The 72,089-nt window shown below is 37.0% G+C and overlaps 4 protein-coding genes across 4 annotated transcripts; 1 reads left to right on the top strand and 3 right to left on the bottom strand.

Moving 5' to 3' along the window:
* Positions 1-8,857: 8,857 nt before the first annotated feature.
* LOC149836883 (small ribosomal subunit protein uS12) lies at positions 8,858-13,044 on the bottom strand. Its single transcript, XM_090007173.1, has 4 exons — positions 12,939-13,044; positions 9,533-9,688; positions 9,245-9,371; positions 8,858-9,168 (listed from the first exon to the last, which is right to left on the bottom strand). Exons 1-4 carry the CDS (start codon positions 12,941-12,943, stop codon positions 9,028-9,030), a joined length of 429 nt encoding a protein of 142 aa, XP_089863299.1. The 5' UTR covers positions 12,944-13,044; the 3' UTR covers positions 8,858-9,027.
* Positions 13,045-26,926: 13,882 nt separating this feature from the next.
* Positions 26,927-28,683, top strand: LOC149836882 (uncharacterized). Its single transcript, XM_090007926.1, has 2 exons — positions 26,927-26,980; positions 27,841-28,683. Exons 1-2 carry the CDS (start codon positions 26,927-26,929, stop codon positions 28,681-28,683), a joined length of 897 nt encoding a protein of 298 aa, XP_089864052.1.
* Positions 28,684-45,044: 16,361 nt separating this feature from the next.
* Positions 45,045-49,513, bottom strand: LOC149836881 (uncharacterized). The gene is made up of 5 exons (XM_090007172.1): positions 49,345-49,513; positions 46,964-47,095; positions 45,413-45,652; positions 45,256-45,315; positions 45,045-45,169 (listed from the first exon to the last, which is right to left on the bottom strand). Exons 1-5 carry the CDS (start codon positions 49,471-49,473, stop codon positions 45,065-45,067), a joined length of 666 nt encoding a protein of 221 aa, XP_089863298.1. The 5' UTR covers positions 49,474-49,513; the 3' UTR covers positions 45,045-45,064.
* A 3,134-nt stretch (positions 49,514-52,647) lies between these two features.
* Positions 52,648-58,560, bottom strand: LOC149836880 (interactor of constitutive active ROPs 4-like). Its single transcript, XM_090007171.1, has 5 exons — positions 58,515-58,560; positions 56,099-56,159; positions 55,433-55,595; positions 53,585-54,136; positions 52,648-53,177 (listed from the first exon to the last, which is right to left on the bottom strand). Exons 2-5 carry the CDS (start codon positions 56,110-56,112, stop codon positions 52,752-52,754), a joined length of 1,155 nt encoding a protein of 384 aa, XP_089863297.1. The 5' UTR covers positions 56,113-56,159; positions 58,515-58,560; the 3' UTR covers positions 52,648-52,751.
* Positions 58,561-72,089: the final 13,529 nt, after the last annotated feature.

Here is a 72,089-nt window from a genome sequence, read left to right as displayed (position 1 = left end):
TAGCAGTAAAAAAAACTTTTAACATCATCTGACTTTTTCTTCTTCGATTATTATTATTATTCTTTCAATGAGAACTAGAAAAAACTACCCGAGTAAGAGACGTGCTTCCTCGATTATTTTTCCCTTGACAGATGGCAGGGATAAATTATCTGCGCCATAAAACACGCCCTAATTGTCTCAAGGGAAGGCCAAGTGTAAGACCAATTCAAAGCATCTCCCTCTTCATTTATTTCCCTTTTAATTCTCCGCAAGAAGTCAGGGTATACATGCATACTTTGTCTTTCTCTCTCTACCTATTTAACTACAGAATTTTCACAGCAAGATTCAATCCTCCTGTCTATTGCTAATTGACTTTGCTATTAAAAGTGTGCCACTAGGAGCGACAAATGCTTCACACTCATATAACTGTATATAAAGATATCATACCCTACTTGTTCATAAGGACAATTCAGGCAAGACACGCTTTCTTTCAATAGGTTGATGGTAGATCAATCTCCAAATATAGTTCTTGTCACAACCTGATTGGCAGCTAACACCATTGATACTTGGGGAAATCTATTGAAAAGAAGAGGGTTACACAAGTACTATTTTAAGAAAATAGTATATTTGGTAAAAAATTGAAAGAAGTAAATGAAAAGAGACAACAAAAAAGACATTTTGAGGACTCCGGAAATCTTGGTCAGTGGTTGCAGTGGGCGCTGGCGCCAAGCGGAGAGTTCCTCACAAAAAAAGTCTATAGATCGTTGCTCCCCCCGGAGGCTGATTGGTTGCCCGAGGATGTGCTTTGGGCAAAGGGTCTTTCTCCCCGTTCTCGAGTCCTGGCTTGGTTAATTTTGTACGTTAGGATCCAGACCCACAGTAATTTAAAGAAGTGGGGCATTCAGCTCCCGAGTTGGTGCGTGCTTTGTCAAGCTGCAGAAGAATCTACGTTTCACTTGTTCTGGTCTTGCCCAATATTTGTGGATCTCTTTAGCAGGACTTGGAGGCATCCGAAAGTGTTTGTTAAGGAGGAGCCCTTTGCTCTAGATCTGATCTTGGGGCCAGTTTGTATTAGGCGCAGCAAGAGGTGGAGGTTCATCTGGTGCACGTGGTTGCTTACTTCTTGGTGGTTTGTTTGGATGGCGTGAAATGATGCTCATTTTCATCAAATTCCAGTTAACATTCAAAACCTGGTGCATAAAATCTTAGTAGATGTTTATGCGATCTTGCGTATGCATCTTAGTGATCTTCCACTCCCTCCTGCTGACACTACCTCTCTTTTGCCGCAATCTGGGCAAGCGGCTCCGGCGTGAGCCCATTTTATCTGTCTGATGTTCTTTTCTCTTCTGCTTTCTTTATTTGTTTTGACTTTTGCTCTTGTTCAGTTCATGGGTTCAACATTTTGTTGATCTTCATGAGTGGTAATGTTGAATTACTTTCGGCTCTCTCTCTCTTAATAGGGTACTCAAGATCACAACCCCACATCCTTTACAGAGGAGAGCAAATTTCTAAAAACTCATTTTTTTTATAGGAAAAATTCCTGCACCTAAGGGGGTAGAGGAATTTTTCATTATCAAAAGTTTTGTTTTTATCTTCAAAGTGTTTCATTCTATTGGCTGCCACTCAGCTGCCTTCTTCCGCTGCACCTCCATATTCAGGTCTCTCTCTCTCTCTCTCTCTCTCTCTCTCTGTGTGTGTGTGCGCACGTGCGCCTTCTCATATCAAAATATCTCATAGGCAAAATTTTCTTTTCTTATGAGTTTTTTTCTTGCTTCCAAACGTGGCCTTAGGTCCATTGGTTTCATTTCCGTGTAAGGGAATTTTTTTTTTCTTTATTATATTGCCTATGGGGGAGGTATGAAGGGATTTACACATGGTGATGGGAAAAAATGGGTCCCACTTGTTCTAGCAAGACACTTTCCCGCCTTGATGCCTGAATGTTTGTTTCAGCTTTCAACCATGGTGTGAATGGAAAAAAAAGGGATGCCAGTTCAACAATTTCCCATGAAAACTACATGACTTTCATGCATGGAAGAGAAGACATCACGCAAGGTTTGAGATGGGCAAGGACCAACGATAGCAACTTTGAAGGTAAGGCAAGGATATGGATAGTTTTCCTTCTTAAGAAGGAAACCTTTTCATTGAAAAATGACAGTTCATGTGTCTTAATAATCAGACAACTCAGGTTGAATCTGGCTGGTTGATGTGAGACTGAGTCCTGCCTATGCCCAACGTTCATGATTGGCTTTATTCCATTCTCCTGAAGAACCACAAATCTCTGTTTTGGTATTTTCTCGGCAACAAATAATCCAGTGATATTATTATAAAAACATGTTTTTCTCAAGAAAATATTGGTATATTTAAAAAACATATACGAAAATATAAATAAATAGAACAAAAGCATTAAAAATATTCAAAATGAAAAAATGTTAAGATCATGCTAATAATGCAAGAATATCAAAATAAAATGGTGATATCTTCAAAATAGCAAATGTTTTTGTGTTTTTTTTTGGTATCATATCAGGTTTGGAAAAAATTGTGATGAAATGATGATGTTTAAAAAAAAAAATCTCTGATATTTGTTAATGTGCTTCTGAACTCTTTTTAAAGCGTTTCTTGTGTTGCTCACATTGTCTCACATGATTTTGACACATGAATGTGAAGGTGATCTTTTTGGGGATGTGAAATTAACATCATCAAAGTAATCTATGAACTGTTTCATACATGACTACGAGATCCGAGCCAAGTCTTTTTTATGATGAAAACATGATGCTAAGCTTGCTTTATTCAAGTCAAGGGTGTATTTTTATTTTTTGAAGGGTGAGGACTTAGAGTTTTAAGCTGGTAGGACAGTGATCGTAAGTATGGCAGGCTAAGCCAGCGCGGCTAGGTCTTTGCGCCTGGGGCAGTTTCTATGAGTAAAAATATAAAAAAAAATCATTTTTTTTAATAAGAAAGCTGATGTTAGGCAGATCCTTACCAGTTGTACAACCATAAACACAGGTATCGAAGTTCTGACGTACCAGCACATAGGAGTTAACAATACCCTCCGACCATTCGAGCGAAAGTATTAGTTTTCTCGAAAACATACCTTCACATTTGTTCTTGCTACTGTAAAGAAGCTGGGTATCTCCTAGGCGTCCCCTGTGAATCTGGATGGCTAAGCTCATATGCACGAAGGTGTAGGAATGTGGATGGTAAGGATGCATTTTTTTGGACGGTCAGGATCCATACACTCAACAAAGAAAAGTTTCTTTACCAATCATTGATGGTTCTAGACCCACTAGTCCTATATGTTACATGCAATAGCACCTAGAATTTCTATGGCAGCCAAAGATTGTTTCTTGGTGAAAAGTTTGATATTGATAATGGATCCATCATATCTGTTCTGCATTAACTTTGTATATAAAGTCCCCAATTTCATCTCATTGTGATCCACTCCAAGAACACATTGCATATTACATTACAAACTGACGCGAGCATACTGGAAACTAAGAAAAGAAAAAATGGTTTGCTTTACAATGAGATGAAACACCGCCATGAGATTCGAACCTGAGACCCCTCAGTTATGATAGTGCAACCTAACCATCCAGCTATCTCATTCAACCCCATGACAAAGCCTTGTCACTGTCACTTAGGTTGCCCATTACCAGCAACTTTTGCTTCTTTTGGCGGTTTCTTATCAGCTGGTCTCATCTTAGGCATGCTCTCCGGGTCGGCTCTGGCATCGAAGGTTCGATCATGACGCGCTTTGGGATGCGAGTAACGGCGAGCGCACAGGCGACCGAGGAAGCAAGCGAGTGCTGCAAGCACGGTTATGATGGCTAGTACCACAAAAACAGGCCCAAAAGAGCCCTTGGAGTGTGGTCTCCCATTTGGAACACCATTAGGGTAGGCCAATACTGGTTGTGGTTGAAAGGGTACAGGGAGTGACATATTGGTGTATAGTGATCCCTGGAAAACCTGTGGAAGTTCACCTGAAAACCTGGAAAAGAGAAAAAAAGAGGTAGTAGGTTTTCTAGCCCAGCTTAGGGGCATCCAGAAACTGAAGGAAAGGTTTGTTCTTGGAGTGTAGTGGAGGCAATTTATGCAGGTGGGGAAGGCATGGGAACAAAAAGAGGAAGCCAACTGATCAAGTAAATTGGAAGTTTGAATGGGAAAGGACAGGCTTTAATAAAGATAAAGATATTCTTCCCTTTGATCAGTAAAAGGCAAAGGCCTTCATGAATCATGATCACCATATGCTTGGGAGTGTGAGAAGGTAAGGTTTAACTCAAGCCTTACAATGAACCAAACATGTTTAGTACCTAGCGTGCAGGACTAGTGCTAAAGATAAAAGGGAACATGTTTTGGTAGAAAGACCACATGAAGAACCACTCATAATTAATTGAAACGCCTCATTGAAGCCTGTTCACCGTTAAGGCTGTCACAGGGACACCTCATTTTGGCCGCGTGTCCCGTGTCACATGACCAGACAACGTGGATTCATACCGCCATTATTTCATTTTTTACTCTTATTAATAGTTCAATAAAAATGTATTAACATGAAAATAACTTTTATAAATTAAAACTAAAAAATTCTGTCTTCTAATGTCCGTTTTAATTTTTTTAATTAAAATTTGCATGTAGAGATGTTTTAAGGGTGTTGTCATTTTCTAAAAAAGATCTCAACCATAGTGGCAAACGTTTTAAATAGCAACTTATTCTTGTCCAACTTTTTGAGAGAAGGAAAATGAGGAGAATGCCTTCCCATTTGACCCTTTCAAATAAAAAAAAAAACCTTCTCTCCCTCCTCCCTATGCGACGCATCCTCTCCTGCAATGCATTCAAAAGTTCCGGCCATTATAGTTATTGTTTTTTTTACATTTCTTTACACGAACTTGGCTACCAAGAAGGGAACTCAAAATCCCTGGTGGCTTCTGGCACGGCATTAAGCATCACACAATTGTCAGTGATTCACATCTGAGCACTAATCCTCTCTCTCTCTCTCTCTCTCTATCTATCTATCTCTCTCTCTCTCTCTCTATATATATATATATATATATATATATATATTACTGTTTAAAACGCTAAATGAAATATCATGACAGTAAAAATATTGCAAGTCATGACAGTTTAAGAATATCAAGTTATTTTGTCTGTTTAAAACGCTAAATGAAATATCATGTTAATTTCTTTCATGATATTTTCAAAATATCGCTGATATTATCACTGCAGTTCACATCCTATCATGGTCGTTGGTGGTGGGTTACAGCCACGGTTAATTGACAGCAGTGTTTGCTTTGGTCATTTCAAGAAGGCAAATGTGGGATACAAGAATTTATTTGTCACATTAATTTTCACATGTGGGACAGGCAGCATCGAAGACATTAATTAGATTGATCTTTTGAACAACTGAGTGAGGACGGCCTTGATCTTAAATTGATAAAACAATGTGCGTATAAGGTCAGCCGTTCATCCATGTGATGAACTGCATCCAACACACCATGGTTGGATGAGGGCAGATCAAGTGATCTGCCAAATCACTTTAAGAAAAGTGATTTGGCATCCTCACCGTCTACAATGTACACAAGGACCATGAGGTCCTTGTGTGAGATGAAGCAATGGACGGTGAAGATGTCAAATCACTTTCTTAAAGTGATTTGCATGATACTCTGAAACAATACAAACCTGATGATTCATAGGATAAGTATAGTAGGCATAGCTCCGATCCCCGAGATGGTTTCCCTGTTCCTCGTAAAAAAAAAAGGTAAAAAAAATCTCAGCTCGTGGGGTGGCCATTCACATCAGCAGCAGCCTTAATGATTCATTCAACACACCTGATGATGACCCATGAACATGAACAGGGCTGAGCCCACATTTTGTGAAAAAGCATATTCTCATGCTTCCAACTATCAACTTTGTTACTGAAGAACAAATTTTTTTTTAAAGGCAAGATGGGGTTAGGCAGACCCCTACCAGTTATACAACTATAGGATTGGGTTTTGAACCTGCAACGTCCCAACTCAAGGTGACCTGCACTAGCTGCTCCTAACAGACAAGCAAAATTTTTTTACTAAAGAACTTGAGAGCAATGTTGTCATTACCTGTATTGGCCGATACGTATCATATCGTCACGATACTAACCCGAATCGGCTATTTTTTAACAAATAATTAAAAATATTTTTTTAATAGTTTTACCATGTTTTGACACCAAATATTTGTGATTATTATTTAGCCTATTCAGAACGATTCACTTGAGAATTGGTATTGGCGGATTCACCTGAATCGTTGGGGCCAGATACTGACAAGATTGCTTCAGAGTGCTTTTGGTTGCCTCGGATCTCAAGCCCAATCCTTTGATTTCTTGTGCGACCTACCCATGCTGAGGATCGAGGTTTACACAACTGCTTTCTTGGGCCAAACCGGTGGTTTTCAAATTGGTACCCTCCCAGTGGTCTTGAAAGGCATGGTTGTTTTTTTTATTGTGAGGTTTCAAATTGTGCTTCCCAGCCCTGCTATGCATCAAACCCTAGATTTCAGAACCTTAGATCTCAGATTTGTTGATTTGGGAACCACTCTCCTAAACAAGTTTAATAGGGTCTATTGGAGAGAATCCATATAGCAAATAAAGTATGTAGCAACCTGTGTTACAGGGACACGCCATTCTGGTGGCGTGTCCTAGTGAGACGACCAGACATACTAAGTCTTGATAGTATAGTATGGATATTGACTCCTATAGATAGGGATGCAAACCGTTCGAATTAGGGTTGCATGTGGCTGCACCATATCCAATTAATGGGATGTTGGCTAAATGGATTTGAATTCGGATCCCCCCTATTGAACTCACCTTTTTACATGTAAGCGGATTCAAATATCCATCAAATCCGGATATTCACAATATACAGCAGAAAAAAAGTTAAATTCATATCTGCATCTGATTATAATCTCATATGGTTTTGGATTACCAGATCCAATGGTATCAAATTTGGACGAATTGTCTGGTAGGAGCAACTAGTGCATGTCACCTCGTGTTGGGATGCAGGTTCAAAACCCAAAGGTATAATTGTATAACTGGTAGGGGTCTTCCTAACCCCAACTTGCCTTTCAAAAAAAAAAGGATTTGGACGGAAAATCCAATCCATTGGCATCCTTGCATGCAAATATTATTTTAATGTTTTAATAAGTTTTTAGTGTGCAAAACACCAGTAGAGAGGATTTGACATGAACTTATGGAAGTAGCCATGATGCCAAGAGAAATGCATCATGACTGTGTCACTCCTAATGCATCCTCAAAAATGGAGCAGTTGAACCCAGCGGTTATGATCATATTCACGCTGAGTATGCGGCTTTTCTTGCCATTGGATATATTTAATCAAAAGCAAAGGCATCTTAGAAGACTAAAAAAACTTTGACAGGCCAGGCCAGGCCAGAGAGGCAATCTTTTTTTTTTTAAAGGCAAGCTGGAGTTAGGCAGACCCCTACCAGTTATACAACTGTACCATTAGGTTTTGAACCTGCAACGTCCAGACAAGTCGAGCCCTGGCCAGAGAGGCAATCTGTGCAACGTTTTTAGACAGCCAATTAATTTCTGGGCTCTTCAAATCCACTGACTGCAATGCAAGAGGTGGAACTAAAGCAAGCAAAGCCAGCGCTTTTGGCAGTTCTTTTTGCAAGAAATGAGCAATATGGAAAGAGAGAGAGAGGCTAGGTGATTGGCCGACTTTACAAATTACTTGAGCCACACAAAACACAGAAAATCACCCAGGCATGTAGCATTTTTGTGTTTGAAAGGCAAGCTGGGGTTAGACGGACCTCTACCAGATTTCATTAATCGAAGAACATTACAATCATCTATATATCATCCCTCGAAAGGAGCCAGTCTGAGGGGTGATCTATTCATGATTTTTGAACCCCCTCTTAAGCCAATTTGACCAAGTGTCTCGCTACCGTGTTGGACCTATATTTCATTCTGTATACAAAATCTGTTAAAACTATACAAAATTGTTTTTGAGTTCAAATCTTACTGCTTACAGCTTTGAAATAATGAATTTACTTTGTAAATGGGCCACTTTCGATATGGCTCAGTAGATTTGGAGTCCAAATTATTTTTTTTTGTAAACAAACTAGCTCAAACTTGTTTATTTAACTCGGACTCAACATGAGCACTAGGCTCGCCAAAAAAATGAGTCAAGTTTGAACACCTCTGTTCGGTTCGTTCAGCTCATTTATCAGGCTTGTTTACCAACCTTTTCATATGCTATCTCGAGCATACCATACTCTTTAGTACAAAAACCAGCCGTTCCTTCACTTTTTCTAGATTTTTTTTGTAAATCAGGCCCTGAGAATATGACCTATATGGTCTGATCAGTCACAAGAATGTTTTAGATCGTCCAATTGTGCCGTATAAACTGATTTCTAAGGGTTACAAAATTCTAGAGCCTATAATGCATCAAACTTTCACTATTAAGATAACCATATTTTCACATCGGAACCACCCAATCAAAAAGTGCATCTCCTAATAAATCGTCCATGCTGAACGAATTCCAGCATGGGTCATATGCAAGATCAGACCCTTGGGAATGCAAAGGGTTTCAAACGCCCCTTTAGGCTCATGCAGTTTCAACATTAAACTACTTTTAGTCCTGCAATTTAAGTCGGCTATTAACTGTTAGAAGCACTTGAAAAATACATGTTTACACATCACTATCGTCATGTACTAGGACTTTATCTACAAAGCATGTGAAAAACGTCATAGGTACTAGATAGTAAATACCAATGAGCTGAGAGAGAGAGAGAGAGCAAGCATCCTTAGCTCAAGACTAACCTCTTCACAAACTTCCTCCAACATAAAAAAGGCAAGAATAATTGGTAAGAACAGTAAATAAAGCACAACAAATAGAAAACCCATCCTAGTAAATTGAATCCTACAAGTAGAAAATCCATCCTTATGCAAACTCCACTTGAGAAAGAAAACAGAAGAACAAGAACTGAAAATAACGGTATATAAGAGCAGTCCTTCAAAATTGAGAAAAAAAGTGGAACAAAAGGGATGAGAAGAAGGCACGTTTAGGATCTTGGTTTCTCTTTCTTCTCCTTGAAGAGGGCCAAAAGTGAAACCCCGGACACCTTGACCACCTTGAACCTTACTCCAGGAATATCTCCAACAGCATGTCCCTTCCTTCCAAAACCGGCAATCAGAACTTCATCCTGCAAAGATACAGGAATTAGATTTGAAATATAAAACGCAAGGAGCAGATACAGAAAATGGAGAGCATATGCTTACGTTTTCTTCAATGTAATTCAAGCAACCATCATTGGGAACAAAAGCAGCAATCTTCTTCCCGTTCTTAATCAGCTGGACTCTCGCGCACTTACGAATAGCAGAGTTAGGCTGCTTTGCCTCTATGCCACTGTGACAACATATTTATTTGTTTCAATATATAGAAAGAAATCAAGAAAATGCACATGCATGCATACACATATAATTGTGACCTACAGGAAGGAAATAGGAAAAAATTTGTAATGAAGGCAACAAACAGAACAATTCATTGCAATCAGATATGTACCATACATTTTTTCAAGCACAATCCCTTTCGCATGAGAAGAACCTGCAAATGGTTTCTTCCACTCATTGCCTAGATGGCTTTTCTTGTATGACTTGTCTGCCCACTTTTGTCTCCTCCTGTGTGTCTTAAGCTTACGCCCAGCTCCCATACCACGGGTCTTCCTGTCATGCCATGCCAACATTAGCATACAAAGATATGCACAAACAACACATTCAGACGACCATTATTTCAGATATTTGCACACCAATATGCGAAAGGGTTGCAAAAATTGGATGCTGTTGAAGGTTCTTATTACAAATGGAGTAAAAGATATACAAACACAAATAACGTTAGAGAGCAGCTATACAAGTAATGTTAACTAGAAAAATATATAAAAATACAAATAACATTAGCGAGCAAACATACAAGTATTGTTAACTAGCAAAATATATACAAATACAAATAACGTTAACGAGCAACTATACAAGTAATGTTAGCTAGCAACTAAAGGTCTCAAGTTTAATTGTTTGTTCAGCTGTTCACTTGGTTGAAGATCGAATGAAACCTATGTCACAAGGACTCGGCCAACTGGGTGCCACACCCACGTCAAAGCGATTGGAAGCATCTCACGCATGAGCACGTCCATTTGAAATGCTAAGCAAAGAGAATCCAAGCGAGCTTATAATAAACTAGTTTAAAATCCAGTGAATACCTTAGTTGAGGTGAATTAGCTTGACTTTGTGTGAAAGAGGAAATGTTCACATTGGTTTTAATTGCATATCGCCGAGTCCTCCATTTTCTCAGACTACGCATAGTGTCTACAATTCCCAGTATGATAATAGGAAGAATCCTTCATATAGCAAGTTCCATTTGAAACCATAAAATAAGGACCACCATCCTTCTAGAGCAACATTCACTTTTCTACACAGCAAATGACTTAGTGAATGAAAATGCATTTCAGTTACCAAGTGATAAAGCTTGGATGAAAACAGCACTTGGGCTGGTTATTGCACATAAAAGAATAATTTTAGTTTCCCTATGTGATCCAATTATATGAGTAAGAGAGAAACTCTATGAAAGTAAAATTAATGTTCTATGACTAGGACTTAGGCCCGCTTACCAAACATGCACTTATTAGGTAAAACATACAACGATTTTTGGTCTACTATTAGCACCTGTAAAACAAAATCACTGCGCTATGTCTACATGTTACAACAAACAGTGATTTTAGCCCTACGTCACAGGCTCTTTGCTTAGCCCTGTCGACTGGCATCAACATATCAACCTTCTTTTGACATGGTAAATGAGTGTCCATGACTTTACTTATTAGTCTTTTTTTGTTCTTCAGACTTGATCATATTGTTATTTATTAGTCTTTATCTGTAATATTAAGTTTTCTCATATTGTTACTGTACTGTTTATTTATAGTTTCTCACTAGAAACATGTTATTCATGTTTCTTTTGTATGTTATTTTTAATATATGAACCTGGAGCACCATATGCTCGTAAATGTCTAGTACTACATTATCCAATAGAGCACATATATTTAACAATGTATAATTCAATATCAAAGTGGGTCTTTATGGTGTGTAGATCTCATGAAATATATTTATATATACAAATGCCTAATATTTCTATTATATCCAACTCTCATCTGCCAGGCAACTCTGAACCCAAAAGAATCTTAGTTAATGGTTTAAGGTGAACAGAGTTGAGCTTGTACAGCACATGCTTAGTTATCAACTCAGATCATGTAAAGCCAAATGCACGTGTGAACCCTTCCTGCATCTACACTTTACATATGTACAGTGAAACTGCATACACAACCATATGTGATTCACTTGCATATGTAGGAGGAAAACATAGTAGGAGGGAACCACAGGTACAAAGAAATGGAATTGAAGGAATGAACAAGAAGATTAATCAAATGGATAATAAACGAACAATGTAATAGAAATAAACTTGTGGAAAAATGTATGACATGATGAGTAAAAGTTACACCACGAATGGCTTCTTGCTGCCTGTTCAACATTAGGGAGAATCTCTGGAACTAAAATACTAAAATGTTTTTAAATTATTCTTGTAGGCACGCTGGTTAGTAAACCCGTGTGATTCAAACTGGAGACCCTTGATCATAATAGTGAAACCTATCCATCGAGCAGCCTTTTAGCAAACCTATTGTTTTCTTGAACATATGATAGACTCAGTGTGTAGTATTGGCATCCTTAATTTAAAGGTGCATGATGCAGTTATAAAATCATTTTCCATGTATACCTTCTGCAATATTAATCACTATATCAATATGCATATTTGAGCCAGTGTTCCAAACCACAAATGGCCTGGAGACGAGAAGGCTTTGAATAGGTAAATATACGGTAACATAACAAACAGAAAAAAGAAAGTTGAGAAGGTCCCCTTGAAGGCATGAGGACGAAAAAGAATATGAAGCAATCCGTGCTTGAACCAACATCATATGACCCGAGGCACAGATTTACCAAGTCGAAACATATTGTAACTAAAAATAAGCATGATAGATAAATCTTTAAATTGCAAAAACAACTTTTTTAGGACGCATGTCTCCTTTAACATCTCAAAGAGGTACATGATTCACCAAGTTAAAACTTATCGTGCCCTAAAATAAGCGCCAAATAAATACTTGAGCTTGAAAACAACTTTTTTAGGATGCGTACATCTTTTAACACCTAAAATGCATCTCTGAGATGGAGGCCGCTGTATCTTGCTTCAAATGATACATCAACTCGAATTGGAGCTTTCACAGTTAAGAAGACTAGTTTTAACCTCAAAAAATCCTCAGCTATTAAAACTTCCACTCTTCAACCAACACGCCCACCAAATGTCACTCAAAAACTAATATATTTTTTAACAACAAAGTATGCAACTTCCCTAACTCCGAGCCATAGAGGGCTACAATGACCACCGCTTGAACCAATAACGCACTCTTCGAAACCCAGATTCTAGTTCACCATGATAAACCCAATTCGTTAAACATCTAATAGTTTCTGCATGTTGGGGTCTCCATAATTTCACAAGCTACGACTAGAAATTGCAAACAAATAAAACACTACCAACCTTAATCATTCCATGATATCAAATCCAATCAAAACCCCAAGTAATCTAGTAAAAGCGCCGAACACCAACGCACCAAAACACACAAACACCGCCACATATTCCATAACAAACAGCAAAAAATAAATAAAGAAGGAAAAAAAAGAACTCCCTTCTCTATTCATTTGAGCAGAAGAAACTACAAGTAACACCAACAACAAACGAAATTTGGGTGGTTTGAAAACTTCAAGAAAAGAGAAGCAAACGAGGATATATCGATGAAAAGACATCGTACGGAACCCTTAAGAATCGGAGAGATCCTAGAGAATCCAAGCTAGAAGAGCAAAGAAGGAAGAGAAGAGTTACCCCATCTTTCCGTTGATCGGTTAGCCGACCCCTGCAGTTTCCACGAGATGGGAGAGAGAGGTATGAGGAGGAGAGAAGGGAAGCGAAGGATGAAACCCTAACCCTCAATCTCAGCCTTTTATAGGCGTTGGTAAAAGACTCGGTCTCTCCCGAGTCGGTTGTTCGGGTCCGAATCAAGAGCCCGGATTAGCTTGCTAAGTCAGTGGGCAGCAGCAGTAGGGATAACAGTGGACCGGGGCGGGGATTCCGCCCCGTCCTAAAATTTTGCCTTTCATGGTCGCCTTATTTTTAGTGGGTTTTGATTTTAACCTTTATATCTGGTCTAATTTTTGTTTCACGTCTTCTAAAAGATTTTATAATATGTATAAAGATATAATAGTAATTTCTTTAACATGGATCGTGGGCAGAGCTGAGGCAAGAGTAAGTCCATCCCGCACAGGTTTTGATTTTAACCTTCATTCTCCGTTTTATGTCCATCCCCTGTTCAAACGGAGATCCATTTCCCCCTGTCCACTGCCATCCCTAGGCAGCATAGTAGAGGCTCGGCTTTGATTGGTTGGAACTTGGGTCTTACTCGCCTAACCTTGGACTGGTGTACCGGGTCCTCAGCCTAGATCCATTTAGTTAGTTGGTCCACAAGGACCTAGAACATTAATAGGGTCAACTTTATCGGATCTTCACTTGCACTAAGTGGGTCTGGATTTGATCTGATTGGAGGTTCCAGTACCATGTCTGGGTCTGACTTGACCTACCGTAAGCACAATCAGACCTGGGTCAAGATATAGATAACATAAAATGGATCCGATGAATTTTTAAGTTTTACAGAGTGGGAGATCTTAATCAAAACTCGGGTTGGATCCGACTCTAGTAAGGAATTCCATATACTATTCGGATCCTGTTTGTCCGACTCATATAACTAATCCAAACCTCTTTGTTCGTGCAATAACTCAGGTACTACCTAATCTAATTTAGGTTGAAATTGAGTCGTACCCGACCCCGTTGACAAGCCTACTTGTATTCATATTATCCACAGAAAGTATCTAGGGCACCAATAGGTGTGAACAATGAGCCCAGGTAGCTCGAGCTTGTCTAGTTTAAGCTCGAACTTGTTCGAGTAGATAAACCAGCCAAGCTTGAGCAAAGGCTGAAGCTCGGTACATAAAAACCAGCCAAGCTTGATCAAACAACCAAGCTCAGTCCGTGTAGTTATTTAAGGTTCCTAATATATATAATATATGTAGAGAGAGGGTAATGCTTCGGTGCTCTCCCACATACTAGAAATCATGGTTGTATGTTGTATCTTTTCAATTAAACCTTATGGGTGTAATTAACATAGTTTATTTGACAGAAATCTGGCATTGGTTCATGTTTTTTTATGTATAAAAGTAAGATTTTTTAAGTCATGAAATTTTGGTAAGAGCCAATGATTTTTAAAGGTCTTACTTATGAGCTATAATCACATGATCCAAAACTTGGATTCTACTAAATAACGATTATAGATCATATCTATAAAAAGTTTAAGAAATTTGACAATCTAAAGCTTCTATTATATGGGAGTATAATCCGGGAGCACCATATCATTACCAATATATATATATATATATATATATATATATATATATATATATATATATATATATATATATATATATAGAGAGAGAGAGAGAGAGAGAGAGAGAGAGAGAGAGAGAGAGAGAGAGAGAGATCACAAAAGAAGGTCTTGCAAATATGAATAAGTTGTCAGAATTAGAGGTGGGGAGTTTGAATCCCATCCTCGCCTTTGAACTCTCCACTTACAATGCAAAAGCTTAACGACTTAATCACATGAGTAAGACCAAAAAACTAAAGCGAGTCAAGCTCAAGCCGAGCCCGAGCACTACTAGTCTACTAGCACCTTGTATTGAAAGCTCCAAAGAAAGGAAAGCAGTCACAACTGGGGTTTAGTAAATGAGGTGAAGGAGCCGAGATTGAAATGTTCATGATTGGCCCATTATTGTAGCAAGCTTCAAGCTCATAATGAATCCAAGCTAAACAAGCTGAGATCGAGCTGGCCAAAAAATAAATAAATTGTTTCTCAGTTGGCAACAGGATTAAAAAAATACATTGTTTCAAAGCTTGAATCAATAATATTTTATTTTTAAACCTATTGCTTGCAAAACAAATGCTTCAATCATTTGTTATACACTATATATATATTTTTTAAATTTATAACCCAAAGAAACCGCACCTAACATGAATATCTGATCGTGCTGACTCAGCCTACCATACCTAAACTGTCGTCGTGCCAACAGCATAAAACTCCGAGGCTAGGACCCCCTGCCCCTTTGGCTTGTTATTATGGCAAAAAATATATCCAAGTCCATTGTAAATCAATGACATTGAGTTTGGATCTTGGTTTTTTTGTTTGGGAGGATATCTCTCATGATTTTTTATGTATTTGTTTCCTTTATTATTAAGATTAATGTAAACTGATTTTATGTTTAATGAACTGGTAGGGTTCTGCCTAACCCCAGCTTGCCTATCAAAAAAGAAAAAAGAAAAAAAATCCAAAATATATATTGTTACTACTTAACAAGCTTATAAGAGCTGAACAGAACCTTGCTTCCATCTAGGGTTACTGAAAATGCACAATATTCATCCATTGGAAACTCCTTGCGCAGGGACAAAGTTTATTTCTCACAAGCACGCAAGCGCACGCATGCAGACACACACACACACACACACACACACACACATAATAGCTTTTATGAACAGAACTGAAGGGGAAGAGGGCCTGCTTTAATGACTCAGAGAAACTAACCAACACTCTTAACATCACTATATCATGACATTTATTACTAAGAAATTTCTTTTATTTCTCATTCTATTCTAATGTTGATAAGTACGCAATATATGCTATATACATGTATATACAAAATGGTGGATAATGGTGATTAAAAAACTATAAAAATTAAAAAATATCTAAAAATTCAAAAAAAAAATCTTCTTCTTCTTCTTCATGCCTTAGTCTGGTTCCTTGAGGTGCAGAGGGCCTCCCCTCAAGGCAAGGCGCACCTTTTGCGCCTCAAGGTGTGCTTTTAACAACACCGATTGATACTCTTCAAAGGATTGATTACAAGCACTCTAAGTTTCTCATCCGGTCACCCCTAAACTTTTTCTTACATTTAAAACAAACAGTCTCATGCTACAACCCACGTTTCAATGGGGAAAGAGGGTGCTCAAGCTTTTCAGAATTTTCTAATTGGTGGGTTTAGGGTTTCAACTGGTTCCATTGAAAGGAATAAGTAGATTCATGCCAGCAGCACTTTTTCCTCCACTGGGGGGATAATCATCAGCTTTTTGTTTTTTAAAAAAAATATATGGCGCCCCTTTCACCATTCACTGAATGCACCAACTTCAAGATTGAATAAGACAATATTTTTTGTGTGGATCCAACTCCAAGTCATGCCAGGTTTATTTTTCTTATCAAATCAGGTCGCCAAGGTTCAGATCTTGATTATTGCCATATTTGTTGTTATTCTATCAGCTAGTTCCTAATATGCACGGTAATTACAGTCATGCATTGTCCCATAGTATATGTCAGAATTCATCAATGATGTTAATTTACCTATTCTGGACTACTTGATCCATCGATTACCACACAACTCCAACATAAATGTTTGTTTATTTTAGAGCATTTGGGTCCGATACCACAATCATAAAACAACTTTGAACATTTTATACAGGAGTTTTTTCAATATAAAAGCTTGTTAAACATTTTGCTGCAGTCTGCTAAGGTTCTAATTTCTAAATTGGCCCACCATGTCAAGATCACATGTGATAGCTCTCATTTTTTTCCAAATCTCAACACAGTTCTGGACCCAACAGCAAGTTGACAGGATTCAACAAGAATATTCTAAACAATTCAGCAGGTGTTAGATTGTACCACTAAATTCTCTGTGTAGAGTCATATAGAAAGGGAAGAGAGGATATTCGTCTTCTTGGCCTTCCATTTCCATATCCTACAACTTAGTAATCACCAAAGATATCAACCTCAACCATCTTCAAAATTCTAAAACTTTATTCTTTGTTTTTTTGTTGAGGGTTAAATCTAAAATTTTATAAATGGCACAATTCAGAATAAAATATTCAATTAAATTTTCCATGACTATCAAACAACTAAATCTCAAAATGTCTAGAATTTCCCGGAAATCATAATTAATTTGTTAAAAATATGATCATGCTTTGTCGATTTCACATAAAGCTATACAAGTACATTCAAGCAGTGGAAATAGTTTTCTTTGGATATAATTGGTGGACATAATTGTCTAACCTGAAAACTTTAACATCCTTCGTGTTGTATGACATCCCAGGAGGAGGAGGAAGAAAGAAGAAGCTGCTCAGGCATCGAATCATTACCTCTCTGATCTTCGACTTGTCCGAGGACAGCTTAGAGACGACGTCCTGGATGTCTCTGGAGGTCGCCATGGCCGATCATCTACGATCGATGTCTCTGGAGGTCGCTTGTCCCTGGGGCCTGTGCTGGGCGACAACTGGACATCGTCCATGGGAATCGAACCTTGACTGCCCGTCTAACAGCCAAGGCCCCACCCCACTACCTATTATCGTTCTTGAGAATTTCTTGGTTTGGGTCTAGGGTTGTCAATTGATTGGATATCTCCAATATCTGACCCGGTTTTGAATTTGATTAATCTGATTTGGTTAAGAAAACTGAATCCGATTAGTAATCTGATTCGGATTTGGATTCAGTTTAGGATTTCATGGCCAAATCTGGTGTATATCGAAATCGGGTTGCATCTTTTTTCGTATTTGATATTAGCTTTTTTTCATTCAAATCTGAGTCCAATTAGCCAACATCAGTTTAGTCAGACTTGGTATCGGCAACATCCGACCCGAATCTCAACCGTTTACATCCCTATTCGGGTGGGGGTTCGGGTCCTCTTTCACCAGGCCTATTTCTGAAACTTCTAATTTTAAGATGAACTGACATTAATTAGGTCGATTGGGACTCTTGGTACGTCCAAATTGATGTTCGCATGTGGGCTGTTGGGTTCAGAAATTCTAATATAAATTTTGTCAGGCGTAAACAGGTTAGATTTTAATGGGGCATGTTCTTGAACATGCTTTAAAGGTAGACCCAAACCCGAACCAATACAAAACGGGTTCGGATTTGCTGAGTATGTGATAGATTAAGGAAACAAGAAAAACATTAATTGGAATTACATCAACTTGAAACGAACCAAAAGGTTAATGTGATATGATAGTCAAAATAACATATGAATGCAAGGTGGCGTAATTATTCCATGAAATTATTATTCATATGAATCATGCAATTTTCAAACTTGCTGGAAAAAGAGAGTATATATATTGGAAGGACGTGAATTAAACTTTTAATTAAATAAAAACTAATTCATAAAAAATTTGCTTCCTTCTGACTGTCTATATGGTGTGGCAATGCTGATCTTCGATGTTTCAAACCATGTTTGGCAAATCTGACTCTACTAATACCTTCAATATCATCTATTTGCTGTGAATCTGCTGTTGAATCATATTTTTTCGATCGAAAAAGTATGATGTATGGGTTTAAAATATTTGAAAATGACGGTCTCTGATCCTGTGGGTGGTTTCTTAATTTGTATAAATAAACAAAATGTATGAAAATGACGAGTCAACAAATTTTGAAGTCTTATAAAAACCTAGTGTTATAATCTAATGATCCAAACACTTCTTATTCCTACTAAACAGACCTGTAAATCAGATTGGAAGAACCAAACACTTCTTATTCATGAGAAATGTGAAGCTCTCAGGTCATTTATGTCTTATATTGTCTCATAACCCTTTAAAAAGTGTGAAAAGATCAGGTGCAATGTGATTGCATAAATATTTGTGCATTAAGCATCTTCCATCTTGAGGATAGGGCCTGTCAGTTGCGGGGCCCAAGGCCTGATGGCGGGCAATCAGGCTCTTAATGCACAAATTTTGTGCCATGTGATTGCACTTGATTCCGACTCTTAAAAAGTATAGTTGCATGTATTTTTTAATTAATCCAAACTTAAACTTACTGTTACTTAATTATTAAAAATCATGATTTCAATCGAATTGATTTAACAAGAAATCTGGATTTTTAGCTAATCAAGTATGTGGTGAAATATGAACCATTGATTTTTTTGTTGAGCTAAAAACATATTTAATCACGGAAAATATTTAAGCTAATATATGTTTTCTACTATATATATATAGATTATAGATATCACATCCACAATTTTTTATCAAGCAAAAAATGCATGCAACTATACTAGAACTATATGGGAGATAAATTGTATGCTGGCTACACACTTCCACCTCATTTATATTAGTTTCAAATTGATTAGGGAATATAAGTATTTAAATTAAATGTATAACAGTTTATTTTTCAATTATTCGTAAAAAAAACATGTAAGGTTTTGGATTGTGCTGGTTATAAAAAAACAGATTGGGTGCCAACATGTTCAAGTTTATAATTCTCTTAGCCAATAACCAACTTTTATTTTTTTAACGTTTTCTAGGCCCCACCCTGGCCCACGAGTCTGTTGAAATTGGGTCAGGATAGCCTAATTAGTTCGATTCTATTAAACCCAACCCAGTTATGATTGTATTTTTTTTTCATTATGTATGCCAGATTTTTTTCTTTTTAATATATACTCAAAATAATCGATGTGGAAAATTTGGAGCTTTATTTTCTATTTATAACCCGAGAAAATTAACCACACCTGACATGCCTGGTCGCACTGACTCAGCTTGCCATACCTACGGTCATTGTGCCGGTGGCGTAAAACTCGGACACTAGGACCATTGCCGCCAGCCGGAGCCTATGCTGCGCATCAACTTGTGCAGAAGTGGGTCATCCATGAGAATCGAAACTTGACTGATCTAGCGGCCAAGGCCCCACCTCTGTAACAAATATCGTGAGATTTAAGAAAATCTGGCAATAGTATCGCGAGAAATTGCCTGAAAGTTTTAAACAGCAAATTCTCATGAGATTTGTGAAAAAAAACATAAACACCACAATTTAAACACGATATTTACATTTTAAACAGCTATTTATCATAAAGAGCCGTGTATTTTTATTTTTAATTAATTTTTTATTAATATTTTCTTATAAAAATAATTTATATTTTTTATTTTTTTTATTGCCGAGATTTTGCTGAAAAAAATGCGAGATTTGTGAAATTTTTTCAATTTCTCGCAAGTTTTTGACAAACGAGATTTTGCCGAAAAAAACGTTTGTCACTATGGGCCCCCACCCCACTATGCCAACTCCCCTGTTAGGTCTTTGAAGCTTTATTTACTAAGCATTTTTATAATAGTATTATGATTCTCAAAGCCTACAATTACAAAACGAGAAAGGAACAAAGGAAATGGGGGAGGAAACGTGATGAGAGGGCAAGCTTGAATCTTTAACTTATACATTTTAGCTCCTTTATGTTTATGAACTTTATAAACAGGCCACTTCCTCTTCTTAATTTTGGTATTGATTATGATACCGTTGTACCATTTATATTTATATAGGTACAAGATGCATGTTTTGGAAACTTAGCACTCCACTTTTTCATTTTCTCTACACTGCAAACACCAGTAACAAGGTTCATTTTTGAACTTGTATGATATAAGTCCCTATAAGATTATTATTTTTATACTTGCAGTAAATTATGCGAACTAATCTTAAATTATGCATGTGAAAGTAAGATATGTAACCTTACTACTAGTTGCATGAAACATGCAACTTAGGAAGTGACTTCTCTTTTAATTTTAATTTCTTTGTAAATTTATTCTCTTTTATCACTTGTACATGTGTGTGGACGCAAATATTTATTTTCCATGCATTTATGCAAATACACAAATGTTTATTTTCCATTCATTTATGCAAGTACTTTCCCATTTTTTATTTTAACAAATTGAACATTTTTTTATTTTTTATTTATCTTGAGAGGTTTTAACTTATATGTGTGCATGTATGATATAAAAACATACACGTTGTTTCACACTTCAAAACATTAAAAATATTCTACAATATATTATTACTTACTATTGAGAGAGAGGCGCAGGGGAGTTTGTCTCCCTTTCGTGTCCTTTCCTTTTTCTAAGAATGAGAACAAGAGGGAAATCTTTGTATAAAATTTTCAAAATAGAGGATGTCTTGGCTAGTGGCTCCCTTCAGATCATTCCATCATTTCAAAAGTAGATTATTATTAAATGGAGTATGTAGATTGCATAAATGAGGTTAGATTTTTTTTTTAAAAGAGAGGAAGTTTTGCTAAGTCGATTATAGTAACTAATAACCTTATGTATAAATAAATATATAAGCACTCTGTTTTACATTAATCAAGCCACCAGTTGTTATATGTAAACGTATTTAGCATAATTTATTTACCATGTTGGCAAGCTTAATAAACTATAAAAAATATATGATGTCAAATTAGATATACTAAATTACCAATAGAAAACCATCCACAATGCACAATATATTACTGGGCTCGTTCATGTGTTCATAAGTAAGCCTTTTGTGGGCACCATGTAAACACATGATGCAATAAAAGATCAAGAAAGTAATCAAGCACACAAGATATCGAATTTAAGTGGTTCAACAAATATGCCTCAGTCTAGGAAAAAAGTACAAAAAAACTATTTATTGAAATTGGCAAATACACAATGTTACAAGTCTCCCAAAAACAAGAAGAAATACACTAATATACAGCTAATACAAATTACCTCGACTCGACAAGTCAAAATCAAAATCTGCACCACCTTCTTTCTCCTTCCTTATTGCAATTTGAACAAGCTTCCCTTGTAAAGAACCCTCAAAGATCTCTCTCAAAAAATCATACCTTCAAACTACCCTCTATACCTCTTGTAGAGAGAGAAACCCTCGATAGGTTGAAATTTTCATGGTAGGAGAGGAACTCTAAGGGTACATTTGGAAGAAAGAAAAACTCTCATTGGAAAAGAAAGTTTTGCCTATGAAAGTTTTTTATATGAGAAGTTTTTCAAATGAAAGTTTTTTGTTTGTTTGTGTAGCATGAGAAAATTAGAGTGGGAAGACATGAAAAAAATGAGGAGGAGGGTGGCGGTGGTGGTAGTGAGATGAGTGGTGAAGAGTGTAAAAATAAATTCTCTTGATAGGAAACATTCCTCCACCCCCCTCGTAGAGGAATATTTTTTATCAAAGTCTACTTTTTAGAAAAACTCTCTAGCAAAAAAGTCTCTCTCATTTGGAAAAGTCAAAAAATCCACATGGATTTTCACTTTCAAACCTGACCTAAGTGGTAGCAGGCAAGACAAAGCCACATATTACCTCAACACCTCTCAACCCTCTCGTGTCATTCACTAGAGAGATGCTTAATATATAAATACATTTAATTACATTACTTGGAGAGAAAGGTTTTCTCTCTTGATCTACGTAGCAAAGGCCTACACTTTTAGGAAACTTAGTTGCATTAGGACTCATCACTTTAGGTACGTTCCCAATGCTGGACGTCCCAACCTCTTCCACACTTCTTTCCTCTTTAGCAAAAGCTGGACGGCTCTCTAGACTCCTCCTGAGCTGCTTACTGTTTTCAACACCTTGAACTTTAACAAGAACGTGGCTTGAAAAAGAGACTTTCGTTTGCACTTGAGTTAGAATCGCAAGGGTTCCTTGTGATTCTAACAACTCAAAATCACATTTGATTTGGAGTGGTGCATATAGATCAAAGCAAATGACAAGAAGAGTTTTCAAAATAGCAGTTTTTTTTTTTTACATTTGAGTGAAGGCAATTGTTTCCCTCAATGTAATATACATGAGAGGAAAAGACAAAGAGAGCAATGATTTATCTAAGGCAAAAAATGAGTTGTACTGATCTTGCTTTGTGAAGAGCATAGCCAAAAATACGAGAGGAAGAATTTTTAGTTTATCTCATTATGAAAAACAAACAATATATACATCCGTCCAACTTATCAAGTATGAAAACTGATCTTTTCCCAAAGCTTTTATAAAGAGGTCGGCAACCTTGAATGAACTTTGTTTTAATGATGCCTTCAAGTAAATTTTTTTTTGAACCAAATGACAATCAATGTCAATGTATTTTGTCCTCTGGTGAAACACAGGGTTGACAACAATATGCATTGATGCCTGATTATCAGGCATAAGAACTGCAGGGAATAACAAATTAACCCGAAGATCTTCAAACAGACAAGCCAACCAGATTATCTCACATGTTGCATTAGCCATTGCACAATACTCAGGCCTCTGCGGAGGATCGTGAAACAATGTTTTGCTTTGTTGTTTTTCAAGAAACTGAACTCTCCCAAGTAAATAGATAGCTGGTGACTAATTTTTGAGACTCCGAGCAACCCGCCCAATCAAAGTCACACTATCCTCTAATGTGCAGTTCTGACACAGTAGACAAAAGAATCCCTTGAGGTATCGAATCACTCGTAAGGCTGGTGAATTGAATTGCATACATAATGTTTGGGAGGGTGATGGTCAAGTATATTAGATGACCAACTAGCCTCCTGCAAACTCACGGGTACCATAACTCTTCACCATCGGTGGTTGTCAACGTTGACCTCTGCTCCATAAGAAACTGGGGTTTGTGTCGTCGTCTACTTGAAAAGATATTAACTTCAAATATATACTTAAAAATGCCAAGCTCGATAATATTATTTGAGTTCAACCAAGCCCAACCTGAGTAACATCTGCATTGGGTTCGAGCTATGATTTTTTGGATATCTGATCTGACCCAGCTGATCCAAGTGACACGCATGCATACAAATAAAAAAATATAATACCCTTTTCTCGTTAGGTCTCATTAGGCTAATTTTCTCAAGTCTAACACCGTAGGTGTGATCAATAGGTTTTGTTCAGTGGGAACCCGCTTTTGGATCGTCGGAATCTGACATGCTTACATGTTTTTTTAGTGATAAAAAACTCAATGGATATAAAGGCATCCAAAATTTTCAAATCATAAAAATACATTTTTTTTGTCAAGAAAACATGATTCAAGAGTAGATTCCTACTGAATTGAGCATGATAAATACATCTATTAAGGTTCAAATTTATTATAAAACACTTCAAACTAATGAGACCTAACAAAAAAAAATGAGGCCTAATACGTTCACTTCTTTTATATATATATATATATAGAGAGAGAGAGAGAGAGAGAAAGAGAGAACATTCATCATTTAACATTACCAAAATACATCCAACAGAATATTGGATGAGAGAGGACCGGGATGGTGACTGTGCACAGTTCAGAGTACAAGTAGATCCAACCCCGTCTCTACTATGTAATTTAAGAGCCAGATACGCATCAGACATAATCTGCTGACGTAGTCTTCCAAAATTGAATTTGATGTCCCTGAAAAAGAAATCTTTTCTTTCAGTCCAAATCACCCACCATGCTGAAAACAACCATACCCGTCACAATAATCGCTATTTTTTTTTTATTTCGTAAAATCATGGGATCAAGCAAGAGGTCCCAAATAACAGAACTCGAACGAGTTTGAACAGGCGGTGCACCCCAAGTTTGAAAAAATAGGTTTAGAACTACCGGGCAAAACCAAAATAGGTGAGTCGTATCCTCTACTGCCTTCTCGCAAAGAACACTGGGAAATTGAAACCCCATTTCTTGAGAGAGAGAACTAACTTATTAGGCCTGATTTCTCGTTATGCCTCATTCACACCTAAAGGTTTTAAGTGAACCATTTAGCATGCTCAATTTAGTGGTGATCGGATTGGTGATCGGATTATATTTTTTCGATGAAAAAACATGTTTTTTTGAGCAAAGAAAAACTGATACCTTCATAGCCATTGATTTTGGATCATTGAAAAAACCTTTAATACAGGTCAATTTTGATGATCCAAAAACTGGTTTTTACTCAACAAAACCTATAGATCACATATATGGTGTATGGTGTTAGATGTGAGAAAAAACATACTTAAAACTAAGATTTTTAATGGGGCTAACGAGACTTAACAAAAAGAGGACTTAAAGAACGCGTTACTGTATGTATATCAACGGAAGGTACGATAGTAGGGTTCTGGTGGCAGCGGAATCATGCCTTGCTTGAATGGGAGGGCAGATGGCTGCTGGAGGACAGGTGGTGGGGGCCCGCGTGGAGTGCCCTTTCGGTTTGCTTTTTTCGAGGACCAAAATATTCGCCAATATGTCGTGGACATGTCATCGATTTATCTGACACGTGTTGCAGAGATTCGGGCGACCGGAACCCACAACCACCCTTTTTCTGCGCCCAACCGCGGCTTGACCCTCACGCCTTCTTCGGTGCCTGTGGGCTGCGGTTTGGGGACGACTTCACTCGGGGGAGAAACTGGTCCGAGCGGGACTCATACCCGCTACGTTTAGGTTGATGGCTCTGTCACATACAATACGAACACGCTTAAAAAAATTAAACTAGGACATGAAGATATGTTTTTTCGTTTCTAATTGACAAAAATATTTTTTTCAATATTTTAATTTGTAAATTTATTGCTTAAAACATTATTAAAAATATTGAAGCAGTATCGTGTCATGATGTGTCTGGGTCCATCTACTCATGTTGTGCCATAGTGACTAATGAATGAAACGACGATTTAAATGAGATAATATATCTAACGACGAAAAAAATGGAAACATGTAGAGTAAAACATAAATGTTGTTTTGTCTCAAGTTATTGTCGACAAAAATGTAAATATTATGATAAAATGTACATTTTTTTTTAAAAATATATCACGATATTTTAAAAATATCGCACCATTTAAGAGTTTTAAAGCATTTGACAAATATTTGTGACTGGTGGTTGCCAAAATTGGGGGGGGGGGGTCCCCATTTCATGTCCTCCATCCGCGGTCCAAACGGGAGTGAGGCGGTGCTCGTTTCCCCTCGGTCTATTGTCATCCTCGGATTTGGGATAAGCGGGGCGAGGCGGGGAGGGGAGGGGGTAAGGCAGAGATCGGGGTGGGGTAAAGCGTAAGTCCATCCCTGCCTCCATCCTCGCATAGGGATAGATTTTAACTTTCCTCCCTGGTCCAAACGAGGCGAGGCGGGGCTCTGCTTTTCCCCGGTCCACTACCATCCCTAGGGGGGGGATCCAGGATGCACTTAAGTGAATCTGCTATATGACACAGCCAATCAGATGGCAGCATTTCATGTGGGCCCAATGCAATGCTGTGATGTGAATGGCTAGTGTCACATAACCGGTCACTTAAGCTCTAAATATCAGGTTTATATGGAAATATTTTAAAGATAGGCATTAGTTTGAAAATGCCGGGTTATTTTCACGGATCAAAATAATAGCTATATTTATCATGTCCGACATAAAGGAATTTGAAATTCGATATCCGGTGAAGGTCTTAGTCTGGTTATACGTAAAATTAGGATCATATATAAGCTAAGAGCTACCCATAATCGATTCTCAACCCCAATCCAAATCCAATATATGTCGTAGCCAATTGTCTTGGATCTGGTAGTGCCTACATCATGAACCGGATCTGAATTATCCAGGACCTACCTGCTTCAAGCCAGGGACTGATCGGAGTCGTTTCTAAAGGAACCGGCTTAGCCGAGTCCACGAGCCGAACCAAGTGAGCTCGCAGGAATGGTCTACTATTGAGCAGTGTGGGCCCGTGGAAGGAGACCTCGCCACCTTTGCTTGTCTTCTTATTTCGAGCTTGAACCCCACAATCATAGTCATCTTCACTCCACATAACTCCCTCTCTCTCTCTCCAAAATCCTCCTCCGTTCTTGTACGGTCTTAAGAGATCTCCTTGGCCTCACTCTCATCCATCCAAGATCATCACCATCAGTACATCGGGAAGATCTCAATCTCTTTCTAGAAGCTTCGAATCTATGCCATTCACTGTCTTGTAGCATCGGGCAGGAAGGACAGGAAGCGTGGTAATAAAGGAAGGGTGGGGGAAGCACATCCATTTTCATCCTCAGAATTTGCTTCGTTCTTCTAGATCAGCAGTAGAGATGGGTTTTACTTCTCTTCAAGTCTGCATGGACGTCCCTGCAGATTGGTTACAGGTGAGGAGTGAGAATAACATTTTGGCTACAAGAAGTTTCTTTCAAAGGGAATTCATAATTCCAACTTCTTGTTGCTTTCTGAGGCTCTGTTTGGGAGCCTTGAATCGGAGGTGTGTTGCAGTTTCACCAGGTGCTCTCATTCTTTCTGCTGGTTGGGAGCGGTGGTGTTGCCAAAACATTGCATTAAGAATGGAGTTGGGGGCCCCAAAACCACATTTCAATACCATTCACAAGTGCATGTTGTTTGGCTACTCCATTTTGGCCAAACCATATTTTGAGACTACACGGAAATGGTGTTTCCATGTCAATGCATCGCTCCCAAACAGAGCCTAAATGATTTCTTTTGTTTTCTTTAGTTTTTTTTATAGACAATTTTGCTATTTTTTTAATGCAAATATGTGTCAATTTTTTGGGGTAATGTCATGCTTTCCATCCTGTTTATATAGGTTTTTAACCTTCTACGAGGTCCCCGTTCCTCATGAAAAAAAAAAACATGTAATGCCATCATCAACAACAACAAGAGCAGCAACAGCAGCAATGCCATTATAAAACAACTATAACCAACTTCATCATTTCTATAATTGATAAGATTTTACTTTGTTGAATTCCACCACATTGTTCTTACATGTTAACAATCCACAAAATTAGATCATCATTAGTACCATTGACCTTTGATGTTTTTCATTGGCATTATTCTCAATGACTTCACTACCAAATGGTTACAATTACTTTCACAATCACCAATACCATCTAGTCCTCATTGTTGATCTTACTAGAACTTTACTAATTAGTGTGTGTTAGTTTATTAACGTCAGCATCCAAAAGAATGCTGATAGTGTCATTTTATTTTGAACATGCAGGGAGTGATCCAAGAAGAAAGACCAGTGGACTCCCCACCTTTGGAAGACATGATCTCATGCTCTAGGCCCTTAGTAGAGAGGAGGCTAAGGCCTCAACCTGACCCCTCCCTCAAATGCCCAAGGTGTGAATCAACCCACACCAAGTTCTGCTACTACAACAACTACAGCCTCTCCCAGCCTAGATACTTCTGCAAGACCTGCAGAAGGTACTGGACCAAGGGTGGCTCACTGAGAAATGTACCAGTTGGAGGTGGCTGCAGAAAGAACAAAAGAGTCTCAGTTAAGAAAATAGAGCCACAGCCCTTCAACTCTATCCCTAGCCACCACCTCATTTCAAGCAGCTCCTCTAGCTTCCCCCTTGATGCCACTGACCTCAACCTCTCATTCTCTGGGGTGCAACTCACTCATGAAGATGCCCCTCTAACGGGAAACCCTAGGACCAGTGAGTTCAACATCTTAGGGAACCCTAGAAGCAGTGACTTCACAATTGGTGATTTGGGGTACTCAGGGGGGACTAGTTATCATGGGTTCCTCTCTCCCATTAATGGGTTTGCGGCAATGGATGGATTCCATGGAACCAATCTGGGCCACCTTCAAACCAGTGAGAGGATCATGAGTTTTCCATTTGAGGAAAGTGATGAAGGAGAGATGAAGCCAAGGCTGTTTAATGTGTTCAATGATGGTGTGGGCCCATCCATCAAAGCTGAGGATCCAAGCAAGAGGCTTCTCTCTCTTGAATGGCAAGATCAAGCCAACTATGGAGGAGCGCATGATTCTTCATCTGCTTACTTAGCATCACTGTCTAGTTTCATGAACAACTATGGATTGTTCCCCGTAAACTAAACATATTTTGAGTTCTCAATTTTATTTCCTACGCAAAATTGCCATAGGAAAAGTGACCAACTTAAATGCTCTTTTTTTGTCCTCTTTTTTCCATCGTTTTGCTTGGAGTGTGTGAGAATGAGTGTGTTTGTGAAAGTTAGTGCACAGATTGATGTAATATTTTGCTTTTGTTTTGAATTAATGAAGGGTGGATATGTAATAGAGCCTTTCTCGAACATGGATTTTGCATGTAAGCCACTTCTTCACATAAATATGTACTTTTTCTGCAGCTTGACAAAAAACAAGTGTATTTCTGGGGATTCACAAAAGGTGAGATACATTATTGGTGTGACTGATAATTGGGCGAATTCCATCAAAGCTGTATAGGAAGCAAATGTAGAATTTTCTCTCTCTCTCTCTCTCTCTCTCACACACACACACACACACACAGGGTGAAAAACACAGGCTAACTGCTCCATTTGAAATTTTTCCATGCAACTGCATTATAACGTAGGGTGGAAAACACAGGCTAACTGCTCCATTTGAAAATTTTCCATGCAAAGGGTGGCTCTCTGCATTATAACGTGAACGATAATTTTTTGTGGCACATTATGGAAAGAAGTAAGAACTTTGATTCATTTGGAATAGAACAGATTAGCTTTGTGCTGGAAAAGATGCCCCCCTTCGGAACTTGCAACCACACACAAGCATCATTGGTTCATGAAAAGACATTTTCACCAGTCATAGAAAGTTTCTTTGGTCAAAAGTAACGAAATTAAGTGTATGTTTTCTCACAAAAAAGGTTGTTTTCGAAATGATAAATTAACCATTAACATGCATGAAAGGAAGGGCTAGAAAAGGGGCCATTTTTCTTATTTAATTTAAAACTTCTGCTGTTGAATAGAAAGAAGCAAACATATACGGAGATGTTTTTTTTAGGACTTTAATTCCAATTTCTTTTAATTGGTTAATTCAATCTGAAAGGAACATGGTTTTAGGTTTCCTTCGTAACTAGATTTTGTGATTTAAACAACCTTCTTTGGTGCATGAATCAAATTTTGTCCAAGCAGAGCCCTATGAAATCATTTGCTAAAATAGGTGAAGATTAGAGCTAGATGAAGCCTCTTTATTATCGAGAACTTAGCTTAGACCTCACGTTGAACAGAACAAATTCTACTTGGCCTGCTTAGCCAAACTCAGCTTAATTAGGTGAGCATCAGTCCTGGTAACCTGGTCTTTGTTTTTGGCTATTTGGCATGACACACTTGCAGTAACAAATATATTTAATTAGATTTTGAGATCTTTTTTTTTTTGACAATTGGAAATACCGCTTCGCTCACCAAATTCACCAGTGTAAACCTCATGTGTCTTACTTTGCCCATCAGGGAGTACACCCAGATTGACCCTCGCAACAAAGGATGCATACTTTTAAGTTTCGAACTTGTGGCATCCTGTCAACTTGGTGACATTCACGAGTCACGTCTACCTGGGATGAATAATGACACTTGGATGGTGAGGTAGGATCAGGTGCAATACGATTGGACACCTTTTGTATGCTGCTGCACCCACCATCTTTGGGGCACAACCTGTCAGACGTGGAGTCCATCAGCAGATGGTGGATGATCAGATGCAACACCCGCTGTTGGGCCCCCTAAGCTGACAGGCTATATTTCAAAAATGATGCTTGATTAGGTGCAGCAGCACACTCAAAGTGTGCAATCACATTGCACCTGATCCTCCCTCACCACGCTTAAAGTGTGCAATCACACACTACAAGAAAATAGGTGATTAGTGACGGAATTTAGCGACAGAATTATTTCGTCGTTAGTTAGCGACGGATTAACGAGAGAAACACATCCATCGCTATAATCAATGAAATTTACGAAAATAGCGACGGAATATATCCCGTCGTAAAATCCGTCGCTAATTAGCGACGAATTTTGCGAGGAAATATTTTGTCGTAATGGACGCACCATTTAGCGATGTCTTTTGCGACAGAATATTTTCCGTCGCGATTTAGCAACGAAATTGGCGACAAAATATATTCTGTTGCCATTTTCGTGTTTTGATTTACATCGGCTTAGCGACGAAATTAATCCGTCGCTAAATGTCGCATAACCCCTAATTCCAGCCCTCTTTTTCTTTTCTTCTTTTGCTGCTCTCGCTCCCACCCGCCGCCCTCTCCCTCTCGCCGCCCTATCCGTCCCGTCGGCCTCTCTCCGGACTCCACCGTCCACCGTTCGTCGGCTGCCGATCCCCATCAGCCTTCCGCGCCGCCCGGAGACGCGCAGGTAATTTGTAAAATTCCGGCAGGGGGTCGACCCCCTGCATGCTGTTCCGGCAAAGGGTCGACCCCCTGCGGTTTTCGGCAGGGGGTCAACCCCATGCGTTTCGGTAGGTCATTGGGTGTTGGGCTTCTCAAGGCCTATGCAAGATGTTTTCATTTGCCTCGGTTTTTTTTTTCGGCAGGTGGTGACTTCATTTTAAAACAGTGTTTTTTGCAGATTTCTCAACGAAACCCGCTTCTGCTCAGCCACCCGTGGTAAGTAAGTGACAAAAACAATGCAAATCGGGTAAATACCCGTGGTGAGTAAGTGATGCAAGCGCATCACATGTTATTTAATTTATTAGATGTAACACTTTATTGTTCACACACTCACTTATTTGTTGATATCTAGGGCTGCTTTGTTGGAGTTCGGAGATCATGCTGAGCATGATTTTAATGTATGAGAATAGAAGTGTTCTTATTTTTGGAGTACGGATTCCATGTTAGGCATGGTAGTAGTTAGTGGAATATTGAAATGTGTTTGCTGCATGTACGTGTTTGATATTTGTTTGATATGAATGATTTCGATGTATTGCAATGTTTGATGTAATTGTATCCATGCTTGCATGTAGTTACTTTCAATTTGATTGTGGCTTCCATGTGAAATTGTATAATGAAAGCATGCTTCAAATGAATGTATCGTGTCATTAATAGTTTGCACATGAAAATATTAAGTTATCAATGCATGCATCATAATTCTTGTTATTGTATGACATCATATATTGCTTGATAAATTTGATATTTTCTTTATAACATTATGGAGGTGAATCATAAATCAAGGTTTGGAACATATGAACCATTCATATTAGCCTCGCAAGCTCAACAGATTTATTATACTTCATATCCAAGTATAAAAAAATCAGATAAAAATGAATGGTGGGCAGTTTTCAAGGTGAAGTCCAAACTATACCCCGAGTATGATCAGTTACAGAAAGACAAGTTAGCTGAAGACAGTGATTACTATCAATCAGATGATATCTATGACTTCTCTTATGATCACGATGTTTCACATGATATGCATGTCATATCTTAATTGGCCGATGAAACATTCATAAACAAATGTGATCCAAATGATATACGAAGTGGATGGGTAAACAATGAAGAAGAAGAAGAAGAATATGAAAGTAAAACAAGTGACGATGAAGAATTCTCAAGCTAGTGAGCAAAATCTTGTAATACAAACCTCTATTAGAATGCATTGAAATACTTGATGTAAATGATTTGAATGTATTGTAATACTTGATGCGAATGAATGAGTTGTATTGCAATACTTGATGTGAATAATTTGAATAATTTGAATATATTGTAATACTTGATACAAATGATTTGAATGCATTGCAATACTTGATGTGAATGATTTGAATGTATTGTAATACTTGATGCGAATGAATGTGTTGTATTGCAATACTTGATGTGAATGATTTGAATGTATTGTAATACTTGATGGGAATGAATGAGTTGTATTGTAATACTTGATATGAATGATTTGAATTATTTGAATGTATTGTAATACTTGATGCGAATGATTTGAATGCATTGCAATACTTGATGTGAATGATTTGAATGCATTGCAATATTAGATGTGAATGACTTGAATGTATTGTAATACTTGATGTGAATGACTTGAATGTATTGTAATACTTGATGCGAATGAATGAGTTGTATTGTACTTGATGTGAATGATTTAAATTATTTGAATGTATTGTAATACTTGTTGCGAATCATTTGAATGTATTACAATACTTGATGCGAATGATTTGAATGTATTGTAATACTTGATGCGAATTATTTGAATGTATTGTATGACATTTGTTATTTGTTAGAATATGGTTCATGGAGGTTACAGTGGCCATTCATCCAGTAGTAGTCAGACCCAATTTTTATCTTCACGAGCTCCTGTGATAGGTATATCATTTAACTAATTGGATGCTTGATTAGTTGAAATGCGCATTCTGAGAATTTCTAACGTATTTTTTTACAGATGATGTTTCGCCTGTACACGACCCACCTACAAAAGTTGATCACACAAGTCAGGAGCCAACACAGGATGTAGGGTCTTCTCAGTTTGGCACAAGAATGAAATTCCACTAGAGGGGGGGGTGAATAGTGAAATACGATAAAGATCGATAAAATAAAATAATCAGGCAATAAGGCACAACACATAAAACACAAAATTTATACTGGTTCGGTCAGTACCCAGACCTACATCCAGTCCCCAAGCAAACCACTTGAGCTTTCCACTATAACATCCGAGTCACCGGATAAATAGTACAACACCCTCTTCCTCAGAGGTCTTCTTCTCTCAACAGAGAAGGACAACACCCTCTTTCACAGAGGTCTTCTTCTCTCAACAGAGAAGGGCAACACCCTTTTTCACAGAGGTCTACTTCTTTCAACAAAGAAGGAAAACAGTGAATAACAGAGTTACAATACTTCCTATAGAACCTTCAGAATGATATGAATGCACGAATGAAGGATTCTCAGAATGTTCTGTTTGTCACTCAGAGGATACTCTTTGTCAAAGAGCTGGACTTGACTTTTTCTCTTTTCTTTCTTTTCTTTCTTTTCTTTTTCTCTTTCTTTTTCAAGGCTCTCTTTTCAAATATCGAATAGGAATTTTTCTCGTTGTAAGCTCACATGTCCATTCCATTGTTGAATAGTTTATTTGAGTGTGTTTATATAGCTTTCAAAAAAGTAGTCGTTACATTTTGAAATCGTAGCCTTTTTGAAATGTGAAATGTTATGTCATTTCAAAAACATCTTTTAGAGAAATTTGAGAATGCCTTTTTCCATAAAAGTAAAATATAGGGTACACTAGTCGTTTGTAATATTTTAGGTAGTACATATTTTATGTAAAAAGTCTATTTCTTACAATAGTACATTGAACGTTGGATTGTAGTTTTGTCTTTATTCTAATTAATGATTTGAGGTACATAAGTACTTCTTTACTTTAAATGAGTGTAAGTACAATGAGTGCTTTGAGATATTTATTTGTACATAGACATGTCAAGGGTTTTCTTTATGTTGTGGTTTTCAAAGTCTACAGAGAGAATGAGGACTACAAGAAAGTCGACATTCTTTGAGAAGGATATTTTAACAAGGATTTCTTACAGGAGGTATTTAATGCTATACAAAGAGAATGATGACTTCAAGTAAGTCGACATTCTATGGGTTTGTAAAAAGGTAACTAGAGTCTTTTCAAAAACCTTTATTATATTTGTTTTCTTTGTGTAGCCGATTTTCATGTTTTGTCTTTTACCCATATTTGAAATCATTTCTTTAAAGAAGGTAACTAGAGTCTTTTCAAAAACATATTATATTTGTTTTCTTTGTGTAGCCGATTTTCATGTTTTGTCTTTTACCCATATTTGAAATCATTTCTTTAAAGAAGGTAACTAGAGTCTTTTCAAAAACATATTATATTTGTTTTTCTCTATGTAGCTGATTTCATGTTTTGTCTTTTTCCTACATTTCTTTTCATGTTGTCTTGTATATAATGTAAGGTACAATTATTACAAGTCAAAATATCTTTTTCATAAAGGGTTGTAAGAAGGTACAATTATTAGTTTTCAAAAAGGAGCTTTTTGAAACTATCGTATACTTTTATGATATAGATTTTTATGAATAAGTATGTAATATGCAATATGCATGTTCCTGAAGGTTCTGTTACATATGACTCTAAAGAAGAAAAAAATCTTCATCTTGAGGTAGCCGATTTCTTCAGTTGATCTTTAGAAATGCATGGCTCATCAAGCTTTTTCTTCAAGGAGTATGATTGCACTAGTTGTACTTGAACAGAAAGTCTCCATCCTTTTTGGGTGAGATATCCTTGCATCAAATACTCGTTAGATTTATGGCAAAACATATTCAGTCATAATATAACATTTTTTAAGAGGACATATTATCATATCATATAAAATCAAATACGACAGTGTATCATATTATGTGACATCAAAACAGAATTTCTCAACAAAGAAGACTCATTCGAATAGTGTATATCGATAATCGACCGTAAGTATTTCATTTTTAATTATTGCATATCTTATAAATATTTTATATTGATATTTACTGTGTACCAATTCATATACAACACGAGGTTTGAGCCACAAAAAGTAGTACGCGAGATTAGGAATTCACTTCTTCAACATCTACCAGGACCAGTCGCTCAATGAAAAGCGTATCAAAAGAGGTGATAGACAGATTGTGGTCCTCATTCACGATATACAGTTGTTTGCATAGTTAATGTGTTTCATATTTTTTTTTTTTTTTATAATCATGTCTACTAACTTTTTGAAAATATATATAGGCTTCGAATCGCTTCGCGACTACGATGGAGGAACATGATGTAAGGAAGGTGTGACAGAGGGTGACTGTCAATCGATTTGCAGACATGCTGCACAATATAAAGACTGCAAAAAAAAAAGCATCTGACGGAATAGATGATCCACTATAGTGGAAGGGTCATGGCTCTATTACTATCAGGAGAGACTATTGGGAGGGAATGTGCGACAAGTGGGAGGGGAATGCATTTCGAAATCGCTCTGCGAAGGCTGCACAAAATCGAGCGAAAATGCCCGAAGCTCATCTACACACAGGTGGATCTAAGACTTTTGAGAGCCACCAGAAGAAAATGGTAACTCATCAATATATAATATTAATTTTATAAGTATTGTTGCAAACTTGTTAACTAAATCTTTTATCATTTAACTTCGAAAGAAGCAGAAAAATGAGACATTATATTATATAAGAATGTGTTTATTGAAACACATAAACGAAAGACCACAGAAGACTTCGTATCAGAGAAGGCGAAAACGACAATGGTATGTATTTATTCTATTAATAATCATTGCAATATGCAAGTTATTATAATGTTATTATTAATGCATACTTTAAACATTATTTTGTAGAAGGCTTATGAGCAACAGATGGTAGAGCGATATGGCAATGACGCTACTCAGCATCTATCATTTGATCCTGCAGCATGGGTGACTGTAGCAGGTAAACCCAAAAAGGGTCGTGTGTTCGGGTTTGAGAGTAATATGAACACTTCACCCGTTATTGCTTCTTCCAGTTACGACTCACAGACTTCTTCCGTCGACATAAGCTCCAAGCAGCATCCTATTCTTTCCGGTGATGATGTACGCCAGATCGTTAAGGACACAATGTGTGACTACTTCCATGAAACTGTCATCGACATTCTCTGAGTTGAGTTCAACAGTTTTTTGCTGAACAGGGGAACTTCGATTGCAGGTCCCTCTCAGGTATGAAAGTTTCATGCAATATATTGCATGTCATTATATTTCATGTAACTTTGATTGCCTTAACATATTCAGTTTTTTTGACTGCCTTCGAACACATATAAGCATGTTATAATCACATATTCAGTTTTTTGACTACCGTAGAACACATATGAGCATGCTAGAATCACATATACAGTTTTTTGCCTGCCTTAGAGCACATATGAACATGGTATAATCACATATAGAGTTTTTCTAACTGCCTTAGAATACATATGAGCATGCTATAATCACATATTCAGTTTTTTGACTGCCTTAAAACACATATGAGCATGATCGAATCACATATATAACTTTTTGCCAGCCTTAGAGCACATATGAGCATAGTAGAATCACATAGAGTTTTTTTCCTACCTTAGAGCACATATGAGCATGCTATAATCACATATAAAGTTTTTTGTCTGCCTTAAAGCACATATGAGCATGATAGAATCATATATAAAGTTTTTTTGACTGCCTTAGAACATATATGAGCATGTTATAATCACATATTCAGTTTTTTGACTGTCTTAGAACACATATGAGCATGCTATGATCACATATTCAGTTTTTTGATTGCCTTAAAACATATATGAGCATGCTAGAATCACATATAGAGTTTTTTTACTGCCTTAGAACACATATCATTCATGATAGAATCACATATAAAGTTTTTTGCTTTGCCTGCCTTAGAGCACATATGAGCATGATAGAATCACATATAAAGTTTTTTTGACTGCCTTAGAACACATATGAGCATGCTATAATCACATATTCAGTTTTTTTACTGCCTTAGAACACATATGAGCATGCTAGAATCACATATATAGTTTTTTGCCTGCCTTAGAGCACATATGAGCATGGTAGAATCACATATAGAGTTTTTCTGGCTGCCTTAGAACACATATGAGCATGATATAATCACATATAAAGTTTTTTTACTGCCTTAGAACACATATCATTCATGATAGAATCACATATAGAGTTTTTTGCCTGCCTTAGAGCACATATGAGCATGATAGAATCACATATAGAGTTTTTTTACTACCTTAGAACACATATGAGCACATGATACAATCACATATAGTGTATAATTTATTTCAATATATTTTGTTTATCAATATTGACTGTTCTTTTCTTATGTATGTTGCTAGCGATAATCAGCGTAGCAGAGCTGAAGGGACAGATCAAGGCAATGAACAAGAAGACGCACAAAATCTTGGCGATGATTAGATTAATGTGTTGAATTTGTTTTATTTTTTTTGTTTCGAAAATGTAATTGTTGAATTGTAAATAATTAAACTTGTTAATTTTAAAGTAGAACAATTAATTGTTTTAGTTTCCTTTTATATGTAATTTTATGTGTACTTTGTTTTTTATTTACAGGAAATATAAATTGTACATGAAATATAAATTGTAGCGTTCTCGATATTTAATTTTCAAATAATTTTTTTATTTTTTTCTTGTTTGCGACGGATTAGCGACAGATATATCCGTCGCTATACATATAATTTAGCGACAGCTGTAAATCCGTCGCCAAGCCGGGGTCGCCGTTTAGTACCGGCGGATTTGCGACGGAATCCGTCGTTCGTTATTCTGGCGCAATTAGCGACGAAACTGGCAACGAATTTATGTCGTGGCCATTTAGCGTCGAAAAATTTGCGATGTAAGCTATCCATCGCTAAGCCGGTTAGCGACGAAATAGCGATGGAATGAGGTCGTCGCTAATCCACGCTTTGTTGTAGTGACATTGCATCTGATCTTAATTCTTTAAATGCTTGGCTGGAAAACCAATCTCACCAAGGTTGATTGGAAAAAATTATATCAAAAGTGATGTTGGGAAAATCTTGCGCTGGATTTTGAGATGGACAACACGTCACAAAAGACCATTTTTGCAGATTTTTTGGAAGCAATAATCAAACATAATTTTCTTATTGTGCATGAATCATACCCTTATTTATGCAAGTGTTTGGTGAAACCAACATTTTTTTAAAAGGCAAACTGGGGTTAGGCAGACCCCACCAGTTATTATTAACGTACCACAATTAAAATCACATTGAATAATAAAAGATTTATATATTAGTTTTTTGTTTTGGATAACTGGGGAAAACCACCGCATTTACCCGCAGCTCATTGGTGTCCTCCTTGCCTGCTAAGGAGTACATTCAGCTTTGGCCCGTAGTAAGGGATGCACACCTGTGAGATTCGAACTCGTGATGTCTCTTCAACTTGGTGATGTTCACAAGTCGCTCCTATCAAATGAGTTGGACCATCGTGGGTGAAACTCAAATATTTCAAAAACCTGTTGGAAGTATAATTTTGAATACTTTTGCGTAGATCAGGTCATATTGTATATATCCTACTTATTGGTTATCAATCTCCACCACACATCTTACTTTAGAGAGATGTGCCTAGGCCCACTCTCACATTTCCCCAAGTGACATGTACTGTGGGGTTCGAATATAACCGATGATAGTTTATAGACATGATCTGCTCTCAATCTTTTACCTGTCTTGTTTGGTACTCAAAGTAGTTGTGGGTCCCACAGCAGACGGGTGTTGCTTTTATATTAGACGTTGCAGGACCCATCTAGATTGAGGCCTTTGTTTGGTGGGTTTTGGCCTTTTGGGTGCCATTCATCTTAGTGATATAATTTGGATATAATTTGAGGTGCTTTTCCGTTAGGGTGTTATCAAATATTTGGATATAATTTAGGTACTTATGTATTTATTTACTGTGGGCTCTACCTGTTAAGATACATGTAATGTTTTTTTAGTTTGTACATATCTAAGTATACCAAGGTGTACTTAGGTATTTCTCTTGTATTTCCTTTTTCCTTGTATTCAAAGTATACCTTTTGTGTATTTAGTTGTTAGGTGTATTCTATGTGGTTTTAAGTTAAGTACACGCAATGTATACTTTTAAGGTAGGATAGGATAAGTATACTTGTAGGCTAGTTTTAGGATTCTTTTATTTTATTTTCTATGTTTTATTTTTTTGTAATTTTGATAGTTAGCCAGCCGTTGGACTACTTGTTGGGAGTCTACTAGCCGTTAGGATGGTCTGACAGCTAGTCAATCAAACTAGTATTTTGCTTGGAGATATAAGAGGCATAAGCCTCGTTGTGAGTGAGCGAGGATGGGTGTACATAGGGTGTGTACTTGAGTGTTTTGCAGTGAGTATGCGTTGTACATTTATGCATATTTTTTATATTAATAAAATGATTTATTTTATTTTATTTGTTAGGATTTGTTCATTATTTTTGCTATGTTTTATGCTTTAGTCCCTTTTTGTTTTATGTCACAAACCGGTGAAATGCATGAGATATTACAAATATTGAAAATAGAACAATCACAAACTTTGAGTCCACAAAGAGACAAATAAATAACACACAAAATGCACTTAATGTGCTAACACGAGCCACAAAGGGCAATAACACTTTGAAAATATGTATCTTTATTGAGGAACACCACTCACAGAAGCATAAAATACAAGATGGGCTTAAAGCCCTTTTTATAGAGAAAGGAGTGTTAGGTTATATATATATATATATATATATATATATATATATATATATATATAATAAAGTAATAGGTAAATACTCATTAGAGATATTTTGATCATGAGGACCACATTAGTACTTTTATTTTATTTTATTCTCTTTGTCTTTTTCTGTTTTTATAGGGACTACTTGCTCAAAAACCAAATAGAGTTGTGTATTTTTTGAACTAGTCAACATAGAGTTTACTATTCAATAGAGCTCTATTTGAGATTACCTCTTGTGCATAAATAGGGGTGAACCCCTCGCTTCTTCTTTAATGTTCTTTTAAAGCATTCTAGCTCATTATATGAGTATATTATAAATAAAATATTATTTATTTTTAATCTTGTTTTTGTACCTTAATGCATGGTATTTCCCTTAGTGATTGTTTTTGTATTGTCTCTTGGTGAATTGTGCACGTGCACTTTATGTTTATGTTATTGTAAACCTTTTGAAGCTCTTATTTTATTTTTTCGCATATTTCATTAATACATTATATCAGAGGGAGGGATTCTTGATCTTGGTATCTTGTCCAAGTTCGTACTTTGAAAGAAAATTTTGGATTGATATATGGCTTGGAGTCGAGGCTCTTGCATTTTGGTATGTATCTCTTGTTTAATCTTTAAAAGGTATTTATGATATATTTTTCAAAATTTGTTTAAAACATTATAGTTATTTCTTGGGTATGTAAAATGTGTTTTTTAAATCAATTCGAATTAGAGTTTTTATGAAGTGTCTTTTAATGAAAATATTATTTTGAAACCCATTGTATTTTGAGTCTTGTCCACCCCTTGGAGTGGTATACATTCCCACTAGTGTTTGTGCTCTACCTTCCACGAAAAGATCTTAACCTTGTTTGTGCCCTCTCAACTCATCTTTCATTTCATTTTAGAAAAGAAGACTTGGAGTAACTGTGGTGATGGTTTGAGACATTATGTGAGATACAATCCTTAATTCTTGAATTGGTCCCTTAAGACACTCATTTGGTTCATGGAGTGTTTGCCCCCACCTCTTTTCTCTTATCTTGCTCAACCATTTCGTTGAAAATAGTTGCATGGCTCTTATTGATCTTGTTCAATCCTTGAAATATTTCCTTGCCCAATTGTTCCAATCTCATGTAGTAAACTTTATTGTTTTCACACAACACCTCTAAAGTTGACCCATGGCTTGACTCAATCTCCTCTTTACTTAAGTCTTGGGGCTCCTGCGAGGCTTCACTAGTTTTAGAATCCCTATCATACTCCTTGTTTGTTTGGATGTTTTTATGTGCGGACAAAGAATCATGGTGGCACCTTGGATCTTTTAGGATTAGCACTTTCTTGACATTGAAGTTTCCTTCATTTTTTTTTTATATACGGTGACTTTTAAGAGGGCATGGTACTCCACACCTTTACTAGGCAAACTCTTTTGTATGAATCATAGAATGTGAAAACAAAAAAAGGCCAAAATGACTACGATCTTCTTGCATTCGAGCCCTAGATATTGGTGCCCTCGAGAAATTTGCAAAATGATCCAGCCTTACAAAAGTAGCCTAAACAAAAGAATGTGTAAAAGAGGCCAAGAAGGGGTTTAGTATAGTTGATTGCTAGTTCTTATAAATTCTGATCACGGACATGCAAACCCGAGTTACAGAACTCGGATGAGCCTCAATTTTGGACACGTAGGCCATTATTCAACTCCAAGAAAGTGGTTTTCAACTCCAAGATTCTTATGATTGGTGAGAACACGTCACTCACATCCATAATTGTCCCAAGTTTCATGAAAACCGATGATGATAGTGAAAAACAAGTTTGATGGATGGATTCAATGAAATTAATTGAACACTTAAAAGAGAGATAAGGTACTCACCAATTTGTTGGGCAAGCACCACAATCTTGACAATCTTTTCATGATGAAAATACGTTGAAATGGAAGGATAGAGAACCGTTGTGTTGGCTACTTCCTCACGAGCTCCACACGCGGGTTGAGTCCGCCAATGTCGCCTACACTCGCCGGTTGTGCGGTGAAATACTTGGCCTCAACCAAATGTTCTGTCCAAATTAACTCATCGGATCTTTAAGATCGACAAGATGACCCAAGGATCTTGAGCTCACCAAGAATCCCAGCAATAGAATTCACACTCAAGCAAAGAGAGGAAAATCTCCACAACTCATAAGTTGTATTCCTTAAAAAATTCTTCACAAATAATAAAAAACTTCTTACCTTCTCACATCTTAGCTTATAAAGGCCTACCAAAGTGGTTACAAGAAATCGTTGGCCCCTAGTGGTTTGGGCAACCCACTAGTAGAATTGAACTTTGTTGGAAGTTGATTTGAAACTTTTAGATCCTCACTCGCAACAAACATCTGAGTTGGCACTAGTGCGCATGTGGTGCATGCTGCACCTGGCATCGTGCGCACGCACATGGCACATGTGGCCTTGTGCATGCGCACGATGCGCATGGCACCTAGCAGTTGTGCACGGTGCTCATGCACGCGGCACTCGTGTGCAGCGTGCTGTGCCTATGCGGTCCACAGGTGCACTGCTTTGTCTGCACCCATGTGTGCTGTGCACGTGGGAAAGCATCACCACCAAAGATAGTTTCCCATTTAGTATCCTTGAAACAAAGAACACGCACACTCCGGGTATCGAACTCTCGACCTCTTGCATAAGAGGAAGCCCAGTATATGCCCTGGGCCGAGGGAAATAGCCTCAGAAATTTACGCTACTATATCTCCAGTCCCAAACGTGGTCTCTTTGAGCATGTGGATTTAAGGCCCAAATCGTATAGATAAAACTTCACAAGTTCCAAAGCTCAATTGTAAAGTTGCATCGGAAGCTCTTTGCACAAATGGATACGTTCCTGAATGGAAGAACTTTCACTCTTAAAGAAATGTGTACAATATGTATAACTCCCAACCAAAACTATTTTAGTTGTTTACAAACCCAGTGCTCAAAGCCATATTTAGATGCTAATTTTCTCTTTTACTATATGCAAGGTAGGCTCGCTCTACAAAAGAATCATGAAAATGTTGAGACGAGCTTTTTTTTAACTAAATCGATATAATCAACACACCCAAACGCATTTGCTCAATTTGAACTTACAGATGCATTCTTTATGATAGAATTGGGGGAAATACAGGTATCAAAATAGGCATTTTTCATATTCACTAGACTTTGAAATCAACAAAAATGAACTGTTCATATGGCACTTAAACTTTGTTAAAAGATCCACATTTTCCTTGAAATTGTCTTGATCTCAATTGAACCCCTCTAACCTCATTTAGTGTCCCGAAATCCCTGATAACGCATGGTAAATCACCTATGTAAATTGACCATTATCATACTAGTGGATGGGTACCCGATCCGGGATCCTTATCTACAACCATATAGTCTTAAACTCTTGCACTTACGGCTGGGGTGCCATTTCTCATCACAAGTGTAGGAGCAAGGCAAACTCTAAATACTAGATATGACTCAAACAAAATAACATAGGGTTTAAGATCGGCCAGTGAGACGAGGAGAGGGATAAGCTTCATCGTCCACAGAAACAATCCAAATCACAAGCCAAGGGGCACTAAATGACCACTCAATGATAAAAGATGTAGGAGGAGTTTAGAAGGTTTACCTAGAAGGAGCCAACCTTGAAAGAGTGCATAATAGCTCACTTTTCCAGGCCTAAGCCCCCATAAAAATTGAATGCTTGACACAGTTGGCAGACTCAGCGAGTCAACTCGTTACTCGCTTGAGTTGGCTCGGATCAGAACCTAACTGAGTTAAAATAAAAATAAAAATGTATAACTCAGTTAGGAACTTAGGACCAAACTCGGCCGACTTTAGGTTTTGCTAAAAATTCAAAACATTAACTAAAAGCACTAAAGCTTTCAATTTTTCAAAGCTAGATTTGAAAAGATTTCTATTTTCCGTACATCTGGTGTTGGAAAGGGTGGATGAGAATTTATCAGCATTCAAGAGAGAGAAAGAGAGATGATGAATTAAATGATAATATTTAACACTGAAATAATGATAATAAATAGATATTTTACCAAAATGACACTATTTTAATGCATCTAAATACCTCTCATGCAAATCATCTACATATTCTGATTTTTTTTAAAAAATATAAAATTTCAATTTTTGGTTAAAATATAAAATATCATGATTACAACATGATATTTAAGTTTTATCAAGTACATTATGATATTTTGCAAATAACACACTATTTTTCAATTTCAAATAGTGAAAATGCCATTTTTAATATTCTAAAAATATATTTAATATTTGACACTATATATATATATAATTTTTGAAATTATATTTATTATTATATATAATAAATCACACCTAATATGTTATTTTTTATTTTTTATCATAAATTACATATTATTTATTTTTAATAAATTAAATAAAAATTATTGACTTGCCTGAGTCACCGAATTGTATGTAGCCGATTCGATACCGAGTCCTGAGAATGCCAACCATGCCTTTGGCCGGTAAGTCCTAAGGCAAGGTGAGAATTCTAGCTCTTCCATAGTGGTATCTCCCCTACAGCTCCGCTAAAAAGTATTTTGATTAATAAGCATTGATAAACACATCTTAAGGTTTAGCTTAAGCAAAAAGAAATAAAAAAAGCCTGTCACTAGGTGCTCTGTAACCAGTACGTATGGTTAGGATTTAACGATCAAAATATCATAATAGATATTTTAAACTATAACCTTATCATTTTCTAAAAATATCATGATTTGATTGTGATATTTACGTTTGTATTGACAAAAGCTCAAGAAAAGATGCTTATACTCTTCTCCTTAGAATAATTTGAATTTTTGCCTTGTTTTTTAATAAAAACACAGCAGACCCGAAACAGTAAAGACATCACCAAACATTAATGGCTGAACAATTGCGACAAAGAATGTGTCACAGAGGTTTGAACTTGGTTAGTTCAGAAAATAACCGAGATTAGACTAATAAGCATATGTATGAGCGAGGCTGGGGCTGCTCGCAAACTACTGACTAGGCCGGTGCAGGCAAGTGTACAGGCACACACACATACACAACATGTTTGTGGGCATGCAAGCACACATAGGCGAGGATGTGCAAAGATGAAAGAAAAATTAGAACCATGACAACCAGTTGTGCTTTTCCAAAGTATATAGATCCAAACTTTACATTCAGACAGTAAAAGTCTAAACCAGACCTTGTTTGATCATGAGACTTAACAGCCAAAAAAACAGTCCAGGCAAGAAACAGATAGACAACTCACTTTTCCACCATGAATTCTTCCTAACGGAATCCAGACAAAGAGTCTGCAGTTTTGCCCGATCTTGCATCGGTCCATGCTTTTGCAATTGTCCTCTTCATGTCCTCATCTCCTTCATCATACATATTCTGCAACAATATGTGCAGATGAGTATCAACAAGTAACCATATCTCAAAACAGGAATTCAAGAGCACATATGAGAGACTTGAGTCACCTTCATTAAATCCATAATGCCTGCCATGGGATCTTTATTTTTGTCAAGGTTTGGTTTTAGCTGCAATTCAAAGATCAACCTTGTCATGACCATAACTAAAAGAAAAAAACGAAAACAAAGACACACTATAATTGCTGTAGAAGATGCTGAAAATTACCATGTCTTCCTTAAAGTGCAAATCTGACCAATTGCCCTTGGAAGCTTTGTGCAATGTGATGATTACTTTATTCGGTTTCACCATAACCTTAGATTTCTCTGGTACTATTTCCTGGTTCAGTTTGGGGATCGCACATCGGTAGTTCTTCCCTTGGACATCATGAAATCTGACATCGACAGACACTGGCTTAAGATCGGTTTCCACTTTCTCTTGGTCCACACCCTCCAGTGAAACATATAACTGAATTGAACACAGAAGATAAAGAGGTTAGTTTTATAATCCAGAATGCAACTTAGATTACCGACATCTCCAGCAACATGAGCTTCTGGGTCTCAAAGGAAGCATTGGAAGTGATCACGTAGAGGCTGGAAGCAGAGATTTAGTTATTCCTATCCGACACTAACATTTTCCTGGTGACTAAAAGCATTGTTTGCGGAACTATCTTTCACTTGATGCCCAGATGTTTAACAAGTACAGCATGCTACTGACTCAATACAAGACCATAGGTATGAAAAATAAAAAAAGCAATTTAATCAACATGGACATTAGCCAGGAAACGAAGGTTGTGTACACAAGAAGTGGATCAAAGACCCTGGAAGGCTGGAACAGATTTTCAAAACTGTACTTATCACCTTGCATATACGCAATTCACTGATTTATTTCCTTCCCACCTCCCCCGAGGAACCACATTCAATCCTCGACTGTGGTTCCAAATCTTGCATTGATTGGTGATCATGCTTCCAAAACTTTGATTAATTTGTTTTCACCAATTTTGATGGGGAGAGAGTAGAAAATCCCGCTATCCTTGGTTCCCAATCAATTGTTATCAGAGCAGGAAGCATGGTTCAAATATATCAACCAGCTACCTAAGTAACTCTAAGAAGTCAAAACAGGGCAGAGTTTGTGCTAGTATTAAGTTGGTTCCAGACTGCTACAGTCACAAACCCCCAATAATATTGCCAGACACTCTAAGAAAAAAAAATCTCAACCGCCAAAATATGAATTATTTATAAGGAGCTTTAAGTAGGGGCAAAAAGGAAAAAGGAGAAAGGGAGAAAGAAAAAGAATACAAAGTTTACAACTCAGATAAGTTTAATGTTATGGTGGTTGATCATCCAACAAACATATCAAGGTAACAAAGAGTGCCAAACCCCACAAAGGAAAAAGAGAAGAAAAAACAGAGTCCAGGTTGTTGCTTAGAGATCAGTGGAAAACACGGTTACAAAAGGGTTGCAGAATGAAACCTACCAAACCAGTACCCGAAGTCATGTTTATACAAAATAGACTGCAAACAATTATGAACACCAATGTGTCTCTGTCTGGAAAAATACAAATATCAACATCAAGACGACCAGTTTGTAGACCACGAAGGCTCATTAATGGACAAGATAAAAAAATATCAGCACCAAGATGTCCCTCCCTCGAAACATACAGATATCAACACTACAACACCCTGTTGCTGAGACTACTTGAAGGACCACCAGACAATCAGATATTCATCACTAACATGAAGTATGAACCTCAATAACAAAAGGAATATGATTTACAAACCTTAAGCTTTTCAGTATCCTGATCCCAGCTAAAAGATCCTAGTGTGATATAGTTCACACTGGGAGCCTTGCCATTTGAGGCAGCTGGTGTGGAAGTTCTTGCAATTGGCACCGGTGCAGCAGCCTTTGACAACTATGAAAAAGCAAATACATGTAAGCATGATAGTAGTTGTAAATATACAAACCCACGGTGATAATAAAGCAGTGCCTAGGCAATATATCAAATACTTCAGACAAATATGAAAATCCATCAAAGAGTGTACACGATGAAAAACAGAAGACACAGTCAGTTTCTATAACCAAAGCACTAAAATTTGAACATCACCTTTTTATTTTTTCCAAGAGAGTAATAAAGTTGGACATCGAAGCAGACACAGGGTCAAATAAATGATGCTTACCGATGAAACAGAGTACAAGGCACTTCAATGAGAATTCAATGAGTTCTCAACCTATGACTAGGGATGGCAGTGGACCGGGGCAGGTGCAGGGGGACAAGGTCTCCACCCCCGCCCCGTCTCAAAAATTTTCCCTCCATCCCCACCTCCATCACCGCATGGGTTTTGATTTTAATCTCCATCCCCGGTCCATTCCCTGTTTCATGTCCTTCATCTTCGGTCCAAACAGGGCGAGGCCCCGTTTCCCAAATCCTTCTGCTGTTGCCTTCCACCCTTATAGGAAGGAGAAGGAGAGGAGAGAAATGGGAGCATCCGTGGCTCATTAGAAGGAGAGGAAGGAGAGAAAGGAGAGGAGAGGAGAGAATAGAGAAAAGGTTTTATGTTAGGGTAAAGAATATATATATATATATATATATATATATATATATATATATAGTCCCTGATATCGCCAATATATTAAAAATATAGCAAAAATATTGGCAATTTCAAGCCAAACGCTAGTAACGGGAATATATCACAATATATTCAATAGAGTGGCAATTAATACATCTCGCAATATTATTGTGAGATATATCGCTACAAAAACTGCATGATTTTCATATTCTGATTTTTTCTAAAAGGCCAAAATTTATTATAGATAAAATTTTGGAAAAATCGCCATCATTTAAATAAAAAAAATGAACTTGGCCTCAATATTTGGTTTGATTTGGTTCAAAAACCAAATCAAATCAATGTGTTTTGCACATTTCGTGTTTTTTTTTTCAAAAGATCTTGTTTTCAAAAAATATGAAAACTGGAGGATTTTAAAAACAAAAATAATTACTATTAATTTATATTAATAAAAACAGAATGATTTGCAAAAAATCTTGAGTATCGGGTGAGATTTGGGTGAGATATGAGAAAATCCCCAAATCGAGTGTCGTGAGGGGCAGTTTCTGAAAAAAGGCATTTTTGGGATTATTCAAAACTTTAAAACGTGGGGTTTTAAAAAGTTTTAAAGGGTAAAATAGGAAATAAAAGTAGAAACATGTTTTAAAGGTTTTAAAAGCTAACTTAGTTGCTCATTTATCAATTTATCTTTTCTATTTTAAGGTTTTTATTTTATTTTTATTTTTATTTTTACTTATTTTTTTATTTAATTTTTTTATATATTCCCAAGATATTCGCGAGATTTATCAACTTTTTAAAATCTCTACGAGAAATACCCTAGCCAAGAAATTACCTTTTTAAAGATACATGTGACTATATATATATATATAAAATATGTACAAGGGTATAATAGTAATTTTCTTAATGGAATGAGGAGGAGACGAGTAAGTCCATCTCCACCTCCATCCCCGCACATCCATCCCCAAGGATTTGATTTTAACCTTCATCCCCCGTCCATTCCCCATTTCATGTCCTCCCTCCCCGATCCAAAGTGCCTGGATGCACGAAGACAACGCTTCAAGCTTAGAACAAATTTTCTGGACAAGTGGATCTTTTGCACCAACACGAGATGATTAAACAATACAAGATACCATAGATAATCCAAAAAGGAAAATGTTCAATGTATCAAAAAACTTTCGTTTCCTCAGCGAATAGTTTCCCACAAGAAATTCACCAAAATGAAACGAATTGAAGAGAAAGAAAAGAAGGGAGCACCCATTAAACAAATGCAATAAATCAATAACAAGATCTTCCCAAGAAATGGAATACCACCGAACAAAAAAAAGAACTGGGTTAACCTGGGTTCCCTCAGTAACGCAAAAATATACGACACCCATCAATCTAAAACGTAAAAAGAAACAAAATCTGATCGACTACGATCACCAAAAACAGATTGCCGCATCAAACTCTGGATGACGACCCACATAATTTGCACAATGAGAGAAAGCTTCATTCAACGATTCAATAAGAAGAAGAAAGAACGATTATGGCAATGACAAACAAAATAAAAACACGTGAAAAGGAAGCATGAGAAAGAAGAAGCGAGAAAGTAAGCTACCGTGTTCTCGAGGCTTGCGATTTCTGCGGAGATGAGAGAGCGAACTCGAGGCCTCTTAGCGACGGACTGAAGCTGACGAAGCTCTTCGAGGTCTAGAGAGTAATCTCCAGAAGAGGAAGACGACGCCATTGAAATCTCTAGACTTACAGAGAGAGAGAGAGAGAGAGAGAGAGAGATGATGAATGGGGTTTCTAGGGTTTAAAATGGAAAAGGGAACGTTCTAGAGAGAGAATTATCAAATGGGAGTTCTAGCGGTAAAAATGGATCGGATCCAGTCAGCACAGATCCGAATATATGTTCGGACGGGATTCGGACTTGCACAATTAGACTTTTGGGACTTGGATTCAGATTCTTTGTCGGGTCTATATCTGGATCAGGATAAATCCAATTTTTTGAACTTTTTACACGTAAAAACCTTTGTTTCAAACACTTTTTTTTTCGTTGAACCCAGTTTTATCATGTAAAATTAGGATATGGGATCAACTCACCTATATCAGATCTAATTCAGTTTTGAATCCAAGTTTAATAAGGAAACGTGACAAAGTCACAAGCTGAGGATCTAGACTAAAGCCCTCAACCTGTCTCTAAACTAATCAACAGAAAATGGATCCGGCCAAGCAACCAAAGTTTCTGGTGAAAGAGAGGGGAACAAGCAGGGTATAGGTAGGGATACCAATCGATCCGATTTTTACCCAATATCCTACCAAATCCAACTCCATTTAGTAAGATTTGATAAGTCAAAATGAAACCTGAAAATAATCGGATGCAGGTATGGTTTTGATTTCTGCAGGAGTGGTTAAATAATTGAAATTGGATTTGGATTTGGGTCATATTTGATATGCCTGGAGTAATGTAAAGGATTTGCTTTTCATTGAATCCACAATTATCTTCTGGATCAAATCTCAAACCGGAATATGTACCATCCATAGTACCACAGTTGGATGGATCACATTGAGTTCAAAATAGATCCAAATTTTCTGCAAGGGATGCGCTTCAACTCAAGCAACAGACTACAGGCATCTGTTGGTAAGATAGCTCCATCATGAGAAGGTTTTTGTCACCATACTAATGTAAGAACAAATGACAGATGAAGGTTGGCGTAAGTGATAATTGACCATAAAACTTTAGCCACGTTCTATCCATTGTCCATTTTTTTATGCAACCATTTGGTTTGAGTTGGGTTTACCTTGTCAAGTCCAAACGCATTCTATATCCAATTCCGGACCATGAATCTGGTTCTATTGGATCCCAATTATAATTCCAGTGGATTTAGTTTGGGCTTATTCACCGTTCACATGTTTGCTTTCAATAAGAGAGGGGGAGAAAGAGTCTATGAACGCTATGCTAGTCAAAACCATATTACTAAAAAACTAAATGGATACGAAAGTGTGAAAAAAGTAGTATGAATAAGAAAAAATGGAAATGGTCATATTGCTCAGGTAATTTGACATATTTTCTGAAATACTTTTACAAATTTTGATATTATGTTCAAAATCATAAAATATCTAGATTTAAAAAGATCTTTTTACCTTTTGCACATGCAAACTTACTCTGGAACATACACAATAGTTTCTGTCAAAAACTTGTGTGATTATATTCTTTAGAAAAATGAGACACATGCCTATAACTTTCATGTTTTGAATCAAAATCGAAAACTTATCGAGGATTCTTGTTTTTTAGTTTCAAAACCGAAATAGAAATTTGTGTTACAAACCGAAAAATCAAATAATCTATCTTTCAAAAAGGTGTTTTGACCCAGAAAATGAAAGATTCTAAAAAAAAAAACAAGATAAAAATATTTTTTTATTGCCACCAACATCATCTTGATTTGATGAACGGTTGAAGAGAAATGTCGTATGAAAGATAGATTGTTCCTCCTAAATATGCGAACAACGAACAATATAGGTGCATATGAGCAAATCCACATAAAATATAGGCGAACTTTCTTATTTTGTTTGAGTTTGACAAGATATTTGCAAATATTATTACACGTACATCAAACATCATTAAGTCCGCAAAAAAAAAAATGCACACCTCATTTTAAGTGAAAGTTTGCGGCACCCGATGAACGAAGGGATATTTTGCACACACTTCATAAATTTCATGCATATGAAGGGTAAAAAGGATATTCCAAAGCTGATAATTTAGGATTTTGGACATGAAAATAATATTGAAAATTATAGGACATTTCAAAAAATATGCCAAATTACTCATAGAGGAAAGTCATTTCCTGAAAGAAAAACACATAAGAAACAATATGAAGTGGGAAGTGGAAGCATGTAAAAAATAAGAAAACGACTAAAAAACCTAAATGCAAGCTTTTAATAAAAAATTTGTTATTTTTTACATGAAAAATTCAGGGAAGGAGGGGGAAAGTGAGCGAGTAGTGACAAAAAGCGAGAGAGGAATGCTAAAGAGAAAAATTTTGATTTGGAAAGTGAGGGAGAAAGTAAGCTTCAAACTAAAGGGTATTTTGGATGCAAGTTTCTCAAAACTTCTCTTAGTTTTGGAAAAAGCGAGAAATGTCCAGAACCGAAGAAGTAAGTTTTTTCATGTAGCAAGAAGCTTCATGTGGTAAGCGGGTCCTGTGTCAAGCTGAAGGCCTAGGATCGCCTAACCCCAGCTTGCCTTTCAAAAAAGAAAAGAAAATAAACTTCCAGGTCGAAACTAAAGTAAAAATAAGATGTATTTGCCAAAACTTGCCACCTTTTCTAGGCCTCTTTTTATACCAAAAGTATTTTTGGTCCTGCTGCATACCTGGAGATTTCATACTTTCGTTTTTCAAGACCACATTAGACACCACACAACTATCTTGGAACACGTATATTGCAGCCATTGCCAATAACATGTACTAGGAAATCTTTCTAGTCTCATATTTGCTTTCTATTGCAAATACCACAGTTGGTTTTGGTTAAAGCTTAAAATTGACTTTGAGTACAAACATTCTGTGACACTAAACATTTACAATCCACACAAAGACGAAAGGTATATGCCAATCAACTGCTTGAAACCTTATACAATCACGTTGACCAACAGTGGTAAGCAAAGTTGCATGTTCCTTCACACTTGTTCAGGGCAAAGCTCCAAAACAGCAAATTGGTATGATGGAAAACAACAGAAGAATTATCAATAATATAGCAAAACCAAGGGGATAACACTCAACAGATAAAATAAAAGATAGCATCTTTTTGTAATTCAGACAAAAAACATCATCTTTTCTTTATCCTCTATGTTCGATATCTCCTCATCTCATACATTTCTCTTTTTCTTCCATTTCCATGAGAAGAGAGAGACAAAGGAAGGGGCAAGAGAGAAGCTTGCCCATTCCCCACTAGTTACAAGGGAACTACAGTGAAGAACAAGGAGAGAAAGCTTACAAAAACATCAATACTAGAAAAGCAAGATCACTACTTCTGCCCTTTCTTTTTCCACAAATCACCAAACTTCTTGATTCCGCCACTACCTCCCTTTTGCTTTCCATCTTGCATAATATCTGACATTGGAGAGTCCGATCCTATGTATCCAGACTTGCCAAAGGCATGCTGCTGTTTATTCCTGCAACGGCCATTCATCTCCACACCAACACAATTATCTACTGATGCCAATATGGCTGCTGCTGCCTCTGCGGCCTTCCTCCACTGGTCTGTTTGCACCCTCACTCGTTTCATCTCTGCTTCCATCTCTGCTTTTGCCTGAATTACTACTTTGAGCTGCTCGGTTGTGCGTGCTGCTTTCTGTTTGCTTTCTTCCAATTCCTCAGTCACTTGGCTCAACCTTTTGGTTCCTTCCTCCTCTTTGGCCTTCAACTCTTCAACCTCCAACAGTCCAAGTTTCTGCCAATATACACAAAATATGGAAAAAAAACTCAGTGCACTAAAATTATGAATGGCTGCAGCATTTCATCACAAACTCAAAAGCTGATAGAAAAACTAAACAAAATAACATTTACCATAAAGGAAGTGCAATACAAACATGAAAAAGTATAATCTCGTTTGTGATGGGAAAGCCCGTGCGAATTTCTAAAAACTCCTGTCACCTCAGTTTTTTCATGAAAATCCTTTCATATGAAGAAATTTACAAATGGAAAGAGGAAGGTAGGAAAAAAATGAGGCCCACTTGTGCCAGCATGGCATTTTGCCATCATGATGCGTACATGACAAAGGTGGGAAAAGCATAGGGATGCCGGCTCCACTATTTCATATGAAAATTACATGAAACAAATGGGGTTAAAGAAACTTACAAGGCCTTCATTTTCTTCAGAAATTATAACCAATTCCTGCTCCTTTTGCAGCATCTTTGCCTTAAGTTCAATTATTTCTGAACTCCCCATGCTTTCTACACACCCATTGTTACACTCACTGTTGTCACTCTTTTCTGGAGCTAGTTCAGCTTCTTCCGCAATTGGGCTGTCTGATTTTTCCTCATTTTCCTTTTTTGGCTCAACACTTGTTGAATTATCAACCTGCAAGTCTAAGTTCTCCTCAGCTGGGATCTCATCATCCGGCTTCACTGGGCAAGGCTTTTCCTTTTCTGGTGGGGTCTCTGGTGGTTCAGGGAGATCTTCGTCTGCATTGTTTGATTCTTGGACATCTTGAAGAGAAATTTGAACAGAAGAAATCTGCTTCTTGGTTTCTGCTAATTCCATTTCAGCCTCTTTCTTGGCATTCTCTGCAGATGCCAATTGTTCCTTCAGTTTCTTTACTTCATCTTGAGCTTGGCCCAACTGAGTTTCAAGATCAGAAATTCGACTGCCTCGTTTCTTCTGCAATACGGAATTTGCAACCGTTTTCTTCTATTTCAAGGAAAAATATGTAATAAGCATTCCATATAACCATCTAACAAACCATCTTCAAAATCAGCAAAACAATTTATAATTCCATCATTGCAAACTAGCAGCACTCATATACCATAAGAGAATCGGCTGCAAATACAAACTACCAAATAAAGAAGATAAAAAAAAAATCTTGTGAAGTACCATGATGGTAGATTGTAGATTCCTCAATCGTAACATGAATGCTCTGATCCTATCATATTTATACAAGAAAGCAATGATCTACAACACATGGAGTCACATCAACTGGACACCGGTTAAATGTAATGATTGGGTTAAGGCCTCTTTTGAAAAGTAAACGTCATAAAAGTCATTTCCTATGAGGAATTGGGTGATGCACAATGAGTAAGAAATGGCCATAAGCTACCAAGAGATGACAAGAAATGTGCAGGATTGCTAAATGCTAAGCACTCAACTACGGTCTTTTATTTTCATTTATCCAGAAGAGAAAGGTCAAAAGTAAACAAAAAGTGTGCCCGCTAAGCCTGACAACAATATCTCCCCTAATGATTTTTTTTTCCTTTTGCTTGGGCAAGAAAAAACCCACCATCATTGCCCGCACATTGACAGGTCTCTAACAATTGGTCAAATCCTCAAGGTACTTTTGTCCACTAGGAGTACACCCAGCTTCGTCCACGCGACAAGGAATACCCTCCCATGAATTTGGAACCATAATTGTCGGGATACCCTCTCAAGAATTTCCAACCATAATTGTCCTATATCAGGTGACAATCCATGATTACTCCTAATCGACAAGGCAGAACCCTGGAAGGCATCTCCCCTAATGATGTTGCTTGACTATCAATCGTTGACATCTCCAATTTCGGCAAATGTGCTGGTGGAGTTGGTTTGATTATGAGAGCACATGAGGTCGCAGGCAGCTCTAACGGTAATCTGTCAGAACTGTCTCTGATCTGATAAGAGCATCCCCAGGAGGGATGAATGAACACAAGGTTTTGGGATTATTTTCATCTGTCCATGTTGTATGCTCTACATGTCCTTCATTTAGCGCATCAATGGATCTGAAAAAATTTGTGGAACCCATCTAAGATAAAAAGAACACAGCCATAGTGTTTTGGAGGAGGATGAATGGTACCAGAGAGAGATGGATTACCGTTAGAGCTGCCTCTGACCTGATATTCTTTCTTTGATTATATGATAGGAGGGGTGTAAACCAAGTACATTTTGAAAGAGCCTAAGCCCTGCCGCCAAGTACGTTTTGGTAATATTATAAAGCAATATGAAAAGCAAGAATACCTCAGCCGCCGATGCTCTTGGTGACCGTCTATCAGCGACTTTGGGGCTTCGATCAACACTGTGCCTATTCGATTGTTGTGCACCATCAGATTCAGAACTAGCAGTTTTCAGCTGCAAAAGTGGTCTGCAAAGCCGTTGAGGCATCTCTGACACCCCGTTTCCCCTGACAAAATGATTTCCGTTTTGAACATTCAAATAAAGAGTGGGGTATTGGGGGGAGCTTGTATGGGTGACAAAATGATTTCCGTTTTGCACATTCAAATAAAGAGTGGGGTATTGGGGGGAGCTTGTATGGGTTACTAACCCAGTCTTGCTTAATGCTGAAATTCGTTACCCAGGTTTCAAAAAGCATTATTGCAGGTGTTTGCTTAATCCGAACATGAGCACTAATTCCCCATGTTTTAGTACAAGACTAAATTGCACTAATCTTTTTTAGCTAAACCAATTTGATCGAAAACATTTATTTAAAAGAATAAGTAATGATAAACACATTTACAGGTTCAGATTAATCACAAAAATACCTGCGACTGTGTTTTATTTATTCATAGTAGTACATATAATTAACTTGTGCATTGATGTGCACCCTGGTCAACGACATGCGCTCATCATGGTTTGTTTGCTTGCATTACAAATACAAATGAAAATGATAAGCATCTACGTGCATACCTTGCAGTCGGCATTGGCTTCTTCACTTGCTGGTTTTAAGCGGTTGGATCTGTCGCTTAGGCTTCACAAGAAATGAAATAAAATTGTAAGAGGCAAAGTAAGGATTAAGCAAAACCAGGACAATGAAAAATGTACCGACTCGTTTAAACCATGTCAACCTTGCACAGCTGTAATCAATATAAAGCGAACCAACCATAAAGCAGCTCGGTTCATTTTGCAGCCCTAGCCCAAACCTCAAACCCATCACCAGCCACGATTCAATGCTTCGAACCAGCCTAAACCCACCAACTGGGACTAGAGATCAGGAGCAATGTACTTGAATAAACAAGTGTGCCTCCCCATGTCTTTGTTTGACACAAGTCCGCATTGAAAACGTTAGAATCGGACACATGTTACGGGAGAAGATGGAGAGGTACACTTTTGAGGATCAGGTGCAATGTGATTGCACACTTTTAGTGTGCTGCTGCACCTGATCACCCACCATCTTTCGGGTGATCGTGCGGCAGCACACTTAAAGTGTGCAATCACGCACCTGATCTTAATTCAGATCCAAGGGAGTCACAATCCGATTCCACTAAACCAATGTTGTCAGTATCGGAATCCGACCTGTATCGTTTGGCCAACGATTCAGGTGAATGGGGCCGATACCGATTCTCAAGTGAATCCTTGGGAATCGACCAAAAAATAATTAAAAAATATCAATCAGAACGTGACGCGTTTAAAGCCATTAAAATAATATTGAAATACTTTCAAGCTATTTTTTACCTTTATTAAAAAATAGCCGATTCAGCTCAGTATCGTATCGGTTTTCTGACTATTCAATAGGTATAGGCCGATACTGAACACTGCACTAAACAACCGTCATATTCTTAGTAAACCGATTCCCTAAACACTCTCCCGGTTCGGTAGAAGCAATAACCAAGAACCGGAGTCCTAAAAGTCCGAGTTGCACGTGGGCATGTGGGGTTGATGGTTAGGTTTGAATTCAAGAGAAAATGATAAAACTATCCACAAGGAAATCATACTAAACAACAAAGGATTTACTTTCTTAGCCAAATAATTGAAGGGTAGTTTCTGGTGGTATAAAGGGAAGAAAAAGGGGAATGGCGGTGCCCATGGTGGGCACATGCAAAGTCTTTAAGTCTGTATTCAACACTATAAATATGAAATGCACAAATACAGCTAAGTCCTCCCGAATCATCATCTTCGCCATTAAAGACAATGTTCCCACGGAAGAGAGAGAGAGAGAGAGAGTCGTATCGGTTATTTAAATAACAGACCGACTTTCCTTGGTGAGTGTGTCCCGATACGACTCGGCGAGAAACATTTTCTTTCGAACCAAAACTTTGTAAGTTGCGTAAAACAACTAATGTGTCGGTCATTTTGAAATGACGAAATTACCCTTTATATTTCAGAAACAAGAGACTTAAAAAAAGGGAGAGAGATCGTGATCGTGTGAGCAATTAAAGAGACATCGTGGGTGGAACGTTGAATGTAGCGAGAGGTCTCGGTTTCGAATCTCATCACGGGCGATCCCCGGACTAGGGACTGCAGGCGTGTACACTGGGTTAAAGTAGAGAAGGCAAAATGACGCTAAATGCCCTCTCTACATAGCCACCAACACTGCACACCCAAGGATATTAACATCATTTCCCAAGTTACAGAAACACAGATCTACCAACTCGCAAAAAATAATGATGAAAAGGCGTTGCACGGTGGTCGTTAAAAAGAGGGCAACTTTTGCAATTGCTAAATATATGAAGGAGGTTTCGGGAAAAAAACATTTGCTTTCAAACTCGGCTCTTTACCAGCACTATCAGAGAATCATTTTTCCAAACGAAAACCGTTATTATCAAAAAAAGAAGGAAACGAGCGAGCCTTCTTTCTGCAAACTAAAGGTTTTTTTGGGTGTCATTTCGTACATCTTCCAAATCGTGTGTGCTGGTAGCCATTGTAGAACTCAAGCAGGGTCATCTGTAATTTCGAGGACTATTTTTTACATCAAATAAATTAGAAAAAAAGGAAAAAAGGGTCGTTGCGAAACTTGATCTCAGATCAAACGCTGAGAGATAGATGATGATTATAACGAAAACCATTGCAGAAGAAAAGAAAAATAAAAAAAAACGATTTTCCTTTATCAGGGAAAACAAAAATAGGCGTCTTCAAAAATGAAAAAGCAACAAAAAGGAAAAGAACGAAAAGGAAAAACGAAATCATCGCCTCTTCTGGAACTATCCTTTACGAGAGCGTCCAAAAAGAAAACAACGATCTCAAAAAGGGAGGGAACCGTAAAAAACGAAAAGCTCAACCCCGTCACTCAAAATTTTGCTAGATTTTGAAGAACAAGGAAGAGGGGCTCGCAATAAAACCAGAGAAGATTAAAGAGGAGAGATCGAGAGTTCAAAAGAAATCTTACTTTTTATGAGGATGTCCCTCGACGGAAAGAAAATCTCCTCTCGATTCCTACCAGCCGAGATCTTGGCTCAGTGACGAACGAAAGAGAAGAATTTTTGCAATTTCCCTCTTCTTCTATTTCATCTGGAGGGAGGGAGAGAGTTGAATTGAATCGGGGAAGACGAAGAGACAGCATTTTATACACCCTTTTCAAAAAAAAAAAAAAAAGTTAAAGTGAAATAGCACATATTGAAATGACGGATATGTCCTCAGTTGCTCGGTTGTATTTGAAGAAATAGCCTTGTACTCCTGGTCAAGGACATAAATACACATAAATTTTGAAATATGACGGTTGTACCCTTCCACTGTAAGTGACCGTTGAACTCCCAGACGGAGGAACTTACAAAAATCTACTGACAGGACGAAAATGATCAGTTCCAAGGGACGGACCGGACCGGACCGGACCGGACGGTATTGGACTATTGGCACACAAAGTCTACAACAGATAACGTTTTAAAACAGCAACTTATCGGCAGTAAAAATATCGAGATGTTGTATAAGTTTTGTTTTCCTGTGTTTCTATTAACAAAATCTTGGAAATATTAACCATTAATTGCAACGTTTTAAAAATATCGCGATATATCTAGCCTGATTTAAAAACATTTTTTTTTAATTTGATCCAAGGTTTCATAGTGACAAAAGGTTAAAACAGGAAAATAAACGAATATATTTTCAAAAGAGAAATTACAAATTTTTTATGTTTCTTGCATTTTTATTAGGAAACTATAAAAGACTAATATAAAAAGTAGTTAAAAGCCTGTTTACGTATCATTTTTTTTCAAAAAATGACGATATTTGTAACCATGGATCCTACTAAGGAGTCATATGGGTGAAATTGATAAAAAAAGTTTAAGTAATCCATTGATTTATTAAGTTAATGGTGCATTTGAATGCACCTGGATTCAAGATCCTTGGATCTTAGATCTGGGGCCGACGCCCCCTGCCTCCACTTGTAGTAAATATTCACGGAAATTCTTTTAACTTGGAGATTTTTTTTTTTTCGACAGATAAAGCTGGGGTTCGGCAGCACCCATACCATTGGGATTCGAACTTGCAACGTCCCAACACAAGGTGAAAGCAGAGCCCCCAATGGTAAACTTCGAGATCTTAGATAAGTGCATCTGAAATCCCTCGTTTGGTAGAAGGTCAGATCTGGATCTGACCCTGATCCACTTGTTTATGGATCTCATACTGGAATATCAAACGATCAAATTAGGACATATCTATGATTATTTATGTGCTAATCTTAATTTTTTTTTTGCATTTAGTTACATGAAGAAACCACCATGGGGTTGGAGACCTAGTCACACTGGACTTAACTTGCCACACTTACGATCCCGTCTTGGCAGCATAAAACTCGGTGGACGCTCCCCTCGTCCCCAAAATGCAAGGAGTGACACCCATGAGAATTGAACCTTGACCAACAATGAAACGGCCTAAGACACTGAACCCTGAAGAAATCTGCACCAATCAACGGGGCCTCACTTGTCTGGTAGGAGCAGCTAGTGCAGTGTGTTGGGACGTTGCATGTTCAAAAACCAACGGTATACTTGTATAGCTGGTAGGGGGGGTCTGCCTAACACCAGCTTGCTTTTCCAAAAAAAAAATAATAATAATAATTGGTCACCGGCTTGGGGGGAGTTGGGACGCACACATCATAGTGAAAAATATAGTAAGATTTATGAAAATCTGGTGAGAATGAAGTTTAAAATGATAATTTCTTGCTAGATTTTCAAAATATAGTGAGAATTTATGAAAAAACGTAAATATCATGATTTAAACATGATGTTTATGTTTTAAAAACGGTTATTTATGTATTTTTATTTTTAAATAAATTTTATTAATACTTTCTTATAAAAATATATTTATATATTTTTGAATTAATTTTTTTAATGCCGAGATTTTGCCAAAAAACAAGCTCGATTTATGAAAAATTTTTAAATTCTCGGGAGTTTTTGAAAAACTAGATTTTGCGGTTTGTCACTACGGGACACACCCGGTGACCGACGAGTCAGCAACGTTCATATCCCCATCTCAAATTTCAAATCAGGGTAGATCGGTGTAGGAGGGTAAACTAGTAACTTCATCACCATTCAAAAAATATTCAAGGCCTTTTTCTCCGGGGTTTTAAGACCTCGCAGGAACCAGGAATTCAAAGGGCAAAAACTTTTTCATTATTTATTTATTTATTCCTTCTTAAAATTTGGAGTCAAGTCACTGTTACATTCCCTCGATCGTCTTCTGCGGACTCCACAGACGCTTTCAGATCCGCTTGATTCCAAGTGAGAAATCAACGGGAAAATTTTCCACCTTTTTCTGAGCGCGTTTGGAAATTGAAGAATTATATAGGAAAAGGAAATAATGCATCGGAGAAGGTTTCTTGATAAAAAAAAAATCTCTTGTTTATGTGACATGAGAAGATCGGGTTGGGAGAATCTTAAGAGTATTTTGATTAGGGTGAAGGTCACTCTCAAAATTGAAAATATTTTTTAGGACAAAATTTCTCCACGAAAAAAATTTCCTTTCTAGGATGGAGAAAATTTTCCTGTCAAAAACAAGGCAAAATAAAGATTTTTTTCCTTTCAATAATGTGTCATTGTTTGCAAGTGTATATAATAGCAGGCTGGTTGGATCCAAAAGCAGAACCGTGGATGGGTTGAACCTTAAGTAAACAAAGGTAGATCCGGATCTGGATCTCCAATTAGGGGACTGAGTGCACATTAGCCAGGACTATGGTTCGGTTCTAAGGGGGAAAACACTCAGATCCAATTAATGGTTCTGGGTTTTGGGTATAGATGTGACTGGCCTGGTAACCTTTTCAGGTGAAATTCCTCACTTTGACTAAAATGTTATAGAAATAGTGATGTTGATGAGTTGGATTTGGGTCTGACATGAGCATTAATTATAAAATCTCAGTAATTAATTGGATTCAAATTCAGATGCAAAGAGAAAGGCCTTTTACTAAAGATGGATCTGATTAGCTATTAGATATTTGCACTTTTTAAATACAAATTCACATGTAGCGAGATTTTTCTTTAGATGATAATTCAGATATTAAAAACCTCAAGTATATCATACCTGTCAACTGATTCTTGAAAGGGATTTAGCAAATCAGGAACTTCCGGGTCAGATCCGAATCAAACTTGATCATGGAGTTTTGAACCAATTATGAGCGCATGTATTGAGAGAAAACTTAAGGGCTTTTGTGAAATGTGCTAGGCAGATATAGGGCTTCTCTTTTCTAACACTGAGATTCAGCACCCCTTGGAATAGGGGGGGCCACATTAGGGTATGGCCCTTACAAGTGTTAAAAAGCTTTGAGGATTTTCTCTCCAAATCTCATACATCTTATTTTGTTTCTAGCAGTTAAAAATTAAAAAGTACCTTTTGTATAAATGGCATCATGATAACGATAGACATCTTCACTTTGGTGTTGTATTCTTTTTCAGCATACAACTGTTCAAAATAAAACATCATTTTCACCAATTGTATGATTGGACTAATTGATTCCATACAGTTATATACTCTTTGTGAGCACTTTTTCAGTGGGCCCCATAACTTTTTGAACCCTTTTGATGCAATATGGAACTTTTGAATTATTGGGCCACTGGTCCAGAACTAGATCAACTCTCACAAAGACTAGGACCCGCAAGAAAAACAACCAAGTGACTTTCACTATTTTCTTCTTTTTTTTTCTTTTTTTCCGCTTGTAACCCGAAGAAACCGCACCTGGCACGAAAACTTAGTTGCGCTGGCTTAACCTGCCATACTTACAATCATCATGCCGGTGGCGTAAAACTTCGAGGCTAGGACCCTTGCCCTTGGGGCCTATATATGCTGGGCATATTTTCAGTAATTTAGTTCCAACAAAGCAATCAAAGGAAGTGTGGCATAAAAGATTTTTATTAAATTTAAAATTCTGATAAAAAGAAACCAAATTTGCATTAAACCGCGGGTCTACGGATCCTAAACTACGGGTCATATCTAATCCATATAAGGAAAACGATCTAAAACAAATTAAAGTCAAACCAAATTAAAGTGCAATATATTTCCACAAAGTTCTCATGACTTATTATGAAATACTAGCATCTTGTATGACATTTAGATCCATCCAAGCTAGCCTGCCAACTTGTGGACCTAATTAACTACAAAAGGACCGTTCTGAAATTGAAATTGGATTAGATCAAGCTGGTAACGTAGACGTAAATGGCAATTTTTAAGTATTTTTATTGGATCTACATAAGGTGGCCCCCATCCATCTTGGACCAAATTGATGAGAAGCTAGCAGATCGTCGCTTAGAGTGATGTTTGAATACACCATGTTGGATCCATTGAAATTGTATCAACTTCAAGAAATGGACCCTGGACCCACATTGCATCACATCCAACAGTTCCATGATAATTTTAGAGCTAGAAGACTCCAAAACCTTCTATATGGCAATTTTCTCTACTATATACGTAAGAGGACCTAGACCAACATCATGTCAGTGGCTCTATATGGGTTTACATATGATTCTCACCTACTAGGGCTGACCAGGTTGGATATGAGCCGAATCAGGTTTGGGTCGTGTAACCATGTAAGACCATGGTCTAAACATTTTTGATAGTCAAGCTTGGTGATAACCTCCAAGGAAATCCAAGACACGAGCCCATCTGGTTAAAATAATGCAGATCTAAAAGTCCTGCTATCACATTCGATCCATTTGAACCCTAAAACATTAAGTAGGGACGCAAAAGCTTTGGATCTGTATCAGCTAAATACATAGAGATTAATAGGGTGTGGGTGGGCATTAGACCTAGATAGGTCCCGCAGCCGAGCATCATAAACGCTACGGCTATGCTTGGGAGACTTGAATCGGAGGTTGTGTTGTGGTTTTCGCCATGCTCCAATAATCTCTTGCTGTTTGGGAGTAGTGGCATTGCTGAAATAATGTATCGGCAGGCCCAACACCACATTTCAACACCTCTCATGAGCAGGGCTGGCTGGCTGGCTGGCCTCTTTGAGATTTGAGGCCACCGCCTAGGGCCTCAAATGAATATATATATATATATATATATATATATATATATATATATATATATATATATATATATATATATATATATATATATATATATATATATATATATATATATATATATATATATATATATATATATATAAACGCTTATATTTCACATGCTGCTGAAGGCCTCCTAGAGCACAAGGAAAGGGAAAAAAATGAGAATGATGATAACAAGCCTTAAAATAAAAAAGACAACAAAGAGGTTTTCTTCTTTTTTTCTTTTTCTCTTTTGGTTTACACTTGAAATTTTCAAAATTAGAAAAACAAACCTAATTACATCACTTCATGGTACAAAGACAACATCTTAGCAAGAAGTCGCATGTTTGAATCCCATTGGAAGCCATCACCAATTTCCTGGTTGGTTATAATTTTTGGCATAGGGAACCCAATAAATCCATACTTTTACATACACCAAAGAGGAGGAAGGTGTTAGGGAACAACTCTTCCACCTACCCATGGATCGAAAAAATAAGCACGGAAAAGAAAAAAAAAACAACCACAATAAAATAAGGATTTTAGGTAGTTCGCCGAGTACCGTCTCCATCCACGACTACGCTGAGCTTTCTTCTTTATTCAATTGAGATACACAATACAGAGGAGGATACCTCATTAAATACGAATAGTCTACGAATTTTACAAGGTAAAATTACAAAACTACCTTTCAAAAAAGTTCACCTCGAACTAACGCTCCCGAACCTCCCCTTACTAGCAGAGGGCCGACCTCCCGCCAATTTACCGTAAAGTTGGATTTTTGAAAATTAAAGATTTATATCCAGATTGAAAGCTTGCTCCACACTCCTCTAACGAAAAGACAGAGTAATTTGAGTCAACCTTGAACAAAATAAACTAGTAAGGACATGATACCGTGACAAACTCACATTGACATGCATGACTAAATGACTAGAAGATAGCAATTTCATCCACTGGCCTAAAAGGATGACATGGAAATAAGAGAACAGCAAAATTTTCCTTTATCACAGGACACGTTTTAATGCAGAACCAGCATACCTAAATATGCCCCAACTAAATACATCTTAGCATTGAAATATACTTAGTAGAATCTAGGTTTGGTAATTGTCCAGCATATAGACAATCATATGCAGATGGAGACATACTAACTCTAGGAGTGGAAGTGATTGGGCAAATAAGTAACAACTCTTTTTTGCTCAGAGAAACTGGTTGTTGTCCTGTCAGCATAAAACTCCAAGGGCTTACTCCTCAACCCCAGGTTGTTGCCAAGCTTGGGCTTATATAGGGGGTGACACTTATGGGATTTGAACCTAGGCTGCCCATCAAACGGCCTAGGCCCTATCCCACTATGCCAAACCCCTTGGGTCTAAATAAGCAACAACTTATTACAGACTACAAACAAGGAAAAATGTTAAATCCACTATAATGAAAAATGCCATTAACCAAAACGGTAGACATAATGAAATGATGAATGAACGTATTAGTTTCCATTTCTAGTTTTGCCTCGTTCTGCCTCCATAGGTTTTATACTGAACCGTTAGATGTGTTTAACATCATCAATTTAGTGGGAATGACTCTTGGATCATGTTTTTCGACAAAAAAATATATTTTTTCTGAGCCAGAAAAAATTGGTACCTTCCTAGCCATTAATTTTGGATCATTGTAAAAACTTGTATACAGGTCAAATCCCAGCGATCCAAAAGCCGGTTTTCACTAAACAAAACCTATATATTCTTTTGTCGAAAAAAATGATCCAAGAATCAATTCTCACTAAATCATGCTAAACACATCTAACGGTTCAGATCTATCATAAAACACTTAAAACTTATAGGGTAGAATGAGAAATAGGGCCTAATATGTACAGCTCTCTCTCTCTCTCTCTCTCTCTTTATATATATATCACCAAAACAATCTACAGAAGAATTCCTTTCTAATAGAATTCCACGATCTTCAACTACAGGAATGTAGGTACCATGCATAGTTCCAATATATTCTAATAAAGCACTTAAACAACAAATCAAATATGTCAACAAGTCAAATTCAACCAACAGCATCAGGCTTGCATGACATCAACATGATTGGTCTTTTTCTTAAAATTTGGACCTAATTACACCATCTAAATGACCTTTCAGAAATGATGAGTTGTGGAGCATGATTCAAAGTTTTTGCCCTTGCAATAAGGGGGGTCGGGGGCTTCTTTTGGCGCGGGTCTCGGTTTTTTTGGGGCTTATGTTTGAGATCCGGTTTCGTATGGATCATACCCGATTCATTTAGGATTGGGGTTGTCGTCCTTGCCTTGTATAAATTTTTTTCTTTCTCTCCTGTGTAACAATTGAAGAAGATCAATAAAGTTTTTCTCTGCCGTGGTTTTTTTACTCTCTTTCGAATTTGAGGGGAGGTTTTTTCAAGTAAATCTCTGTCTTTGATGTGTTTGGTTTGATCGTTCTTGTATATTGTTTCCTTCGGTTTTTTCTTGCTTGCCGTTTTTCCTAACAAGAACCACAAATATAGATTAATAAGTTTTTTTAACATGTTAACAGTTATAAAAGCACAGTATTTTCAAACTAAGTGGTATTTTGAAAATGTCATTTGACTTTACGTCATGTTTGCTTTGGTAACAGCTGGATGAGCAGTCATAGCTGAGAATCCAAACACTGGGATTGTTTGGTCGCAGGCTCAACTTTCACTGGATTCAATAGAGAATCATTCTTTAAGTGAGAATCATAATCACAACTTGCATTTTCTCATGTTTCACTGTAATTTGAAAAGTGTTGTTATTGTGATTTACAAACATAGGAAGCTGAGAAAATCCAAGAATCACAGTGTTGTAAATGTTTGATGAGCTAGGCACTTTGGCATATCCACTCTGATTGGCTGGGGCATGGGCTTATCCAAGTCAGACCCAGCTTGGGAGCATTGCAATTGAATCTCAATAAAATCCATTCCAGTCAAATCGAGCCTTGGAATATATACTTTTTCACATATAAAAGGACTTCACCTTTATAGGTTATGTCACTGACACGCCTTCCAGAGATTGTGTCATAGGGCTGCAAATGGATCAGATATGATTGGATATCCAATCCGAGACTAACATGTTTTTTTGATATGAATACTTTAAAATCAGAATGTGGATTCAGATCAGCATTTTAAGTCAGATCTAGGGTTGATCTGAATCAAAATCTGACCCAAATGCATTTTTAACATGTAAATAGCTTGTTATGTTCTTTTTTTTTTTCTGACCACGTATTTCGGATTCAAATTCAATCTAACTTCCTCAGATCAGATTAAGACTGGATCCAGAATCTGATATACTGTTTGCATTTCAGATTTGGATTCTGATCTGGCAGGATCCAGCCTGAATCTGACCCGTTTTCACCCCTAGTGTGTCATAGGTGAAACAAGCCATAGCCTGTGGGAAATCATGTCCATACCCTGGATCATATATGAAGCCAAAGTGAGTTGGCCAGATCCAGCTTGAGAAATTGAACCCTATCAGGCGTGACTAACTACATAATTGGATCTAGTAGTAGCCAATGTGGACTCACATAATGAGACATCCAGCCCTGGCCAGCCCATTAACAAACCCTGGTTTTACTCTCTGTGTTCATTTGTTTGGAGCCTTGTTTGTTTCATTTTACGAAAACAAAGGACCAACTTGCTGAAGGCTTGACCTTTTTCATGTTTTTCTTGGTACAGTGTGGATCCACCAGTGCCTCATAGTCGCTGTTTCTGAATTTTGAAATTGGGACATGTCCACATTGTCCAGCCGGGACTGGGATTAGTGGGCCCGAGGATGTATGATAATGGGACCCAACTGTCAATGCATCATTAGGGTTGTTAATCGCGATTAACAACGGCCACACATCACCATGTGGCAATTTTCCTTTTTTTTTTTTTTTGTAACAATGATGTTTAAATAATAAGAGATTTTTAATAATGGATGGGGTCTTGTCGGGTCTGGAGCAGTACCTGGATACTGATTAATAATGAGTGAGACCTTCTTTGGCACATCTTAAAGAATTCGTTGTATGGGAAACCCTATGTTATAAACAATGAGAGTTCCCTTGGCAATGAATGCCGGACAAAATCTAAAATTTCATTTATAAAAATTTCTTATTCCTAGCAGGAAACGATTAACTTCAAATAGATAGATTTCTTTTCTAGCATCAAAATTGTATAAATGTCACTGAAAATCAAATATTTTTCTTTCTAGAATTTCCAAATATAGTAGATGAAATTATCGGTCTTCTCTGCGTTCATTTCAATGTAATCTTTTTTTTTTTCAGCATGTCATAAAGCAAAGGGAAATTTTCAGATACCCCTTAAACGTCTCAGTCCGATTCATGCTCACATCAAACTTTTTAGAGTTTGCAAATGCCCATCAAACTTTTCACTTGGATTAATCAAATGACCCCATTCATAAACTGACTTAGGATCAAACTTGGGTTAACTTAACTCATATTTTGAAGTTACCAGTTTACCCCTGTACCTGGTGAAATAAAATTACTGGTTTGCCTTATTCTAGAAGTATAAACAAAGTAAGTTTGACCGTTTGTAGGGTCATGAACTTAATGTTTTGAGTAAACTAATGTAAGATGGATCTTGGGTTAACCAAACTCATGTTTTGAAGTTACCATTTTAGTCCTATAATTGGCAAAATAAAATTATTAGTTTGCCCTTATTTTTAGAAATATGAACAAAGTAAGTTTGACCGTGTGCAGGGCTATCAACTGAATGTTTTGAGTAAAAAAAAAGCTAATAATTAGGTGAACCCTTAACCTCCCACAATAAAACAATAAAACACTAACCACTACACCATAAACATCAGATTATTAAAAAATATATAAAGCTTAAATTACATTAACCTAATTAACCCATCAATCACTTGGCCCACCAATAGTATAACTTGGTCCGTTTGGTTCCTCAATAGCTCACCTGATAAATATCCAAACCAAAACTACATTTTAACCCAATAGTCAATCCATTATAGTTGACAAAAGTTTTACTATTTCAAGAATCAAAATCAAGTAGTTATTGCCATGATAGTGACTATGAGAGCTTTAAGCCTATAATCAAGTAGTCTGTTTGGTTCTTCAATAACTAACCCTATAAATATTCCTTTTGGTGGTGAGATGGATGGTGGTGGTGATAATGAGATGGTAGGTGGTGGTGGTGGTGGAGAGTGTAAAAATAAATTTTTTCTTGGCAGGAAACATTCCTCCACTTTCACCATAGAGAAATGTTTCCTATAAAAAATCTACTTTTTACAAAAACTCTCATCCAAAAAGTTTCTCTAGTTTGAAAGGGTCGGAAAATTCTTACCAATTTTTCATTTTGCATCACTTTTATTATATCTTTCTCACCCTAAGTATCTTGATCTTAGGCATTTTGGGTACTACATGGGCCATGACCATGACCATCACCATCACATATCTCATAGGTTGACATCTACTTTTGAACTAATGGTACGTTTAGTAGGCATATTTCAATTTACTAAATATTTTTATGTTCATAATTTCTACAAAATTAATTATTTTGTGGGTTCCACCAAGATGATGCCTTGTTTCCCACATGGTAGAAAATGGCACTCGGTCTTCAACCGATATCTCCATGCTTTATTTTGGTCAAGGGACAGTATCTTAACATAAAATCTTTACAAAACGCCTTTCTAGTGAGAGAAAATGCTTACAATTAATTTGTTTGTTCTTGAACATGTGACAGAGTAAGTTAATTTAAGGGAAGACTTTAAAAAAAAACACCAACTAAGGGTGTTGGTACCTCTTCTCTCACTAGAAAAATGAGACTGCCGCAGTTTTTGACAAACAAAACATGGCCATCATTTTGTAAAGCTCACTTTTTTTCCATAAAAAAAAAAATAATGCACATTATTTTATCTTTGTATAGTTTCTTTGTCTCTCACTGGGAACTGCAATTAAGCCGTTTTGACAAAATAAACATGCTCAACAAACATCATTGTATATTTGGCGTTATTTTATTTTTCTATCTTGCCTTCAACCATTTACAAAAAGGGTTTTCTGCAAAATGGTCCTTACGTTATGGTCTAATTGCAAAAGCCTCCCATCTTATGCATTTTTTGCGAATCAGTTCCATACCTTTTTGATAACTCTTACAACAAAGTCCATGTATCTGGAATGATCTCTTTGATGGAAACTGCTAGATAGAAAAAATGACATTTTTACCCTTATAGAAGATCGCTTTTGCAAAACATGAATAAGACTGATTATTTTGCAAAAAACGTCAAAAAAATGTCGGTTCTGCTATCATTTAAAAGGCTTTCGATTTATTTTTATCAAGTGTATAAATGGTGATTTTGTATGAGCACTCTTAACCATGGTCAACATCTGACCATGGTTAACCTAACAGACTATTGACAAAAGGACTAGCTTGACCTTATGGCTGAAAAGGTGGTTACTGATTCACAAAATTGCACGAGGCAGGGATGTTTTTGTAAATCTCGCATAAGGTGGGGGGCATTTTGCAAAAAACCCCTTAAAAAAAGACACGACACTGTTAATAAGAATTGCAGTCCTATATTGGAATTTGTTGAACTTCCCTTGCCAGGTGGAAGCTGGGTGTACTCTTTGGTGGGCAAGGAGAACCTCAAGGGTTTTACCAACCTGAGGCCAGCCAATGTGCAGTTGGTGATGGGTTAAAAGTATTAAAAGATTCTTTCGACTTATAGATTTTTCATGAATATTCATTTTCAAAAGATTCTTATGACAAAAGAGTAAATAATGTCCAAGAGACCCATTTTATCAAATTCTTTCAAAGAACTCTCTCTCCACACACACATACACATTGAATCGGCCTGAAATAAGGATTGAATTATCTTAACATTTTAAGAATAATTTTTCATGAATAACAAGAAAAGTTATCGATCTTTCAAAGAAGGAATAATAAGAAATGGAGTCACTAGAATATGAGAACTGCCATTTTCATGGATCTTTTGTTCTTTCACTTAAATCTAATTGTATTGATATGATATACATGCTTGGTTTTACAAGGACCAACTCTTGAATCTCTGACTACAATGCATAAGTAAGACTTTGTTAAGGCTTTAAACTCAATGGATCGTAATCTTCATAAATATTCAAGCATCTAAAAATTATATTTTCTCATAAAAAATACACAAGCCAATAGTTGATTCCTAGCAAATTGGATTTGCAAAAAATGTGTTGAAAATGTTCATTTCATGCGGTAATTCTCATATTCTAGTGACTCATAAGAAATTAACCTCAAGATATCCACATGTGTACATGTACGTATTGTTGGATATTTTAGATGGCCTTGCATAACTTTTCATGAAATTAATCGATATTCAAATATGGCTATGATTATGTTCATGAACTATTGGTCTAGCACGTAACTATGACTTATGAAAGATCTTATCATGGTTTTACCAGTTTTGGTTGCAAGATGAGCTCATTTAAATACTTATATAAGTTATGTTAATTTGGACACGAGAAAAACTTCAAACCATAAAACTTTAGATATATTACTTTTGATGTCTCACAAATCAAGTTGGGGGTAATTAAAAGCCTGAGTGAGTTGGGGTAATCCAATGCATCTTATTCTTTTTCTGAGCAAGTTCTCTTGAAGTGAGGCCTTCAAGAGATAGACCTATTCATGACACCATTACGGAGAAATCACCCAAGTATTCAACAAAGACCGTGAAACATGTTGCACACATACTTGTAGTAGACTCGACATTGTCTATCTGCCAGTTATGCAATTTGATATGTGTGAAGGCATGTAGCCTTATTGGGATAAAATGGTTAATTATCATACTTGTTATTAGCCTTTGAGATAGTATTGACTACATGAACTTTGGTCTTAAATAATCAGTGTGTCTTATATTGGTATCATATGTCTATATACTAGGTGAGTAAACTTTTCTAATGCTCATAATGGTAACTAGCATGGGCATATTATATTAAGGCCAGATCTCTAGTACTTTTTTTAATGTGGTCTCAGTTAGTATACTAGTAAATATACATATATTGAGTCAGAGATGTGATTTACCAAACACATTTTTTATAAATTTTGTTTTTAGAATATATATATATATATATATATATAATTATATGTATTAAATTTTGCTTTTTGTATCCCTAAAATCTTTACAACTTTAAGAATCTTATTTTAAATAAAAATGTTACCCTTAAGGATGCTAATGTCAATTAAGAAAATGTGGTTGGAGGTTCGTATCTATTGATATATTTTTTTAATGGTAAACTGAAGACCCCATGCTCTATAAATAGATGGTCTCACCCTAGGGAAGAGTAATGCAAAAATTCCTTATGGGTAGCCTTATGCAATGTAGCCAAGAGGCAAGTCCAGGTCTGCCCCATTCATTGTGCTCTTAAACCTAGGGTGGCACAAAAGCTTAAGCAAGATTATCTTTTGATGCCGGTTTAAGTCAAAGTAAGTTTATCTAGCCTTATGTATATTATTTATTCAAATTCATGTTTAGATCATAT

This window comes from Nuphar pumila, chromosome 5 (assembly GCF_984573655.1).
Source record: "Nuphar pumila chromosome 5, dmNupPumi1.hap1.1, whole genome shotgun sequence".
In the NCBI taxonomy this organism is placed as follows: domain Eukaryota; kingdom Viridiplantae; phylum Streptophyta; class Magnoliopsida; order Nymphaeales; family Nymphaeaceae; genus Nuphar; species Nuphar pumila.
The sequence above is the reverse complement of the archived record's forward strand: the minus strand, read 5'-3'. Positions and strand labels throughout refer to the sequence as shown.

Bases quoted from the DNA above. Each gene is read 5' to 3' on its own strand.
- LOC149836882 (XM_090007926.1), top strand. From the start codon at position 26,927: ATGGGTTTTACTTCTCTTCAAGTCTGCATGGACGTCCCTGCAGATTGG. The intron at 26,981-27,840 runs GTGAGGAGTGAG...TTGAACATGCAG, and splicing joins TCCCTGCAGATTGGTTACAG to GGAGTGATCCAAGAAGAAAG.
- LOC149836880 (XM_090007171.1), bottom strand. The intron at 54,137-55,432 runs GTATTCTTGCTT...TCCTTGAAATAG, and splicing joins CAAGAGCATCGGCGGCTGAG to AAGAAAACGGTTGCAAATTC. The intron at 53,178-53,584 runs GTAAGTTTCTTT...GTATATTGGCAG, and splicing joins CTGAAGAAAATGAAGGCCTT to AAACTTGGACTGTTGGAGGT.
- LOC149836881 (XM_090007172.1), bottom strand. From the start codon at position 49,473: ATGGCGTCGTCTTCCTCTTCTGGAGATTACTCTCTAGACCTCGAAGAG. The intron at 47,096-49,344 runs GTAGCTTACTTT...GCTTTTTCATAG, and splicing joins TCGCAAGCCTCGAGAACACG to TTGTCAAAGGCTGCTGCACC. The intron at 45,316-45,412 runs GTAATTTTCAGC...TTTGAATTGCAG, and splicing joins TGCACTTTAAGGAAGACATG to CTAAAACCAAACCTTGACAA.
- LOC149836883 (XM_090007173.1), bottom strand. The intron at 9,372-9,532 runs GTATGGTACATA...ATGTTGTCACAG, and splicing joins GGGATTGTGCTTGAAAAAAT to TGGCATAGAGGCAAAGCAGC. The intron at 9,169-9,244 runs GTAAGCATATGC...GTATCTTTGCAG, and splicing joins TGAATTACATTGAAGAAAAC to GATGAAGTTCTGATTGCCGG.